This window comes from Schistosoma haematobium, chromosome 1 (genome assembly GCF_000699445.3).
Source record: "Schistosoma haematobium chromosome 1, whole genome shotgun sequence".
NCBI lineage: Eukaryota > Metazoa > Platyhelminthes > Trematoda > Strigeidida > Schistosomatidae > Schistosoma > Schistosoma haematobium.
The window spans coordinates 63,596,131-63,651,080 of NC_067196.1; the positions used below are offsets into that span (position 1 = coordinate 63,596,131).

Sequence of the window (54,950 nt, forward strand, 5' to 3'; positions counted from 1 at the left end):
GAGGACGCCAGTTGGCACATCGGCGATGACTGTGCCGAAAGTTAGTGTTAGCCAGAAACAGGTTGTGGTCTGTGCACAGTTGCAGTAGACGGTCCCCGTCCCCGTTATCTGACCTGCGACCAACGAGTCCCCATCGGCCACCTAAACGACTCTCTTTTGTGCCTAGACACCCGACCTGAGCATTCAAGTCTCCGGCTAGTACTACAATATCTGTCGAACGCACTTTCTGGAGAAGAACATTTAACTGGTGGTAGAATTCATCCTTGATTGCATCCGGGCTGCAATCTGTCGGGGCATAGGCGGAGATGACGAAAAGACATTGTTTCCCACGCCGATTTCTCACTCTGATGGAACTTTCTAATCTACAGCACATAACCGACTGTTAATGAGGATCCAATCGATTAGTGCCGTTTCAGCTCTAGCGCTTAGTGCGACACCAACGCCAGCAAGACCAGATAAAGATGCCACAGGGTCCCTGGATAAACTCAGGTGATGAAACAAGCTTTTTGAAGCGACAGATGGAGAGCGAATTTGTAGTACTTCACCAGAGTCTTGAATATGGGTCTCGGATAGACAGCAAACGTCTATATTAAGACTTTCCAAAGACCTATCTGTTGTCCGACCTGCATAAGTGTGCGAACGTTGAAGGCAGCCAGTTAGAATGGTGCACGTGGTTTCAGAAAAACTGCTTCAGTACTCGTATTCAGTGGTAGCATACAACTTTCAACCAGGCAGTGACTCGAGAACGTTCAGATAGAGCCGAATTTCCACCACAGGCGACCTACTGTATAAGTCGGAAAATAAGTATACAGAGTGGGTATAAAAGAGGGTGAATAAATGACGTAGTAAATAATAATAGTAATAATAATAATGTCAGTCATTTGATTGTTATTCGGAGCAAGAAGAATATTTTCCATAAATAGAGTTCATCATTGCATCCAAGCACTTGTCGAATAGTAAAGGACTTGCTCATCTCTTTTGGAGTCCCATAGGTGCTGTATGCCTTAGTCCAGTATCCTGGACGCAACTGGTAGCAGACTTTTGCTCCACTGTTTGCCACACACATTGCACTTTTCAGAGTTGGTTACGACCTTCTTTATTCCAGATTGTCATTCCTTCATGTATTTTTTTAAGTAACCTAGTTGGCTCCGTAGTCAAAAATTCACCCTTATCCTGAAGGGAGGTCGCAATAAAGTACTAACCCAATCAACTAAGTCACAAGCGATGGGTAAGTAAGCAGATAAAATGTAGCTCAGTATTCAAGTACGAATCTGATAAGTGATCTTTAATGCAGTCTTCAGTAATAAGGATAGTAGCTTAATGAACTTGTGTTAATCCTGACAGATTACCTTCCAGTGAAGGTCCAGCTTCTCCTTGAAAATATTCATGTATGGGGCTGATACCACTTGTTCGGGTAAGGCGTTCCAGTCATTGACTACTCGATGAGAAAAACTGGACCCCACTTTAAGTTTATTAGATCACAGTTTATGAACCTTCTTCCTATGACCTCGGAGATTGTTATTGCTGGAGGGAGCAAAAAGATAAGACATATTAACACCCAAATAATAATTAAAGATACGAAATGCCAGTATTAGGTTACTTCGCGTCCTACGACACGACAAGGAGAAAAGGTTTAGGCGTTTTAAACGCTCATCGTAAGGGAGTTTAGAAAGACCCTTCACTAATTTCGTTCCGACACGCTGACACGCTCAAGTGAGTTAGTATCCTTTACCAGACATGGGCTAGCTGCTTGGACACAGTACTTGGATGCAGTACTCTAAATATGGTCTTACGTAGGTGGGATATAAAATTCGAAACATTTCCTCGTCAAAGCATTTAAATGCTCGAAAAAGTGACCATAACGCACGAAAACCTTTGACAGCGGCTGCGCTGCAATGCGTAGTTGTTTTTAAGTCATGACTTATTATTACTCCCAAGTCTTTATGCTCTTGAACGCATGGAAGAGGTTTACCATCAATAGTATACTTGTAACTATTACCGAGACCGATGTGCATTAGCACATTCTTCCTAGAATTGATTTCTAAGCTCCACTCTCGAGCCCATCTAACTAAATCGTCTAAGTCAGCTTGAAGATCCAGATGATCAGCCTCACTTTTTATTGCTCTCCAGATTTTTACATCATCCGCAAACAATAATGTCGACGAACTAAGTAACAGCAGTAACTCATTAACGTAAAGAAGGGAGAGCAGAGGGCCTAAGATGGTGCCTTGGGGTACACCACTTTTGACCGGCTTCCAATCGGATAGCGTTCCGTTGACTCTCACTCTCTGTCTGAGGTCACATAAGAAATTTCCTATCCACTCATGCACAGTACCTATTATTCCGAAGCTCGTGAGCTTCTGCATAAGACCTAAGTGTGAAACCTTGTCAAATGCTTTGCTAAAATCTATGAATATCACATCGACAGACAGGCCTTTATCTAAGGCTGCTGTCCAATCCTCTCTCGCAATAAGTAGGTTAGTCAAACATGAACGCTTGTTACGAAATCCATGTTGCTCAGGAGCTAACAGATTGTATGAATCTATGTGGCCTAGCAACCTAACCCGAAATATCTTTTCGAGCAACTTAACGACAATGCTAGTTAGACTGACAGGCCGGTAGTTAGATACGATCTGCCTCTGACCATCCTTGAATGTAGGACTTTACAATCTCTAGGGCGTTGCGCGAGTGAAAGAGACATGCTAAAGAGCGTCGCAAGCGGTCTTGAAATAATGTCCGCAAGAGATGACAGCAGTCGTAAATGTAACCCGTCAGGACCCGGTATCTTACAAGGTTTGAGGTTAGTTATCGATGGAAGAACAGTTTCCTCAGTCACATGTACAGATCCAATGGCTGATATCTCAGTGTGATTGGGACAAGTATTTGTAACAATACACGTAGAGTAGAATTCGCTAAAATAGTTTGAAAATGTCTCGACTTTTGCCTAATCTCATTCAGCTAGTAAATCTAAATTTCCGTGTAACTGTAACGAGGGAATACTATCATTACATTTTGTTTGCCGTTTAACTTACGAAAACAATAGTTTCGGACAAGTACGGCTATCATATACCAACTGTCGTTCGTAAGTAGTACGGGATTTAGCTGTGGTCTTTACATATATTCTGGATATTTTTATGCGTGTCCTGTTGACAAGAGTAAGTCCCAGAAGTGTTTCCTACGCTTCAACGGCTTCCGGGTTTCCTTGTTAATCCATGGTGGGCAATGTGATAGTTTACGTGTTGACCATGGAATGAACGGTGATGTTACGGACTCGAATGTAGCCTTAAACTTATTCCATTCGTTTTCGATCGATCCATCCACGTCAACCGACCAGTCAGTCGACATAGCATAGTCTCTGATTGCCGGAATATTAGCTCGCCAGATATTGGGACGGGGTGGAGCAGATGCAACTTGCATGATCACTGTTCACTTATGGGGGGAGGTGCTGAACGTCGATGGCATCCTCTTAGTGGTGTATTAGGACCAAGCCGAGCAATGACGGGTCATGTTTTAAGTCAATATGTCTCGGTTTTGCGATACATTGTACAAGTGCACAACGGATATTGGTTGATAGAAGGTCGCTATCGAAACCCTCACCTGGAGCTGTAAGCTCTATCCAGTTGATATGCGGTACGTTGAAGTCTCCAATGATGAGACATTGTCTTACTCCAAGAACAGATGTGTCTAAAGATCAAGTCGTCAGAAAGACAACACGGACTACGGAATATTGTTGGTCCTTCATGACTCCTTGGCCCCTGGCTGGGATCCGAGAGATGGTGCGACACAGTGGCTAGAGACGTTATCAGATATGGCTCAGAATAGAAGCCAGTGGCGATCATGCTGTAACCTTCTTTTACTTTCTTCATCAAAAGTGGTTAATCTACCTTAACTGAAAGATTTCTTCTGATTGTACTTTTCCGTCTCCCCCATTATTATTGTTAGTATTGTTATTACACTACCTTACACTAATCTGGTCGTTATTGTTCTTTTTCTCTCTTACGCTCCTTACCTTCTGTTTTTTCTCTTCGAATTCTCATTGTTTTTTGCGGCGCATATATATTTGGTACCCTCTTGTACCAATATTTATGTGTTCAAATAAAAATATAAATAAATAATACGGTATATTGTCCCTATAGTTAATAACCCGTTTCTGGACTTAATTGCGCAGCATGCTACCTCACATGTACCACTAACATGTGCCTCGGATATGATTGATTGTATACGAAAATGATCCCTAACGTATAATATTATGCCTCCTCGCGTGCGACTTAAAACGACCACTTCTAATACAGATGTAACCTGCAATGATGGGAGAACAGTCTATATCTACGGCGAGCCAAGTTTCTGTGACGACAATTATATCGGAACTTAATTCATCCACCATCAGACTTAGCTCGGACGCTTTATTTCAAAGACTATGGGCGTTCGTGTAGCACACTTTTAAGGTGCTTTGGGAATTATTCGTTCTACCCATACAGGTCTCAGAAGCATTGGCTTCCAAGATCTGACTACTCGAAGACCCTTAATCGTAAGGTTCGTTTCGCCATCTATATTTCGAGTTCTTAACTCCGTAAAAACATTCTTCTACTTGATTCGATCCTCAAGAGGCCAATTCAGTCGGATGCGAATATTTGAGTCACGAGTTTTGTGTACGTTTTTCAATATTATGTCTCTTTCCTTAAAATTCTCGAGTGCCAACTTCAAGATCCTTCTTGGTTGGGTCTCGCCTCCAACCCATTTACCGAGTCGTATTACCTTCGTGATATGTACCCCTGAAACTTATTCAGGCAGTACATTTCCGACTACAGGTTGCACTAACTGCAAATCGCGTGCATGTCTTACTTTGGGACTTTGGCGGAGTGGTTTTGGTTACGTTTCCGCGTCATCCATTCCCTATCAGTCTCAACATCTCGGAACGGTAATGGTTTTGTCAGGATCGTCAGTCGCTGCTGTAGCAAATTGGCCGCCAATATCTAATGGTTTAACGCTGATTAATTGTTTCGGGGTAGAAAGCTCGATTTTGTGTTGCACAATTGGGTATCTGGCAAGTGCCGTGACAGCACTTACGACACTGACGCAATCTTCGCCTTCAGTACCAGTGCAATCACCATCTTTCTTCTTACAGGTTAGAGCTATTAGATTCATAACCTCCTGGATTAACAACGTCTTATTTGTACAGCAAAACATGCAAAGCACATGCGAGTTAGGCTTCGAGCATCTTTTGTATGTGGTGGGACTTAAACGGGTACACATCTTATTGAACCACTTTTTACACTCATCGCACTGCATTCCTTCGTCCACTGGGAACAAACAGTTTGGCTGTCCATATTTATAAGTACAACTAACCACCGTAATCAGATTAAGGTTTAAAACACAATATGAATACAAGTGTCAGTCAATGAGAAAGAAGGTACCACAAGACAAAGTTTGGCAAGATTTCAAACCTTAACCGAAATACTTCAAGTTAGAGTGGACCAAGAATGCTTTTGATGCAAAAAGTACACAAAAGCAAGAATAATCACAACAAGTACAAAATCACTACCCTTTTAATTGGTTTTAATTTATTTCTCAATGAATAGACTTTTGGAGTGTGTTATTTTTTATATCATTTAGGTGCTGAGTGTTCAGTATGTCGTCAGAAGATGATTGGTCGAAGTTGCCCACTCTGTCCAAAGTACAGCACAAGGTACTTAACATTCTTCCATCTTAATCCTAACCCTAGCTCTGGAACGCACGTGTGGCAGGATACGAAGAAGCGTTCAAAATATTTTCAACAGAGACAAATGGAAAAAGTCCTGTTTTTAACGAATATGTTGGATTGATGAAGAAGTTCGTGACTGATTCTCATGCTGGAGCTCAGGAAAAAGCTCTAGATGCTGTCTTAGCATACATAGAAACAGCTGCAGCAGCTACAAAGTAACTTTTGAGTTTTCTCCAACTTTTGTTAGATGCGCTGGAGATATTTGTGCTGGTATCATATCAAAATGTCTGGGTTCTACTCGAATGAAAACAAAAGACAAGTCAATTGAGTGCCTATTGATGCTGATAGAAATTGAGCGTCATGAATTAGTAATAGAAGAGCTCATTAAAGGTTTATCAACTAAAAATCCAAAGGTTGTTGTCGGAAGCTTACAGACTCTTCGTGAAGCTCTAAAGTGAGATTAATTTCACTAACTACTTATTTGTACGTAGTCTTTTTGGTCCAACTGTTGTTCCGATCAAACCTCTTTTTAAAGAGTTTGGACGACTACTTGATGATCGAGACCAAGGGATCCGAAATGAAACGAAAAATCTCATCGTTGAGGTTTACAGATGGATAGGAGTAACCACAAAAGACCTATTAAAGGATATCAAACCAGTTGTGGTATGTATACCAAGTGTAGTTTTAAAAACGACATTCAGATGACTGAGTTATGTGAATTATTTAACTCTATTCCACCCGGAAAACCTGTTCGATTAAGATATTTACGCAGTCAAAAACCTAAAGAAATTACTCCAGATACTGGGGCTGAAAGTAATCCCATTGATGGCGCTATTCCAGATGGAACTTTAACCGACCAGGTTGATTTGGATGATATGATTACTCCTGTTGAAGTTCTTAGCAAAATCCCCAGCGATTACTGGCAACAAATAGTAAGTTCTTCGTAATAAGGTTGATTCCGTCTTTCAGGGGGAAAAGAAGTGGCAAGATCGGCGTGACGCTTTAGAGGCACTTGAAAAAATTACGAACGTTCCTCGGATTGTTCCAGGTGATTTCACAGACCTCGTAAGAAGCTTGATTCAGGTACGTTGTGACCTAATTATTTCTGGAATCTGCAGGTTGTAAATAAAGATACTAACATAATTCTGGTGACCCTTGCTGCTAAAATTTTGGGACAAATAGCAAGAGGGTTAAAATCTAAGTTCAGTCCTTACTCTCAACAAACCTTACAAGCGTGTTTAGGGAAGTTTAAAGAAAAGAAACCTAATGTTGTTCAAGCTCTAAGAGAATCTGCTGATGGTGCTGTATCTTCGGTATGTTTTTCTATTTGTACATAAATAACGTGGTGTTTCAACATTTCATATTGACATACAAGTTTACTAGGTCTCACTTTACATTTGATTTTTTTTCCAAGGTAACTTGAATATTCTGTTTTCAAATATCCATAATTTACTTGAGATTTCAGCTCTTTAAGTTGAATATCTGATATACTTGAACCTCATTGTGTCTCTGTCTAAGATCCTTTTCGGTATGTTGTCGTGTAGCAATTAGTATGAGTAAATAACTTGACTGACAAATATTTAATATTTAGTATTATTTATTTGAACACATAAATATTGGTACAAAGGGGCAGCGAATACATATGCGCCACACGAGTCACTTGGTTCGTTTGTGGGTTGTGATACTGCCCGGGTGCCCAGATCGGAGCAGGTGGTCTGATCCACTAGGCAGTGGAGCAACGTTAGGAGATGCAGTCCCATGGTAGCCGGTGGCCAACAATAGGTTCATATACCATCTGTTCCTTCAGAATCCTGGAGCCCATGTGCACCATTGGTTTGGAATCAAGGTTTCCCAACTCCCCTAAGTAGATCCTCCGTGTTCACAAACCCGGTTAGGACGTCGGACATTCGCTCTTCGTCCTCTCAATTTTGTAAACAACACCCCTGCCCCGAGAAGGCAGTGAGTAGGACTTACCTGGCAGTGGCTATATACGTGTAGTCATGTAAGAGCATTTTGAGAAGAGATGACTCTCCGACATATATTTCAGTTTAAATTTGAAATTTTTGTTCATTGATTTATAGTGACATTCTGTTTTGGTTATCCCTATTGATTCAGTCAGTCAGCTACAAGGTAGGACCAGGCACATATATGCATCGGTCCAGGTTGCCATACCTCATTAGCACAGCAAGATAAACACCGGATTCATAGGAGTGGTTAGGTCAAATGTGGTAATGTATAGGAGAAAGATTGCATATAGAGATATAGTACAAGAAGAAAAAATTGGTTCGTAGAAAGAAAGGTATGAAGTGATTTTAATCTCTTAGTTTAAGGGAAGACAGGGAGTGAATACACCGACGCCATTGTGATCGATTCTGAGCCATGTCACCAAGAGTCTCCAACCATTGGTTACGATAGTCACGCGGACCCCAACCAAGTAGTCTGCATCTACCAACATGGCTCAGACTAGAAGTTAGTGACTTCAAGGACTGATGCCACGTTTTGGTTTGGCCGCCCCTAACTTTCTTCCAACCATCTCCAACACCGGTTAGCATTGCACGTCGTGGTAATCGGTGTTCGGGCATACGTAACACGTGGCCCAACCATCTCAGTCGATGAAGATTCACAACCTCATCAACTGATTTACCATTATTCCCTAATACCCTGTGTCGAACCTCACTATTACTTACCCGGTGATCCCAGCAGACGCCAGCAATATTTCTGAGGCATCTGTGGTCAAATACTAGTAGCTTACCAGTGTCTTCTACTCTTAATGGCCATGTTTCGCTGCCGTAAATTAAAACAGAACAGACTGCCGCGCAGTATAGGTGATGTAGCATAGGTGACGTAAGTTGGCAAAAGCCAAACGAGCTTTTTGAATCCGTGCTGAGATTTTGTCAGACACCAATCCGTTTGGGCTGATCGGACTTCCAAGATAAGTGAAGTTGTCGACGCGTTCGACTACTTTACTCCCTATCCTTAGTTCAGGTGTTGACGTAGGACAGTCTTGAAGCAACAACTTGCATTTAGAGGGAGAGAAGCGCATTCCAAACATTCTGGCATTGTTGCTTAGTGCTACCAGAAGACTCTGCATTTTGTCAGCGTCTTCACCAAGCAGGACTATGTCATCTGTGTTTTCTAAGTCAATAAGTGGACCTCCTAGATGGAGATCAATACCCGAGAATTCAGTCGACGAGAATGTTATTTCCATCAGTAGGTCTATGATGAAGTTAAACAGAAATGGAGAAAGTGGACAGCATAGACGGACACCACTTGAGGTTGCAAAAGTAGATGGCAGTTCGCCATAAGCTCTGACTGGACTAGTAGTGTTCGAGTAAAGAGCCTTTACAAGGTTTATGTACTTCTGGGGTACGCCTTTCAATGACAGACAGCCACAGAATCTCGCGGTCTACCGAGTCAAATGCTGCTTTAAGTCAAGAAAGACCACCATTGTCGGACGTCGATAAGTATGTCTGTGTTCTAGAACCTGACGAATGGTGAATATGTGGTCGATGCAGCCACGACCAGGTCTAAAGCCAGCTTGGTTCTCTCGTGTTTGCAGTTCACGAGTCTTAGTTAGGCGTCTGATAATTATCGAGGCTAGTATTTTAGATACTATATTAGTTAAACTAATCCCTCTGTGGTTGTCACAGGATGATTTTAACCCTCTCTTATGTATTGGGACGATAAGTGATTGTGATCAGTCAGATGGAATAACGTCTAACTCCCAGATCTTAGCTAAAATATTAGTCAACCTAATCGCTAATATTGTACCACCATTCTTATAGACCTCTGGAGCCAATCCATCTGGAACAGCTGCCCTTCCTCGTTTCAGATTAACTATAGCCTTTTGAACTTCTGCTAGAGTTGGGGGACCTACTTCAATGTTCCATTCACACTGTCTGAGAATGGTGGGTAGTTGTAGAGTCGCTAAAGGCTAGCTGAACTGTTCCCTAAATTGTTCCGCCCATCGTTCTAAACGTCTGGACTGGGAGTAGATGAGAGTATCGTCTTTTTCCGAAATAATCTCACTTACACTTGACTTATTAGTTCCAGTTTCTTTTATTAGTCTATAAAGCTGTCTTGTGTTTCCTATAGTCGCCGCCTTTTCCATCTCTTTTGCTTTCGTTGCCCACCACTGCTGACGGTCGTTCCTTAGACTTTTGCTTAACCTAGATCTGATTTGTTGTTGCTCTTCATCGTGTTCAGAGCCTGATGGGACGAGTTTGCGAGAATCCATCAGTGTGATAGACCTTGAAGAAATCCACTGGTTCTTTGTAATTCTGTGGTTTAAGTCACTGCTGTTTCCACAGCTGTTTGTATATCTTTCCAAGCAACATCTGGGTCAGCCTCGTTTTCAGAACTACCTAAGTGTGACCTCAGTTGTTCCCGGAACCTACTTTTGGTTTTCTCGTTACTCAACTCAGTTCTAATTGGTCTTTTTGATGTGGCTTTTTTGCGTCCAGTGAGGTGCAAGCAGATGCGTGCCAGTATTAGGGCATGGTCGGAGTCCAAGCAGGTACTCCAGAATGAGCGACAATCTTGTACCGACCCTCTCCAACGATGACTGATGGCAAAATGGTCTATTTGAGTCCATCGTTGGTTTGGTGTAGGGGGTCGCCATGTTAAACGATGTCTCTCCTTATGCTTGAAATTTGTGTTTGCTAAAAATAAACGATTGTCTGAGCATAGTTGCAGCAGACGATCACCATTATCTGTTCGTTGTGCCGGTATACTAAAATACCCACCTAAATGCCTTTCTGTTTGGTTTAAACCACCTATCTGGGCATTAAAGTCACCTGCTACGAGTACTATGTCTGAACGTTTAGCTTTCTGAAGAAGTTCAGATAGCTTTCTGTAAAATTCATCTTTCATTTCATCTGGGCTGCAGTCGGTGGGAGCGTAGGGAGAAACGACAAAAAGGCAACGACGTGTGTCCCTATCCTTCCGAGTTCTTACGGAGCCGTTTAGCCGAACAGCACATAGACGACTGTTGACGGGGATCCACTCTAACAGTGCTTGTTCCGCCCTCATGCTTAGTGCTATCCCTACTCCTGCCAGTCCACGAGAGCTGGCCATCGGGTCACCAGATAAACGGAGGGTGTATCTCGTTGGCTCTCCGTTTTGCCGAGGTGAGGTCAAGTGAATGACCACACTGGGATTCTGTATGTGTTTCGGAGACACAGCATACATCAATGGAAAGAGACTCTAGGGTTTTAGCCAAGGAAGCCTGTTGACCGATTTGACATAGGGTGCGTACATTGAAGGCTCCAATGTGTAGTCTGGAGCGAGGTTTCAGTAGACCTGGGACAGTGTTTTGAGCACTAGAATCGTTGGCTATGGTGACACTTGAGGGGGAAGCCGAAAAAGGAAGTTTAGAGTTTGAAGTTGATGTAGGAGGAATAATCGGAATTGAAGAGGGAGGTTGATCATGAATACAGTGGTCTTGAGTGCTGTTAGAGGTATGAGGGCGGTTATCGCTTCCCGGTTGCCCACACCGAGGAAGGGTTCTTCTGGAGGTACCTGAAAAGGAAATTGGATTAGAGGTGGTCTCAGTGACCTGAGAGCGTGACCGCAGTGCCAAAGGGACAACTGCTTGAGGTCGGTCACACACGACCTTTTTATGGGCAATTTTTGTGTTAGCTCCGTACTTGTTGAGACCTTACCGCCGGAGACGGATATCCGTGTGATAAGGCGAGGTGTGCATTTTTGGGGTCGACCTTTTCTAACCCCACCCCTTCTTGTGGGAAGGCAGCATCGCTGTCATGCTGGTTGTCTGAAGGAAACACCTTACTGCTGTCACACCTCTGTACAGTCAGCAGTACGACTTCGCCTTCGGGACTTATTTATTCAGTAGGTAAAAGTTGTCTATTTCGTAGTTATAGAATGTTTGATCGAAAAAACCACAAATATCTCTTCAGCAAATGCACGTTATTTAGGTAAAGGACTTTTCTACAAGTACCTGCCCCCAAATGCCCTGGTACGGCTGAGAGTGGGGAGAGTCCGCTCTCCCTTTCGAAATGCTGCCACATGGCCACTCGTATATAACCTCTGCCAGGTAAGTCCTACTCACTGCCTTCTCGGGGCAGGGGTGTTGTTTACAAAATTGAGAGGACGAAGAGCGAATGTCCGACGTCCTAACCGGGTTTGTGAACACGGAGGATCTACTTAGGGGAGTTAGGAAAACTTGATTCCAAACCAATGGTGCACATGGGCTCCAGGATTCTGAAGGAACAGATGGTATATGAACCTATTGTTGGTCACCGGCTACCATGGGACTGCATCTCCTAACGTTGCTCCACTGCCTTGTGGAGCAGATCTTCAGGTCGGAGGCTACGGGTGTGGCCTCCTAAGAAAACCACCTGCTTCGGTTTGGGAACCCGGGCAGCATCACAGCCCTCACACATCGAATGAGATTTGTGTGGCGCATATGTATTTGGTGCCTCCTTGTACCAATATCTATATGTTAAAACAAATAAACCTGCAAATATCACACCACATTGTTTATTCGCCGCATTTAGAAACTTGATCAATGAGTTTCAATACCGAGAACTAAATAGGGTCGTACTACTTATTATGCAGCTATCGATTAGTTATTAGTTAGTGATAGGTATTGGGTCGGATTTTCAGTCCATTAGTTTATTGCGAAAATGTTAGGCACTGTTCAATGCGGCTTTTTGATTATATATGTATAATACGGTAATTTTTATTTTTAAACTTAAGAGATTTCAGACACTTTCTAAGCTTATATCAAATAAGCTTATTTAAAACACGATTATAAAAGTCTCATCGTTGTAATCGTCTTCTCTTTACTTTTTATTTTTGAGAATGTAGATTGTATTCTCACACTAGAGATATTATACCAATTTCTAGTGATTTATTTGTTTCATATTCTGATTTTATCTATTTGAATTGAGGAATTTGTATGTGATTTTGTCTTTTAATGCTATGGTAATATGACATTTTAACGTGTGAATTTTTCAGTTACCTTAATTATACTTTTTTCGGTAAACAACTTCCTGTTTACTGTTCAAATCACTTCATTTTTCACAGATTATTTATTATTTATTTATTTTAACACATAGATATTGGTACAAGGAGGCACCAAATACATATGCGCCACACAAATCTCATTCGATGTGTGAGGGCTGTGATGCTGCCCGGGTTCGCAAACCGAAGCAGGTGGTTTTCTTAGGGACCACTCCCCGAGCCTTCGACCTGAAGGTCTGATCCACAAGGCAGTGGAGCATCGTAAGGAGATGCATTTCCATGGTAACCGGTGACCAACAGTTGGTTCATACGCTATTTGTTCCTTGAGGATACTGGAGCCCATGTGCACCATTGATTTAGAATCCGGTTAGGGCGCCGGACATTCGCTTTTCGTCCTCTTATTTTCGTAAACAACACCCACGCCATGAGAAGGCAATGAGTAGGACTTCCCTAGTAGATGCTATATACGCGTGGCCATGTGACAGCATTTCGAGAGGGAGAGCGGACTCTCCCCACTTTCAGCCGTACCAGGGTATCTTGGGGCTAATTCCTTAGACGGTATTTTTCATAGATAGCACTAGCACACTATGGTATACCATTTCAACAGTTATATGCTTCTTCGTATAGTTCTAGTTATGGTCAAACTAGTTTATAACTCTACTTACCATTCTTTTTTAATAAGTTTTACGTCACACTCATAAGTTCTGTAATACTTGATAGAGAGTAGCCTAATGCACTCAGTTGTTTTAAATTAATCGTTGGTGGTCAATGACGTAGTTTGTCTTTTAATTTTTGAAGTGCAATTTTGATTAGTCCTTTTAACTTATCACCTATTTTCTTCCATAGATTTTTTCCTGTTGATCCCTTAAGGTCGCATTTAGAGTTGTTCATTCTAGCATTACATATACAAAATTATTTTTATTTATAAAAGAGGACACTGGAGACTTCGCAGTATTAGTTAACGTTCGTCGCTCTTAAAGCACAAATAACTCTGAAAATCGTTTACTTCTTTGGAAGGCTTGCATATTGTATTCAGTCGAATAGGTAAGATATTTATAGGATCTAATCACATGCTTGGTAATGGATTATGACTGTGTCCTTATATTCATTGAGATTTCTAGGTCTTAATATACCTGGTGAATTAGGGTTTTATTGATGTGTGTATGTGTCGATTATATAACATAAAGGCTTCTTGATTATGTGATTCTAGTAGTAATGTTTTAATCCTGCTTCTTCAATCTCCTATACTCCGCTGCCGTTACTTTATCTTATGTTGTTACTACCAAAGTTTTCCTAATGTATACTATTTTTCGCTTCCAGGCTTCACTAGATCATTTTGTGGATGATATTGTAGCTGCATTAAGTCACAAAACACCTAATGTACGTGCAGAAGCAGCCTTAATTCTAAGTAGAGCGTTCAAAAAATGTTCTGCCACATCACTAAACAAAAAGGTTTTAAAATCGTTTACTGTACCGTTATGTGTAACATGCAACGATACTGTTCCTGAAGTGCGTGAATGTAGTTTTGCTGCGCTTGGTGCTGCAATGTTCGTCGTGTCGGCAAAAACTATCCAGCCCTTTCTCAGCGAACTTGATTCCATCCGGCTGGCGAAAATCAATGAATGTTGCGAACGAATAGCGTCTGAACTTAGTAATTCAAATAACTCTGGTTAGTTTAGGATTTCTGTTACATTTTTTATCAGTGGCACATCTTAATTTTCAATCTTTATTTATAACCACATGATATTTCTGTTTTAGATTACTTGACAATAGATAATTGTGTAGTGTTTTGTTATAATCCAGCCTAACGCACACGTGTAAGACGAATTTAGGCCACTGAATTGTGAGAAATTAATTTGCTAGCGTAGTGAGTAAACATGGTCGAAGGCTCCTGATCTAGTTACAATAATTTACCGTTTTATTACGAACATGATGTTTCCCTATTCTTCAAATTGTAAATTGCTGGTCATAGTAATTTCAGCTGATTACAATATTAGTGTTTTGCGGACTGAAGTTGTAGGATGATATAAGTGCTTCAAGTCCCTAAAATTAGTCAAGATTGTTTCTGAAACCTTAAATAGCTAAATCGATTAGAAGAGTATATATCTGTTACAGATAACGATAAAGTTAAGCAGCTGGTGGTACATCAGTAGTTCGTAGTTTCTGAAAGAAATAGTAGGAAAATGCCGAATGGTATCACTATTTAACTTCTGAATTATCACAACAGTCTGAAAATGTTTCAAACCACCTTACAATAAGTTGATATCTTTGATAAGTTTTAGTGAATTTTACTTCTCGACAAATTGAATCAGTCAGTCAGTCAGTAACAACGTAGAACTTCGTACGTACGTACATCAGTTCGAGTTGCCACACCACATTAGCACAGAGATGCAGTTGTCGATTCAAATCCCGTAGTTGTAGAGGCGGTAAGAGTATAAGCAGTAATCGGAAAGATTAGGGTTTGGAGATGTTATTTAAAGAGTTTAATCCAGGGAAATAAAATTGGAAAGAGAAAAAAGAAAGGGACATGAAGAATTCAGATTAGAATTTGGGAGAACACAAAGAGTGGGTGCACCTGCGCCATTGCAAACGATTTCGAGCCATGTCATTCAGGGTCTCTAACCATTGGTTGCTATCATCTCGCGGTCCCCAACCAAGTAGTCTACACCTACCAACATGACTCAGTCCACTTGTCAGTGACTTCATGGACTTGTGCCATGTTTTAGTCAGGCCGCCCCTAGCTTTCTTCCAACCTACTCCTATACCATTGGACATCGCACGTCGAGGTAGTCGGTAGTTGGGCATACGTAACACGTGTCCCAGCCATCTCAACTGATGAAGTTTCACTACTTCATCAATTGATTTGCCATCCTTACCTAGTACCCGTACGTCGGGCCTGAAGAAATATCAATCAGTGATATTTCTTCAAGTTCGACGTACCAGACAAATTGTTGCATGTTATAACTCTGAAATGTAAACCTTTTACAATCACGAAATCGTCAGTGAACAAATAAACTTCGGTTTTATACGTAAACTAAGATAGAGTTGTGTTACTTTCTTCCTTTGAGGTCCAAAGGACTCGAAGATATTTGAATGTCAACCATTAGTTTCTGTCTCCAAACATAAATAGTGACCAGACAGATTTATAATTATTTCTTTTAGGTAGTTAAAAACTCTGAAGATGTCAAAAACCATTTTAAAGTCGGAAATAAAGATTTATAGAATTCTCGTTGAATAAATCTGTTCACGGAGCTCCAGATATCTCAAGCCGTATAATAGTCTCAGTACATGGATTTTAGATTGACCGTTACATTTGATCTATGATTTCATTACATATTCATATCGACATGCTTAATAATGCTGTTTCTTTTGATAAGAATTAACACTGCAAAACGTTAGTTTTATCTTTCAATGTCATAAAAATCGTTGATTTTTCGTATACTTGTAGGCTTCTAAGTTCCGTTCTGTTTTAATTTACGGCAGCGAAACATGGCCATTAAGAGTAGAAGACACTGGTAAGCTACTAGTATTTGACCACAGATGCCTCAGAAATATTGCTGGCGTCTGCTGGGATCACCGGGTAAGTAATAGTGAGGTTCGACACAGGGTATTAGGGAATAATGGTAAATCAGTTGATGAGGTTGTGAATCTTCATCGACTGAGATGGTTGGGCCACGTGTTACGTATGCCCGAACACCGATTACCACGACGTGCAATGCTAACCGGTGTTGGAGATGGTTGGAAGAAAGTTAGGGGCGGCCAAACCAAAACGTGGCATCAGTCCTTGAAGTCACTAACTTCTAGTCTGAGCCATGTTGGTAGATGCAGACTACTTGGTTGGGGTCCGCGTGACTATCGTAACCAATGGTTGGAGACTCTTGGTGACATGGCTCAGAATCGATCACAATGGCGTCGGTGTATTCACTCCCTGTCTTCCCTTAAACTAAGAGATTAAAATCACTTCATACCTTTCTTTCTACGAACCAATTTTTTCTTCTTGTACTATATCTCTATATGCAATCTTTCTCCTATACATTACCACATTTGACCTAACCACTCCTATGAATCCGGTGTTTATCTTGCTGTGCTAATGAGGTATGGCAACCTGGACCGATGCATATATGTGCCTGGTCCTACCTTGTAGCTGACTGACTGACTGACTGAGGCTTCTAAGTTGTAAATAAACAATTATATCCTATTCAGATCAGTAATCATTACAATCGTCATGATATGGTAACTTGTGTTAATGCACACATGTGTGCTAGGTTCTACTTTGATTATGACAGGCGAAATGTGGTCAGTATCTGGCTTTTTCTATTTATCGGGGGATGTAATCTGTCGTCTTATTGATCGTATGCTCCCCGTACCTTCGTATCCAAAACCTCTCCATCCTCACACTGATTAGCAAACATGTAGAGTAGCGCAGATTTTTCTCCATTTAAATGCTTTTCATATTTCAGTTCTGATATGTTTTGCCCTTATTTTTGACAATACAGGTAACCAACTAACTGCTCCTTCGACAAATATGTCTACATCTGCTAAACCCAATACTGTACCACGTCGTGCAGCACCACCAGTCACTCGTCCGAATACAGCGTCCAGTGGCACTGGAGAGGCTAATTCCGAATGTGCTACTAAAACACCAACTTCTGGGCCATCTAGTAAAAAATCGACAGCACGTACGAAATCTGTTATTGAGAAATCGAAATTCACCATTCCAACAGAAAACTTGTTAACAGAGGATGAAATATCTCAGAAAGCTTCTGAGTGAGTTGTTACTAGTATCACCCACCTTGTTTTCTTCGATATCTTACACCAAATATCAGATGATTTTTATAAGCTAAATGTAATGATTACGAAAAGATTCCGAGTAATCTGATTAGTGATTAGAATTTATTTATTCTGTTATAGCATTTTGTTACAAAGCTGCACGGAAAACAAGGTCGATAATGGGTATAGAAAAAAACAGAGTAACTGGACCATTATTGAACATCAGGTCCCAATACATTTGTCAGGGACTCGCTTACGTATTCACTATGTTAGCTTGTTTTGATTGGATACTTAATGATAATTACAGGCTCATTCGCCAGGTAATTGGGTATGTGCGGTAATTTGATTGTGAACGCTAATTATACTATCCAATTTAATCAAACTGAATTAGATTGAGTGGCATTCCAATCGGAAACTTAGTAGCCGGACGTCGAGTGTCCTAACCGCTAGGCCCACCTGTCTACTGCCATGTCAGAAGTTGGAGATGTAGAGTCGGAAATGTGGGGTCATGTAAGTAAGAATTAGATGATAGAGAATGATGATCAATAATGAAGGAATACTTCCTAGCTGCTAACGATTTGCTTGAAAGGTAATCCCTAGATTTTAGTACTTCTCTTCGTTATTAAAGCTTCATAAACAACCGTCTCAGCCAGCATTGTTAAATAAATTTACTTCATTCTAAGCATCGATTGACAGAAAAAAAATACATAATTTAACGATTTCAGTAAATATGTGCCTACAGTTTCTATACCCAATTCACCTCTCATTCCTGCACAACTACATCGTCTATTTGAACGTGCACTTCAGGTATTGATTAACTGAATTCACGTATCAACAAGTAATTCTTGGGCACATTATATCTTTTGTGTTGATTACCGCTTTTTACGAGTTTTTTTCCTATTAAAACTGGAAGGGTTAATAAATCGTTTTAATAGATGAGGTCATCCTCTGTAAACTAAATTTATTTGTTTAAAGCACATATGGTGTTTTTGGTTATTTTAGATAATTATTTGAATGGAAAATTCAAAAGGCTTTTTCCTTGACCGTAATTTCTGATTGAATGTGTTTTAGGCTTCTTGGGGAAGCACTTATCAAGCAATTATCTGATACGAATTGGAAAGAACGCTTGCAAGCGGTTGAACAAATGAAATCTAACATACATTCCTTTACCAGTTCTGACGTACCTACTCAAATTTTGTGTCGTGCTGTTCTACTTAAGCCTGGAATCAAGGATACTAATTTTCAGGTACTTAGTTGTGTTTTGAGTGAAATCATTTTATGTCAGCTTATAAGTGACAATTTATGTCAAATAATTTCGGTATGTTTACTGTCATGGTTTTATCGGTCTGCAACACTTATCAAGTTCTAGTCTTAAACAATCAAACCCAGAATCGTTTACTCTCATTGTTTTCCAACACCCATAACATCGGCTTTCTAAACTGCGTTGATGTTTTTCCTTGATGTTACTACAAGTTTTAAAGTCCTTTTTAGTAGCCTGATAGGCACCTTCGATCTCAGAAGTAACCGTTAATATAAAAAGGAAATTGAGTGAATATATTCACCATCAATTTTATACCTGTTCTCATTGATCAATTAGAACAAACTGAAACCTGAATTATTAATGTTGTATTTCAGTTTATCATGTGCTAGATACAACTTCATGACTTAATTAACAAGAAAACCCTAAAAGACCACAAAATCGTTCGTTTATAAATAATAATTGGCTATAGAAGTGAAAGGTTGAAAAAATGGATACATCTCTGTTGCTCCATTCGGTCTCACTTTATATTCCAAAATACTGTTCATCATAACATTAGATGTGGAATTATGAACGAAATAATCTCAGTGATTACAAGTAATATAACTCTAGCGTTTCACCTGATAATTTCGTCCAAGTTTCATCAGGAAAATAGTCAGAATCAAACATAAATAACCTCTGAAATAACTGTATGCCAATTTTCTTTAAATAATTGCTGACAGTAGACTTTAGGACTCGTGACCGGTGACCAACAATAGGTTCATATACCATCTGTTCCTTCAGAATCCTGGAGCCCATGTGCACCATTGGTTTGGAATCAAGGTTTCCCAACTCCCCTAAGTAGATCCTCCGTGTTCACAAACCCGGTTAGGACGTCGGACATTCGCTCTTCGTCCTCTCAATTTTGTAAACAACACCCCTGCCCCGAGAAGGCAGTGAGTAGGACTTACCTGGCAGTGGCTGTATACGTGTGGTTATGTAAGAGCATCTCAAGAGAAAGAGCTAACTCTCCTCACTCTCAGCAGTACTAGGGCATTGAGGGCGTTCAAATATCCTATTTATTGTTGTTTATTTTCTTGTAGAAGTTTAGACCAGACTGCCGGGTGAAACGTTCCCATTATTTAAATTGAACGAAATATCTTTTCGGTGACTCTTGGTTTTCATTGGTTATCTTACTAAAATTAGTCCGTCATGAAAACTATTATAATACAGCTGTCTCCACGAACACCTGTAGCGATAATAAAAATTTGGAAACTGATAAAATTCCTCCCCAAAATCAAGTCTGACTTAACTTTATGATGATATCTTGTAAACAATTTGCCAATAAATTTTGTGAAAATCCCGTTTATTTTGCATTATTAATACAAAATAATGTGCTTATGTAATCTGTCCTCTAAAAATTAGGTGTACTAAGTTTTACATATTCAAATTTTTTGTTTTTATTATCATTATGTTATAAGTTTCTCCATACTTAAGTTTTTTGTTTTGGTGTAAATCGAAATGTGCGTTTGAACTAATCACACGAGTTGTGACCGTGTATGGATGTTTTGGAAACGGCATACTTTCATTACACTGGGATTTTACAATATTGACTGGTTTTTTTGACACTACTGTTCAATTCAAAGTCAGAATTTTGTGTTATTTTACAAAACCAAGGGTCGTATTTTATAAATTTGGGGTGTCACCTCCATTACACAGAGTATATAGAAGTAATTTCTAAAGTGTGTATGTGAGGGGTTAACTTTTCACGGTCATGGAGTTGGCGACAAATTGTTTCTTGAGAAACCCAAATGATTGCAACTTAAGCGACAACTATTCAAAGACAATCACATATGACCCTTGAGCGTTGCGTACTTTACTGTTTCTGTCTACAGATTGGTAGTCATACGTGAACTTCAGCAACAATCATGTGCATATCAAGGTAGTAAAAACATAAGTGGTGGTAGTGTCATGCAAAGTTTTCGAAGTGTATGTTCGAACTCACAAACTGGCGTTTGGTTTTTTACCTACTGTTGACAAAAATTTTCAGTCATACACGTTAAAGAATAACCATATAATCAGGTATTCGTGTACTTATGGGTACTTTAATCTGACTTTTCCTGTATTAATCAAGGTGCTGCGCGCTCGAATTGAGTACATCGAAGCAGTTTTGTCTTTAAGCGTCTCTATCAGTTCAAATTTGGCTGAGTTACTTTTATCAGATTTGATTGAGAAGGTTGGTGATACGAAAGTCGGTGACGTCACAAAAATTGCGATGACAAAATTGGCTGAGAAAACAAGTCTCGAATTAGTTGGTGGTTTTATAATGCGCACACTATTTCAGATTAAAAATCCTCGCAGTCAGACCGAAGGTTTGGCTTGGTTGAATCAAAGCATTCAGGAATTCGGATTTTGGTATGTATTTTTATATGCATGGTTGCTTATATTTACTAAATGAAAATCTCACAATTTGAAAATTATTTTGTTGCTAACCGAATAACCATTGTCCACTTCTCAATCTGCTTAATTTGTTATCATTAACTACAACTAATTCTTAACATAGCGGAGTGATCACAAATCCTGTATCCTCGAAACGACATATTAGACTGAACAACGCACTAGACGTATTACTCGATCGATGCATACAGTACGATATTATCAAACCATTAGACTAGACTGCTGTGTATACAGGTACACGAGAGAACCTGATTACAAGCCGATCAATAGCTTTATTAGCATATACAAGCAGTCCACCTGCTGCGAAACCCGGTGTAGAACTGAATCGTTTACCTTTAGCAGTAGTGTTTATAGTTAGTTCTCGTTTACCCTTCCTCGGAGTCCAATGATATGTTACTTCACCAAGTTCATATCAGTTCTGTATGCTTTTTTATCGTTTTAGTGTGTGATAAACCTCCTGGTCAACAGTTGTAACTGAAGCTTCTAACATCATATGAGTGATTAGATTTTCTGAGTTTATCGCCTTTAACAAAGTTTGAGTAGATGAAAGGTGTCAGAGATTTTCAAGTCATAGAAGCTAGATCTTTCAGGTGTTGTAGAGCACAAAAATGTTCTGCCTTTTTATATCAGTCGACTTTTAACCGTTGAGTTGAAGTTCCAAAACCCTGTCCCGCCTACTTTGGTTCAAGCGACTAGGGATTATCTATATCTCTTGTACAATATTAGTTCAAAATCTAGTACATAGATCTGTACATGTCCACTAAGTTTTTTTATCCCCAAATCCTGTAACATAATCTGTGAATGGAGTTTACTCTCTCTCTTTCTTGCAATAGTTTCATTTGGCTGTGCACTAAGAAACCTTTTAGCAAAGTCTCACTGGTTTTACGCGGTAGGAGTGTTCTACATGTACAAAAAATGAAAGTGGATATATATGGTCTAAACTGAATCAATTTGTACGGAGATTTACTTGTGATACACATACACCCTTGCCGCTGTTAGTAAATTCTCTTTCTCGTCCACCGGCTTTTACGGGGGTATCGTTCGTAACTCTTTGCTGCTATACGATTCGAACTTGTATTTAAAAATTCAGTATACGGTTTCGTTTTACATAGTTCTGCTAAGATTATCGTAAAGTATGGTACCACTTGTCCAAAGTTTCATGTTAAATGTAAGTACGAATGTTCCAATATATCTATTTGTTGCTTTGAATTCTAAATTCTTATTCATAGTGTTCGGGATACTGCATATCAGTCGCCAATAAAAGGAGAAAATGAAACGGTTCGAAAGACGAGAAACAAAAAATAGCATGCACGCCTTTAAAACAAAGAATAAAGAATCAAAGAGTGCTTTTGAGTTGGTGTCGTAGTACATTGCTCTACTTTGGTTAAGTACATGTAACCTATCTTTTCTTAAGATGTTAGAAAACAAATCTATGACTTTGTAGGTATCATTACCATGGTTTGACTTGATAATTTCGAATAAATTGAGCATTGGGTAGATTGTTATAAATAAATAAGTATATTATGTCATAATATTCTTGTTATTCCGTTGTATTATTTAAACTTGGATTAATTTTGGTTTAGTTATTTATTCTCTGAAGAAATGGCTTACACTGAGTCACGAAACGTCAGAAAATCTAATTTTTCTACTCATTGGAATATTACAAATATATTATTTATTATCTATGACTTGTCCATAAATCTAATTCCACGTTTACTTACGGGTTACGTTTCATGACAACAATCGACTAATTTGAGGGATCTTTTCCCATTCAATATCGCAATCATATAATAAATAATGACTGAAAGCTTACCCCCAAATGCCCTGGTGCTGCCGAGGGTGGGGAGAGTTAGCTCTTTCTCTTGAGATGCTCTTACATAACCACACGTATACAGCCACTGCCAGGTAAGTCCTACTCACTGCCTTCTCGGGGCAGGGGTGTTGTTTACAAAATTGAGAGGACGAAGAGCGAATGTCCGACGTCCTAACCGGGTTTGTGAACACGGAGGATCTACTTAGGGGAGTTGGGAAACCTTGATTCCAAACCAATGGTGCACATGGGCTCCAGGATTCTGAAGGAACAGATGGTATATGAACCTATTGTTGGTCACCGGCTACCATGGGACTGCATCTCCTAACGTTGCTCCACTGCCTAGTGGATCAGACCACCTGCTCCGATCTGGGCACCCGGGCAGTATCACAACCCACAAACGAACCAAGTGACTCGTGTGGCGCATATGTATTCGCTGCCCCTTTGTACCAATATTTATGTGTTCAAATAAATTGGCTATGGAATCTAGTTTCTGTTATAATTAATCCAATGTTACTTTAGTTTAGCATTTTTTCCAGAGCATTCTGTCCTTTCTCCTTGTGCTTAGTAATTAAAGGCATAATTAGTGTTTCGACCTCTCTTGTATGTAAGTTTTTTTATTCCATGACGTCCATGATTTTAATAGCTGAATATTCTTGCCAAATTAATCCTAGATGCTTGATGAATTTGTTTAATTTATTTAGTATTCCACCACAAGAAGTTGGACCACTTCTAAAAACAGGCCTCAATGCAACTAACCCTTCTGTTCGTCAAAATTCACTAAATCTTGCTGGGACAATTCATTTATATCTCCATGATCGTTTGCCAGCTCTCCTAGCGGGTGAGAAACCGGCTTTAATTACGTTACTGAACGCGGAATTTGCGAAAAACAAAGATAAAAAAGCTCCTGCTCCAACTCGTTTTTCTGCTGCCCAAACTCTTCTCAAAGAATCAGTGTCTGCTGAACCCAGCGGAACTGAAGCATTGTCTAGAGATATAGAAACTACCGGTCAAATAGAGGAGATGGACTCTGATGTATTACTTCCAAAAGTAGATATCAGGTATTCATTGAAATATCTTATATCATTTCTGCAGCTTAACTGATTTATTAGCTTTTTCGGACATTCCTGGTAGATAAAAAAGTTTTCGTCATGATCTTTTACGTTTTGGGTTTTTCACAATTTTTTATGAATGCCTGTGTTTCCACTTACTCGTTATGTTTTACCTGTTATTTTAGTATATGTACGACATCCAAACTATATTGTTTTTGGTGTGTAAATTTATATTTCCATATTTTTTTAAACCAAATCGCCACGTATATCGTACATAACCGAAAAGTGGGTTGCGTATCGGAATAAATGTAGAGGGGGACTGTGCTATCATGTGATTGCTGATTAAATAAAATTCTCCATCTAACACACTTGAATGCTTAAAGTGGACTAGTGGAGACCTTAACTTACCATAGGTTCTTCAGAATCAGATTCACCTTCAATGTCATCTGCTTCAATGACGCACATTTTTGTCGCATCTATGCTGTTGAGTGTCCGCTATTCATATTCCAGTTTCTTTTTTCAGTGACCGACTCACACCTGAACTCCTGGGACTTCTGAAAAGCAAGGTTTGGAAAGAACGTTTAGAAGCACTGACTACTATTGAAAATTTTATATCTCCTTCCCATTTGATTGATGCTTCAAACGGAAAGCTTCAAGAGCCTTTGACTATGATAGCTAAAGCAGCTAATGATGTGAATAAAAACTTGGCCAAACAAGCTTTGATAATCCTGTCTTCCTTCGCTTCATCAATACCGAAATCAGACGCTGTGAATTACATAAAGTAAATATATGTTCTGAAGTCGTTTTTTATTTTTATAATTATATTCATCTTTCCTCTTTTTTCCCACTTTAAAACACGCTGTATTTGACTTCAAAAGCTGCTACTACTACACTGTAAGTCTGAGTTACTCGTTATAGTAACTAATTGGGACTCATACAATACCCTTATCACTATTATCAAGTTATTGGTCAGGCTTAGGTTTTTTGGGTACCCGGTTCTGTCACACACTCCCAACACTAGACTAATAATCTGTATAAGAAATGAATCCTAAGGCTGTACGATAAATTTTATTGCTCAATCTGAGTGATTTTGTTTACAGCTTGTCCGTATTCTAAGTTGCCAGGCTGATTCGTGTAGTTCTTTCTTCGTTTTATATCTACAGTGTATCTTTACGAACTCTAACAGACAAAATAAGTTTGTTATAACCTGTACTAGTTTTTACGATAATGTTATCGTCGTGTTGGCTTCTAAGTGTCTTGTTCCGGTGACATCTGAGCTTATCTAATAATGGAAATTAGTGTTTTCATAATTTAACCGCTATTGTCACAGGTCAAATCCAATCTACATCTGTTAATTGAACAAAAACTTCATACCATAGTTTATTGAAAGTTGCCTATAATTTTAAATTATTTTCACTGCTATCTTCATGTTATTTTCTACTGTATTTTATTACCAAATATAGTCATTTATATTTTGTACGATAATTAAAAATAATTGGTAATTTGTTGATTTATAATATTTGTTTCCATCTTTTTCTGTTTTCTGACAAATCATTTTGTCTTATTTGGATATTTTACATGTAAAAGATATAGTTTCCTCACTTATTCAATCAGTTGGGCAGTAGTAGGTCGCCAATCACTTACCACTGACATCTTCATTCATGCCGGAATTTCATCGATCGGTTGTTTTGTCATAATAGTATCATGTATACACGTGAACGTTTTGTTAAGCAGAATAAATACAGTGATATAGATCACAGCTCATCTTTTCTATATATTTGTTTAATAATTTTATTACTTTCTATAATCATTATAACTTTATTAGAAAGAAGATATGATTTATGGCAACACACTACTTTGTATGGTATAAAGAGAAATATATTCATCTATTTGTTTTATATTTGCAGTTTTTAATCCGCACCTCGTTGTTCTATATTCAGTTTGCTCTTAAAATTACTAAAGCATATATTTGTAATCTTCTGATTGATTCTATTGTCCTATATAGAAGTGAATAAAAAATGTATGCTAGTAAACAGCTGTTTAAGAGCACTTGACCTCTAATTCAGTATTATTTGTGTACAAGTATTCAAACTTTTGTCGATTGATGTTGTACGTATCTGTCTTTGATCGTATCTAATATTGACAAACTTTTTAAATAAATGAAATGTACTCATTAAGACAAAGATAGAAAAGATATGTTCAACAAAGAGTTCTCTTTTTGGCGGATTTTTTCTCAAAACAGTACAATCATAGTTATACTCTTTCTTTGCAGTAATATGTTTGTTAAAAAAACAACGTACTGTGTATAGTAACAAAATCGCAGAAAAAATTTTGTTCTTGGTAAGGAAGTGAAAGTGTGGTTATTAAGATCTTAAGAACAGATAAAGATTAATAATAATAAAATGAGGTTGCGTAACGTGATAAAATAAAATGTTGAAGTTAAGAAATTTTTAACACATTGTTATTATGAACTATGCTAAGGTGTACTGTACGAAGCTTATTGGATTCTAACGGATGGCAAATAAAAAAATGTTATTAGGTTATTTCATACTGGTGAAGTAAAATGGTTTATCTTATTTCAAGAATAATACATAAGATCATTTGAAACATATCTATACGTTTACAATTTAGCTATACTCACTCTGATTCTGCAAAACCGGAAGCACAAATTTTATAATCTAGCAATCCTTTCAGAAATATTAACAGTACTGTTTTAACTAAGGCAAGTACGAACTGATACCAAACTTTCCGAATTTCAATAACAATCGTACGTAATAAGCACGCGAATCCTCATTTAAAATAACTCACTTTTCCTACAAATATTTTATTAACTTATTACTCAACCGATCTATTTTCTAGGTATGTTGAACCCCCTATTTTACTCTGTCTTGGTGATTCAAAAGTTCAAATACGTGAGGCAGCTGTAACTGCACTTAGCTCTTGGCAAAGTCGAGTTCCCATTTTATCAGTATTTGAAAATAACATGTTAGCTGATGCCTTAAAGGTAAGTATCTTTTCATGTACCTTTTTTGAAGATAACCTGAGCCAATTTCGACCGAAACATTAATTACTGTTTACATTTAATCGTCACTAATACATGTATACTTGGACTAGTACATAAAAATATAAATGCTGACTGATGTATGTGAACTAAACTTGATTCCTGAGTCATTACATGTGTGTGTGAAATGAAAGATTACTTATTAGATTATAGACGAAGATAATTAATAAGATTTTAATGGCTCATTAAACTGTTCGTTATTGGTTTTTAAGACAATCATTCATAACGTTTTGTTCTATGTAAAGTTGTTTTATAATCTAAACTCTTTATTCATCTTTCTATTTATTTACTATTTAGATGGAAAATCCATTTTTACGAGCCGAATTACTACGTTGGCTTCAAGATGTTCTCTCACCTATGCCATTAAACGCCCTGCGGAAAAACGCTTCAGAAATAACAGAGAATCTAATACCTCAGGTATTTGCTTCTCTTGAAGATCGTAATGTTGAAGCTCGTAAACAAGCCCAACTAGTTCTTCCTTCATTAATACAAGTTTTTGGCTGGGAACCTATCTTAAAGTCTACCAATCGTTTGAAGCCCACCTCAAAGGATTCAATTATGCCTCATTTGGAGAAAGCTCGTGAAAGTGTAGCTAATTCACATCCCTCATCCATGGAGAAAAAAACCTCTTCTCCATCTAAAGCGGTACGTGTAGGTAATGGAGCACCTCCACAACCTTCCTCAAATGCCCCAGCTACTACTCCAGGTATTTCTTTCATGTATTTTACAGGAAAATTTAAATAAGACATCCGTTTTTCACTGGATTATATGCTTCATAGAAAAGATTACCTCATCTATTTCATTTCAATCATTAAATTTTAGAAAATAGCGAGGAATCTGAAAATGCTACGCAATCTTCAGGCAATACCTCAAAGTCTGTTTCCGATACGAAGAAAAAGGCTGATAATAAAAAGTCTATCAACACGTCTAAAAAGTCAGGTCCGGAACTGGCAACGACATCCATAATTCTTCCTCCAAATAAGTCAGCTAAGAGTTCTAGGTTAAATGATGAGAAAAAACGCAAGGTAATGATTCTGTATTTTTTAAAATAACCCTGTTCCATTTGTTGTTTATTGTGTCTATTTCCAAATATACACATTAAACTATTAACGTATTGAATTTTTATGCATGAAACTTGCAATTTCGAATTATATTTTGAGAAATATACATGGATGATATTTCAAGCATAAATTTGTGATACTCACTGAAAGCAATGAGTGAGAATACCTCTTGTACAACCTATGTAGTTAATGACAAATTTGACTGGATGATTCAGATTACTGAATGACAGCAAGGCTTCATAGTTACGCAAATTAGACTACTTAAAGTCAAAAAGTATGGAAGTATTCGATTATGTTAAATGTTCGGTTTACATATCCAGTGTTATTCCTATGAACAAATTGAATAGTCTTAATTAAATAACGTTTTGGTATCCTTTAATAAATGTAAGGTGGTTGCCCAACATCATGGATTGGTTAAGATTAGATATTAACTCCGTTGGGTGCCGGCTCAGTGGTCTATACGCTAAGCGTTTGCACAAGACCGAAAGCCCTTTGTTCGAGTTCGGAATGCGGGATTGTGGATGCGCAATACTGAGGAGTCCCATAGTAGGACGAAACGATCTTCCTGTGCTTCCGGGTTTTCGATTTTAGTCTAATATTGTTCTGTTCATGATTCCAGTGGAAGGTATACAACTTTTTGTAAGTCTTTACTTTCCGTTTTGTTTTTCAAAAACTCATTTTTTCTAATTTACAGCTTTTAAAATGGGATTTCGATGCTCCAACAAAAGACCACATACAACAATTAAGTACATTATTCACTGCAGCTGGAACCGCTCCTGAATTTCATGCACTTTTATTTCATACCGACTTTAAACAACACATTAAGGCGATTGAACAGCTTTCTCAATTACTAGATACCACTGAAGGCTGTGAGGCTACTGTAATAAATGTAGATATTATCTTGAGATGGATTGTTCTACGATTCTTTGAAACTAATCCAGTTGTTTTAGGCAGATGTAAGTTAATTTGATACTACGAATATCAATTAAATTAATCTTCACCGGTACCCAAACTACAAAATAAGTTTTAATGATTTCATACTCTAAGTTATTCTTTTTTGTATATAACTGATAACTTTCCTATAAAATTGAATTTGTGCACAGTTGTTTGATCATTCTGTTAACTAATGACTAATATTTAAATCATCCAAATTATCAACCCATATTACCCAGTTAAAAGATACATTGATATAGTTGACTAAACTAGTTAACCATAGGTTGATCAAACATAATTGTAACGAGATAAAGATATGAATTCAGTCTACGAAGTCATTGACTGAATATATGAGTTATGTGTGGAAGGTATAAACTTCACTCGTAAGGTCCTTAAAATAATGATTACTCATTCAGTCAATATACTACAAATCTATTAACGAGACTACAATTTATGGACAAACTTTGAGCGACGCTAAAGTGACCTTGCTATTGTCCACCTACTAACTGGGACTAAATGACAGTTATAAAGCAATGCAAGGAATTGGAATTGTGATTTACAGTTGATGGTTAGAATTAGAAACTAGATTTAAGGTTTTCGTTACTGACTGACATCAGCTAAAATGCCAAAACGCTATTTAGCCAAATGGATGAATAAATTTCGCGCCTAAATTCAACGCCTGTTATCTTATATCTGATTGATTCTTCCATAAATTATAGTTTCGCCGATTTATCCATTACCTTCAAAATCTTACTCATCATTTACTTTCGTTTGTAAACTTTATATTCATTTTATTTTGGCATTTCTACAATTTTGTCAGTTTTTCGTTCTATGCTATTGCACTCTTATGAAATATTCTACAACCGTATCTCTGCTTGTATTTGTTTGGAGATACACGTTGTAAAGATTAGTCTAAAATAAGATGTTAATCAGGTCATAAATATTTGAGCTATCGTAATAAATATCACTGTGATATTTCTATTTGTTGTTCCTAAAACTTTGTAACAGCTATTTAGGCTGAATTGTGTTTTATTCTCATTTCCTCTTTCGAATAATACAGGTATGGATTATCTAACAAAATTATTCGTTTTTATGTCAGAGTCTGGAGCAAATCTTTCTGAACATGAAGGTGGTTCATTTCTTCCTTATTTGGTGATGAAAGTGGGTGAACCTAAAGATATAATTCGACAGAATATTCGAGGAATATTGAAACTTGTGGTTAATCTCTATCCACCCAGTCGTCTATTCACATTTCTCACTAATGGGACTAAGGCCAAAACAAGTAAAACAAGACAAGGTTAGCTTCGTTGTTTATGTGCGTTACATACGTAAGCAAGTATCATATTTAGTAATCATCTCTCACAGTTGCTTTACTGTCCTGTTGATTCTTAATTATTTTTTGTTTTAGAGTGCTTGGATGAGATGGGTTCTCTGATTGATCGTTTTGGATTAAATGTTTGCCAGCCTTCTATTCCCGTTGCAATCAAATTGATCGCTCAACAAATTGGTGATCGTGATAGCGGAGTTCGATCAGCAGCTTTGAATGCTTTACTTTCTGCGTATGCTGTTATTGGTGAACAGATATGGAAGGTTATCGGTGATGTAAGAGATTTCAGTTGTTCTATATTACTACGTTGTTAAGTTGATCTTTATTCCACTTGGGAATATTGTCAACTAGTAAACTTATTTCTACGACGATTAAGCTAGTAATATAAATTTTTCATACAGAAAGTATTAATCAAAAATACCAGCGAGTAAACTATTTTGACTCAGAATCTTAACTCATTCCTCGCTTCACTCGGTATTAATATTTTCAGTTCCTATTTCTATTATATCATTAAGACAGTTAAGTTTCACTTGCTCCTGTTGCCCCTGATGGATAAGCAAAGGCCGCCCACCAGCATTCTCAGTCGAACTCTGTCCTGAACAATCTTTCCGGTTTGATGATTTCCTCAATGTGTGTCCACCTCCAGCTTCTTTTCCTAATTCCCTCTTCGGTTCATAGTTGGTTTGTTCTCTACCACAGTAGGTCGTTGCTGATGGTTTGGGGAACAGTAAAACAGCTTAGCTGGTCCTGTTGTGTTGCTGAACTTCATTCCGTTCCCTGTTCCTAGGTCATATTTTAATCCATCTAAAATAGCATACTTGTGTACCATTGTAGTCATGTATTATCATGTTCTTCGTTTGTCTCAGATACCAGAAAAAGAACGTTCAATGCTGGAAGAACGTATCAAACGAGCTGGGCAAATACCGATCAATACTGTAGATAATTTTGAACCAAAGACACCGTCTGTAAGACCGAGCACTGCAAGACGGTATGTATTTTAAAGTTAACGTTTGTTATATAATCCTTAAATTTCAATCCTATTTACTTTTTTTCAATCGAAGGATTATCTCTGAAATATTCCTGAATGTAGAGTACGACTTTGTTTTCTGCCGACATCCTATCATAGTATCTTATTTTCGAGAATACTAGAAACTTATCTGTGTATTTCCCTGCATAGTTCTATCATGAATTCATATAAATTAATCTGTCTGAGGTAGTAGTAGTATTATAAGTAGTAATTCGGATTTGTTTTTGTTCCTTATTTTCCATTTTTATATCAGCGATCCATCAGATTCACGTAATCCTCTAGAGCCTGTTCCTAACGAATTTCGCCGTCAGCAACCGGTTTCTGCAGCTCATGCTAGAGCGCGTGCTATGTTGAATGAACTAGGTGATTTATCACCTGAGAAAGCTCCATGTATGCCTCCACTTATTCAGTTAGATGCTGATATAAATGATCTTTTCCAACCAGTTGAAATTCCAGCATTGAAGTGAGTATTCACAATGTTTTCTATTACTTTTGGTATTTTAATTCAAGTGAACAATTATCTTAATTTTATTCTTTTATATATATTTTACTGTCATGGGTTTATATCACTTTTAGAGCACACGTGCGCCAACCTGTTCTCAATGCACTGTTACGAACAAGTCCTGACACTGCTTCGGCGATCACAATGGTCGTAACGGCTATATCTTCCAATGATTTACTAATCAGTTGTCATGCTTTGGCCGAAATCGACACTGTTCTTAGAGGTACGGTTTTAATAACTTTCACATTTTTTTTCTCAGTTATATTATCAATGTAAAATTATTTTATAATTTCATCGATTCTCCTCGCGGCTATGCTGTTGTTTACGAAATTGTGAGGACGAAAATTGAATGTCCGGCGCTCTAACCAGGATATGAAGGATCTACCTAAGGGAGTTGGAAAGCCTTGATTCCAAACCAATGGTGTACGTGGGTTCCAGGATCATGAGACAACAGATGGTGTATGAACTAATTATTGGTCACCGGTTACCAAGGGACTGAATCTCCTAACGTTGCTCCACTGCCTTGTAGTTTGGACCTCTAAGTGAAAGGCTCAAAGAGTGGTCTTCTTAGAAAACTGTCTGCTTTGGTTTGAGCTGTCGGACAGTATTCCAGCCCCCACACAAATCGAGTGATTTACGTGGCGTGTGTTTAAATAATATTAATAATAAAACCTTCAGTGTTTTTAGTGACTTCAAGTTTGTCATGTTTAGATATATTGTTAGTCATATTGAGTAATTATTTATTTTTTAATTACACCATAACATATCTCTTCACTTTTAATAATCTAGATGAAAAGTGGTACCTTTTACTCAATCATGTCAATCAAGTCCTGATGCTTATTACAATGCAGTTACGCCAAGTTACTTCGCGATATTTTGGAGATCCTTCAGTTTCAGAGGAGCAATTGCATACATTAATTCGGTCTCATTTGGCCACTATCGAATCTGTAAGTTCAATCATCTTTACTTTTTTACTAAAGATATCTCACAAATTAAAGTTTCCTATGTTGTCAAAAAACCATTAAGCTAGAAGTTAAGACATTAATAAAGCTACTTAACGTTGGTCTGAGATATGTGTATTAACTTATGGGCTTCTTAAATAAACTGATTAATTTCAAAGCCATTTGTTGTAAATTCTTGACAATCTAGATAAAATCAACTTTGTCTATTTTGAATTTCGTCCAAATCTAAATGCTTGTTTATTTTACATTTCTATTATTGTGGATTCCCGCCTAATGAATGTTTTATGTTGTACAAACATACATAGGTACCTTTCTGTGTAACTTTTACTCATAATCTTTCTTGCCTTTTCCCTAAATAATCAGCGTTTTTTTCAAATTAACTTAAAAATTTAACTTACTGTCTTTTTACACAGCTTTTTAGTCGTCCAACATTAGGTCGCGAAGCTTCACGGGAAACTTTAAGAGAATTATCCCAGTCTCTCCTTCAAACGATGTTGGATGAAAGGACTGCTGAAATGTCCAGTGGAGAAAATGTTATCAGATCGATCAATGCATTATTTGTTCTTATTTTGGAGGCTTCCAATGGAACACGTATACTCAGGTATATTATTTACTTTCAGTTTTCGATAATATATAGTTACTTATAACTGGGAACTTCATCTACCAGAAATATGAGTATTTTCTCGGTTTTACTTTGCTGTGTTTTTTATCCGCTTTACTTATTTCTATATCCATTGGCGCGGTGAGACCACTGGACTGTAGTAGTAATACTGTAATCATACAGTCCAAATAATTATAAACACGATCAATTTACCTTTTACGTATATTTTCGCTTCATTACTGGTCTCTTAGTCCGTTTTCATGAGAAGCTATCTGTTCAATTCTATCTCTCCTCTATAAGCTAATACTTTCAAAGTGTTTTTCCAGCTGTTATTGGTGCGTTCAGCATGCGTTATTGCATGATAGATATTCACCTCTACTGTTTATGCTATTTGTTTGCCAAGAATACTATTGTTTGCAGTGCTGTTGCCGTCCCAACTGTTGAAATGGTGTTTAATTAATTAATGAACTTGAATCTAAGGTGGTTTAGGCTTGCAGTGTCCGTTCAAGTAAAAGTATAATGTTATTTGTAATTCTGTTTATTCGCTACACAAATTTAATTCAATATTTTATTGGGAAATTAAACTAATGAGACGTAAAGATTAGATTGTTTGCAAAATTCATCAAAGAGTGATGTTTATTTTATATGAGTGTTTAAGTTAGACTTTATCGCTAAAGACAGATTTTTATAAAAACTTTACAATATATACTACTTATTTCTTTGAATTATTGTAGTCTTAGTACAATGATTGATTACACTTTACTAACAACTATTGAACTACTTCTTTTTTATGCTACAGTGCGCTCATTCGATTACTACATGAATGTATCAGTAACGGACACTTTACAAATCGATTCACACAAGCTATCCTCAAAAGTATATGGCGTATTACTAAGGGGATGAATACTGCATGTAAGTTTATTCAACATTGGTGCGTATAGTTGAAGTATTTCTCATTAGTGGTTGCTTGTCCTGATTTGATTTCAGACATGTGTTTTCTCAATGATATCAATCAAGTAAATGAAGGTTCTACACTTCCACCACCTTATCTCGCAATATTTCTGTCTAATGTAAGCTACCTGGTATAGTTTACATTTTACTCATTGATGTTGATCTAAGATTGAAGGTTTTTTGAAAGGACTTCAGTGTAATCAATCGCTTTCATGAACAACAACTCTCATCTCAAGTTTCACTACTAAACACTTTCACTTTTAACTTACTTTTTATGTATGCTAAGATTTAAGCCATTTGCGGCAAACTTTGTTTTCATATTATGTAATAGTAATTGATTGGCATAGATAACAATTACTAGTCTATGTTATTAGGTCTTAATTTCATTACATCAAGTGGAGAATATATAATCGATCAAAACGCATAACTTACATCCACTTATAACTTGATTGATTTTTAACAATATTTATTGTCAGAAATTTAAAACAATTAGTCCCTTTCATAAATTTCGATAGAGCAATGAACAGACGGCGGCCTATGCTCCATTAGGAGTAACAGGCGTAAGTAAATAAGTAAGTAATGAGCAGACGGAGTTTTATCTGAATAATATGATGTATCTGTGCTATACATTTCGAACAATCTAGTCATTTTTCTAGAAAGAAAATTCCTTTCCCGACATTTATGTTGTATTTTACTATCGTTTTGATCTGGATTGGGGATCACTTAATAATTTGATTGGATTATACTCCTTGAATAACATCTTCAAACCCTAATCTTTCCTGTTTCTGCTTATACATTTACTACCCCTACCACTATGGGATTTGAATCGACAATTATATCTCTGTACGTTGTTGCTGACTGACTTAATAATTCTGTCTTGTGGACAGTTAGTTGTTATGAATCATATATCACATCAACTACAATGCGTACGTAGGAAATTCAGAACCATAATCTACAACATTGGTAGTATTGACCCTTTACCTTTTCATCACATTCGTGTGTGGTTTGTCATACCTAACGTTGAACAACCATTGTCTTTACTTGCTGTTCTGTATGAACATCTGAATCAGCTTTCTACTGTTTTGGTCCGGGGATTCCAATTAATACTGAGTCACACTACTTATATCTGAGATTAAAATATATATCCTTATTTACATGGTTTGGGTTAATAAATTTAAGAAGTCGATAGTCTTAACGCACTCTTTTTGCTATCCAATTCAATTTTAAGAAATACTACATGCATTCATATGCTCCGATATGTTATAAAATATGTACCTATAAAAATTTGTTACTCCCATTGTAAGGTTTTTCGTTCGTTACCTACTTTATACAACTAAGTATGGTTCTTTTTTTCACTTGTTTGTGTGGATAATTTAATGTTCATGATCTGTTGTATTCAACTTCAGTATTTCTCTGTTTCTGAAAGCAAGAATTAAACCACATACTGTTTTTTTTCTGTCGGCATCAGTTAATAATTACTCTGTGGATGTCATACTTCTGGACTGTCATCATTTTTTAAAGGCTTTCCCACCTTCCTCATGGAGTGCACGGAAATCAGATGTTCCTTTACGAACAATCAAAACCCTATTGCATGTATTATGTGGCCTCCAAGGTCCATCAATTTTACAGTTTCTAGAAAGTATACCTAATAAGGTAGGTCTTTTTGGGCATTCGTATATTTTGTTATAGAGCTTAAAATTAATCTAACCCTAAGATACTTAAAAGCTACATTTTTAAATTCAAAATTTTTCAAGAACACGGTATATTGTAACATTGCGTCTTTTGTGTGTCAACCCAGAAACAAAATTGGCATCCTCTGTTTGTGTTACTGTTTTTCCCCTAATTTCGACATTTCTTCATGAACATTTATTACTGAATTATCGTAGAAGAAAAACCCCTTGAATATTTCCTAATCTTGGTCGGATTTTTAACCATTCTCGACCTGTACTAGTAAAAACTACTTCATTTTATTACTCTCTTCATGTATTGTTCAAATTAATTCAAATAGATCACTAATTAAAACTTTTTAAGCAATATACCAAACAATTTTTTATCACCTGAGGTCCAATATTAATGTATATTGTTGAGGCTTAATTTCCTCTATATCTGACTCCAATAAATGATATCTCGTTAACTGAGTACTTAAGATAGAATTATGGATTTACTCGAGATTATTCAGAAGCCTGAACACCAGTTGTAGAGATATTTTATTGTTAAAGATAAACAAAATCCACAAGCGTACAGAGAGCAAGCACACTGAAACCACGAGAGTGTGTGTGAGAGAGAGCTGAAAATCCATATATATTTTTGAGTGTCAATCAAATGTGGATAAATTATTGATTATCTGTATGTTACAACCAATAGGACAATAGATTAAGGTTGATGTGCAGACACGCGCTCAATCACACACACAGAAATTAACATAGTCTGAATTACAATGAGTAGATAAATAATACAATAGTTGAATGGGCTTGCTACAATATGTACTAAAATGTTGGTATTCCCTAGTGGATTGTGTATATGTCCATCCTAAATTCACGTCAACAGAAGTAAACTTGAATTTGTTATGGTTGCATATTTTTTAAACATCAGATTCTCATTCCATAAATCAAGTGGCTTTTCAATATAACCCTTGAAATTCCTGGATCTATCGACTTGTTTAGCTAAATACCTCTGATTCAATATAATCCCTACACTTGGGGAACTCAATGAAGTATTAAATTGGTTGGCTATACAAGGAGCAAGTTATGCTATATACTTCTGTTACTTAGTTTGTTTTGGTTCTCTGAAAGTACCAAGTAGTTTCAAAGTATCTTTAGAATGTACCCATACTTTTTTCCTTACTAATAGGAAGATTCAGAACTGGAGTCCTACCTCATTCGCACACTAAAAACTACTTCAGGAGTTACAACTACCTCTGATTCCAAAAAAATACTGGCCTCTGAAAGTCATTCAAAAGTAAGCGGAATTTATTGTCTTCATATACACATAGATTGAATATTTTGTTATTTGAAAATATTGACTAAAGACTGTTTAGCGCAAATGGATTTGCTGGTTTTCCATATGTTGTCAAAGTAGAAAACATGAAGGTTTACAGTCAGCATAAATATAGATATTTCCTACTCAAAAAATATTTATCCACGATCCTCTCTGCTTTTGAGATTTTTTTTATCTCCATTTACAATAAATGTCGAGAAGAGGTGTCTTAGTTTTCATTCGCAAATGGATCTTTACTGCGAAACTTGTTATCTTTAGCACGTTAAATATCTCTCATTTGGAGAATAACAACGAAAAATCTTATACTGTTTAGTACAAGCATTTTTAGATGGTTTCGTTACTTTCTGTCACCATTTACATGTTTTTTAAAGTGTTTTAACGTTTGGAGAATTGGTTTGTTTTAGTGAAGATAAAATATGATCAGTCACTGAGCTTGGACAAACATGCATAACCTACTGACTACTAAATATGCAATTCCTTTTTCTCTCATTGATTTCTACCTCGGACTCACTGAGTGTGACTATATTGAATAAAGTATTATCTAGTGTTATTCCGGTTCATGAATCCTGGATTCTGATATAACATGACTGATCTCATTATCGTATTTACCTATTGTAGTATTATACCTGGGAGAAAAAAAAATATTTCAAGCCATCCGTCATATCAGGAATAAATTTTTCCGAGCAGCTATTTGCTAGTGTTTCGTATTACTAATGGTCGTATTGTGAGTGAGTGGAAGTCTGCGTAGATTGTTGAAGAACCATTTTTTAGTAATTGCCTAAATGTACGGTGCTCGTATTGTGGTTTTTTAACTGATTGATCTTTTGTAATTTAGAAAACACTTATATTTTCATAGGGATTTGTACTTTCTACTGCAACTCGTGAGAAATTAACCGAAATATTCAAGAAGGTCGGATCTAAGAAACCTGATGAGGTAAGTACTCATTATTTATTTAACCGACTATCTTATGTAAGTATTTGAACAGTTGCTGGCTATATTAGTTGAGTTGATTTTTGAATTTAATGTTGTTGAATATGCAACCAAAATAATCAAACGGATATTTACCCACTAAACCGAACTTCCTAATGCCCAGGAAATTTGAATATCGGAATACAGAACAGCCGATTAACTCACATCTTACTATTGGCTTGAGTTCTGTGGTAACCTATTTTCATCTATATGTAAGCTGTTGAGTCTCCTGAAATTCTATTACTATAGCACATTCCCATCATGTTTTTCTTAATCTAAACAATATCACAACGATAATCCTGTTCCAGTTGAGTAAATATTTTATTCACGTTAATTTTGAATCTAAAAAATATGTTGGTATATTGTTTCATTGGTTCTCTGTCTTAAATAGTTACATTTAATACAAGTCAATAAATGTTCATATTAAAATCATTATTATCATTAGTTCATTAACATGTGCTATCTTCACGTTCTATTTTTCCGCCAGGGTTTAAATGAACTATACGATTTCACTCAGCTCTATCCAGATGTAGATTTATCGTCATACTTAACAAACACAAGCCAATTTTTCCAAGCCTACATAAAACAAGCTTTACGAAATATAGCTGTTGAACGCGCCCGTCAGGCTAGACTAAGTGTAAATGATAAAGAACCAAACACATTAGCAGCTCATCAAGTAAGTACTTTTTTTAGTTAGTCTCTTAAATACTAAAAGATGTACTACGATCTTGTTGATAGTCTTCAATCTGGGACGTTTGCCCAGTGGTAAAGTCAACTCACGAGTTACCTATTGGAACCTTGCCCCGCCTACATCGATTTGAATGGACGGGGATATCCTTAGTCATCATGGTTACATACGAACATAAGGTGAACGAAAAGAAGCAAACAATCACAACAGTGCACAAGAAAATGCGACTGAAGATTGAACGTACATACACAAATCTGTTTTTGATTACCAAATTGGAAACCTTTGTCTCCAAAATCTCTTGTCCGATAGTAGAAGTTATCTTACTATCAGTTGTTGCTGAATGAAATCGATATTTGCTTTACTCACTTTAAACAATAAGCTCATAAGCTCTTATGCTTGAATAGATAAGTCTGAACACTGCGGCCATACAGTGAATTCCATAATTATGCTCTTTACCTATATACTGATATTGTGTGGATTCCAAATTTCGTGTCTAGTATACTGTCCTTATTTTTTGACAGACTAATGGCATTTTAGCGCGTTCTAATTGGAATCCAGATTTTGATGCAGATATTTCTAATGGCCAACTAACTGATCCCAAAGTATTTATGAATCGATTGGCGATGCTACGAAGAGAACTGGGTCTTGGTGGTGTATCCACAACGAACATTGATGATAATATTGGGCCACCTGATGAAGCTGGTTCACAAAATACAGTCTTTGAAACAACTCTTCGAGTAAGTCTATTTCAAAAATAAGTAGCTTTGCGAGACCTGATTAGATTCGTGTGCATTTCACAAGTAAAAATGTATTGGTTATGCTTCTTGCACTCCCAAACAATCAACAAAAGCCAGTAAGGAAATACTCCCAACTGAACACAAAATAACAGGTTTCGACTAGGCACAATTGTCATAAAAATCACTTGATTCAATCGTCATTTATCGACATTGTTTGCTATCCTATTTGTTTAACTTTCAATATTGATTTCAATTTCTTCAATGGACGTTCATTTCTAAATTATCATTAAATTTGAACATGAATGTCACTGACTTCAAGTGTACAACAAATTTAAAAGGATTTGTATGAAGTCCACACAAATTTTACTCCAGTGAACTAGTTGCGGTTTTTAAAATTTGTTATTAAATAATGTGTGTTGGTCAGACTTTGAACCCATGTTTACTAACAGTCGTGCAAATTAAGTTTAAAAAAAGTATTTGTACTGGCCTCTATTTGCAATTACAAAGATTACGACATAACTACCAAAACTGAGCTGAGTAAAGCTAATCTGAACCAGTTGCCGTTATTTCTGAAACTTTGATGTAGAATTATTCTTCTCGTTCATATTCATTTGGATTCTACTGCTTATGTAGAAACATGTGAAGTAGTGCAACAACTAACATATAATTGTCGAGTGTCTGTTTGTTATAGCTTACTGTAGCAGTTTTGAGGTTTATTATCTGAGTATGCATGTAGTGTGATAGATCTTCGCTACGGTCTCCAACTGATCATCTGTATTATCAAAACAGTGATTTGAAATCGAAGTTTCCAGCAATAGCACAAGATTTATTGATTTCTGATGAAGGATTACTTTCGCTGTTCACATATAGAGATTAACTTTAAATTATGCATAACAAATAAAATTTTATTTTTCAGAATATGGTTCAACCAAAAGGTGATTCTCCTGATGAAAATGTTCGACCTGAAACAGAACAAAGGCCTACTATGTCCACCACTGAACTAATGGATTTGAAACGAAGACTAGATCGAATCAAAAGTGCCCAAAAGCATTAACATTTGCTTTGCGTGATAAAGTAGTCTTCCAATGCATCTAAACTTCCAATTATTTACGTTCACTAACTTCTGCTTTCCATATGTAAATATTTCTTAGAGGTTTGTTATGAGATTTTTATGTCCAAACTTTTACGTACTACACAAAAAAAGTACGTAACTAAATATACATGTGATTTTTAACTAAATTGTCTTTATACCAGTAAACATTTTTTACAGAAAAAGTTAATTGTACAAATTTACTATCAATTAAATATATGTTTAAAATTCATGAAATTAATTAAAGGTTTGGAGACTCTAATTGCGTACTTGTTTTGCATTGTTCATGGTACATATGCATAAATTCATCTAACCGATCAACGATTACTCCAGTCAAGTTAAGTTGTGATGCTTTTCTATAAAAACGGATTTCAGACACACCATCACCATACACAAAACAGGATAGCTGTTTACTCTCCAAATCCGCTTCAAGATATTTGAGCTGCCTTTCATCCACATCATTTGTCGAACCGAAATGATATCCCACTGTAACAATCCCATTTAAGTTCATTATATGTGCCCAACTTATTGCAGAGAATATGTTGTGGTGTCGTGGATCTGACTTGTGACTACTATCATTTGGATAACCACCACGGGAAATAAACAAGACTGGAAAAAAAGATTGCTTTAACCTTAAAGTTAAGCATACGTCAGGGTTAAATGAAGATAGTATAACGTATCTGGGTCCAGCATGTAACCATATTGTCTGTTAAGGGGAAAAAACAATTGTTGTTATTGTTTGATGAATAGTACGGGTCGTAGGGAAACTGAAAAGCACCAAAGGTTAATTTCATTTTTACAATAAATTGTGCGTATCAACAAATCAAAACAAAATTTTGTCTTGAAATCACAAAGACTAGCAATGAAATCATTTGATATGAATTAAGCTTAACCAGCATTTATTTCCTGACACGCGATTCAGTGTGCTAAGTGGTCTATCAACCAATTGTATCTAGTGTAACTTCGAATTAGAGACTGTTTGAAGTGGGACCAACCTTTCGACCTCTCAGGAAGCACTTACTAATCTTGTGGCTGCTGAGTTGGCATCCAAAGGATGATGTCTATAAGTTTAGTTAATTCGCGATATTCGGCAAGTATCAGTCTGGACCATTGTTTCTGTAATTAAATTAACTCATTTAACAGGTACTTGGATGTGAGCCACACTCCAAGCGTGAGGGGTAATGATGGTACCCAATCGCCCAAACTGATTTAGGTGGGATGGGGTTCAAACCCTTGTCATTAGTAGTATTTCTTTTACGTTGAGCTAGATTGGATATGTGGTCACAGCTCCTCACTTGAACTACATTCAGAACTACCTCTCGTAATCACTAGTAAACATAATAACCTTTATTTAAGGTTTTTTATGAAGACTGTTGCATTTGAAGTGTCACAATGATTTGACAAATACGTGAATAAAATTTTTATTACATCTCGCTACTTAATTTCACAATAAGTTACGAGACATTAATTTAGTAAGGTAGATTCTCGAACTGATGAAATAAAAAAAAATCGAGTTTATCAGTCGCTTGGTACTGATTTATTATGGGGTGTAAAGGATTATCAAAAGTCAGTTCTATTATGCTCACTAGTGACGAAGTGTTCCCGAAAGAAATCGTCAGTCGTGATGTGAATTTTCGGCTCAAGGTGGTTTCCTCTGAGCTTCAAAATTTACTTGTTATATCTTTTCAGACCAAATAAAGATATTTTAACGTACTGAATAAAGTGATAAGAATCTTAATCACTGAAATATTCTGTAAGGTCTGCTGTACCGAGACAACAGACTAAATAAATAACATTTTAGAGAGAAATCCGAGATATACTAAATTACTTACATCTAATATTGTATCACAGAATTTGTTGATCTTATAGAAATATGAGGACGGTGTTGGTAAAGAAGATTCGACAGGTTTATGTTTAATTAATGCTTCAGCAATTAAGTTATATGGCGTTTCTATGGGATATTTTAGCTCTACGTTAAAGCTTAGGTTTGTGGAAGTTTGGTAGAATGCGTCTTTTAATAACGGTATTGGTTCAGCCTCTTTACCATGAATATTTGGAATAGGATCACTCATTGTTAAGGGACTAGGATACTGACTTTGAATAATGTTTGCATTACCGATCGTTCCATTGACCTTTCTCAACAAGTTGCGAATTCCAGATAATTGGTAGTTCACAATCAGATCTGTGCTATTTTCATTTACTACACCATCAGCTTTAAACGTAAAAGGTAGGACAACTCAGATAAAAATTACAAACAAGCGCTGGTGAAAAACGACTTTAAAAGGTACACGAAACAAAATCCCTTTCGTATTTAAAGGTTTCTACTATAATCACCATTGCTACAGTTTTTTCTCATCTCTTTTGCTGCTTTCATTTTCAAGGTGAATCGGGCGAAAAAGATTGCTTTCATTAATCCTGTACCAGAGGGACAAAAATTGCTATAGATTCATCTAATTAACTCATTTAAACCAGGTTAAATAGCGTCCTGTTAATATCACGTAAAAAATGCAAACATAGACCGTAGAGACCATAGAGAAGTTTCCCTAAAGATAACACTGTTTAAGCAATAGAAGTGTGGACCGTGTTACTTTACGTTGGTCTTTGTACTTCTTGTTGAATATATATATATCTTATAGTATCAAAAACAACCTAAATAGATAATAAAAAAGGTTCTTCCTCAGGCTCGTCAGACGCAGTATTTATTTGATAAGTAAAGTACTTTCAGTTTACTAATCCACATTTTTCGATGATCTGATGCTGTTGCAATAAGTTATTGCTACTTCTTTGTCTAAGATAATTTGGACTCGACACTAATAATCCTCAAAAGAAATTACAGTTTAACCAGTAAACTACAGAGAAACTAACTTACTTTTATGTTCTAAAATGAAAGTTGGTGGATCGTTTTCAGATTTTCTCGGTTGCTCACATACTCCTAGTGTGAAGTTGTGGTGTAAAACGACTTCAGAATCTTTTGTGATATTTGCATCACATTCCACCATTGTTACTCCAAGTTGCTCAGCACGTCGAAAGGCGCATATTGTGTTCTCAGGCCATTCAAGCCCTTTACCATGATGTGCACGTTTTACACCAGCACCAGCATGACCGACTATGATTGGTTGGGAGGTTGCATTTTGATGCAGGGATGAATTGACTGGAGGGAGGCACAAGTAGAGAGGTGTTCTGTGGTCTGTATGAAGTGGTTTGTAGCCAAATATAAACAGATAGTACACTAAATGTGAAAAAAAGTTAAGAAATATTTTAACAAGGATGAATCCATGATAATTAGTAGATACATTGACAGAATATTTCTCAAAATTTCGTGAGTAGTTCATCTTAAAATGTCGCTTTTGATATGCCTTTCGTATTATTTGAAAACCTAGAACAAGACTGATGCACTACACAAAAAAACCTAGATTTATATAGCATTCAAATTACAACTGTACAATCACATCATGCAAAAGTGAAATCTACTATACGGTGGGGAAGGTCTCACGGAAACTGTTAATTAGTGTATAGTTAGTTTCCATCCTTGCATAAATGTAGCGGTTTTACCTAAAACATGCAAGTTTGATACCACTCAACAAAACGTGATGTTTTGATGCTAGAAAGTGTGTGATCGAATGAAATGTAATGCTGTTGCATGATAACTTGAAGTCTCAAGTCCTGCATCTGTTCCAAATATGCAGACGTCGCCTAATCACGTTAAAGTAGTTTATTTTGATAGTAATATCTTTCAGTTAGTGAAAGTAACATCAAAAGCAGTTTAACATAAATACCAAATGAAAAGTTCTCAGTAAACACATCTTTGTGATCGAACAATTGATTTAGTAATCTAGTTTTGGCATATTCAACACCTAATTGTCAAGAAATTATTGTAGTAATTACTCACGGTAAATTTCATCCAAAATTCCGCTAACTGAAGAAACTGGAAGACAAAGTAGACCCTGGTCATCGTGGTAATCTGGACGTAAAGTGAATGAAACACAAGATTTTTCGGAACCAGAAACAGTTTCTAATTCTAAATCAACAGACTTTAGGGTAATTTAATAGGGTTTAAGATGTTACCAATGTAGAACTCATTGATGAATTACGGTCCGAAACAAGGAAACCACTGGCTGCGTGTGGAGTTACAGGAACCCATCTTTCCTTATAAGAAGAACCTTCAACAGACCATGATAAAGATGGATCTACACTACAAGACTAAAATTAAAATACATATTGTAAAAAATTTAGAAAATGTATTTATGGTACCAGTATAGTCTTCACTCGGTTAATGAATATTATTAATTTAATTAACTAGTAATTCTGATAGCCAATTTTTCTCCTGTTTCATATCAGAATGAATCACAATAGTAGTAATCATAGAAGAAACACAACACCTAACGTAACTAAATTATTTGGAAGCTAATCACTAACATTAGCCACCTTAGTATCTTGAGGTATCCTGGTTTATTGTCGGTCCTAAGCCCAAAGAGAGGAGGGTTAAGCACGTGGTCAGAAACCCCATCCGGTAGAAAACAACCCTAACAACAAACGTTTGCCAGAAAGTCTTATAAAGCATTTAAACTCTGTCCTGCGACTTGAAGAATATCTATGTAGGAGGATTATCACGCCTCATTCTTCGTCAGTCACGAGGCCGATGCCCCTTCTAAAAACCACAGCAACAATGAATATAGGTATATGGGACGTACGCACAACGTGAGAAACCGGGAGGAAATGACGAGGTACAACTTGGCGACGATCGGAATCAGTGAAATCCATTCGACCCAAGCTGGATAGAAAAGGATAGATTCGGGAGGGATGCTGCTGTAGTTCGGTCACGAAGAGGAAAATGCTTCAAGCACTCAGAGAGTTATTCTGGTCCTGTCCAAAGAAGCACGAAAAGCAACTATAGGATGGGAATCTCATGGATGAGCAATCATCAGAGAATAATTCAAAACAATGAAGGGAATCACAATGAATGTTGTCCAATGTTATGCACCCACCAATGATAACAACGACGACGATAAAGGTGTTTTATGAAGTTGCAGTCGATCGTAGAGTACTGCCTATGATCTGACCATCGTGATGGGAGAACTAAACGCCTAAGTCGGGATGGTCAACACCAGTTATGAAGATATCATGGGACGACATGGACTGGGAGAAAGAAACAAAAATGGTGACAGATTTGCAAATTTATGTGCGTTCAATAAAATGGTTATAGGCGAAACAATATTCCCCATACCTGCATACACAAAGCTACATGAGTCTTACAAGATCACGCTACAGAGAACCAGACTGATCGTATTTGCAACACTAAAAAATTCAGATCAATGGAAGAAGTGAGAAGAAATAGAGCTGGAATAGCTTCAAATCATCAATTGCGTGTGGTCCAGATGAGGCTGAAGTTAAAAAAGCACTGGACAACTGAAGAAACAGTATTACAAAGGTTCAATACAGCCTTTCTTCAAGATACTGACAAACTCAACTAATTCCAGATAGGTCGCAGCAACAGGTTCCAAACTTTACAAAATCTACTCACAGAACAACTAAATAGAGATTGAAGCACAAACTTCAACGTGCTAGGCCGCAAGAAGCACCATCACAAAGAATGGTTCTATATAGATACCCTAAGCAAGATTCAAAAAAGTTGCAAGAGAAGGAGATATGATACAATGAAGAAATAAGCAGGGAAATATTATAAACCCGAGCGACCAGACAAGGATGAAGATGCAGACAATCAGTGTAGCAGCAGCCTCTGTAGCAATAGGCCTCAACATACACAAGGCAAAAAGCAACATCCTCAAATACAACACACAGGACACCAACACAATCTCACTTGATGGAGGAGCTCTGGAAGAGGTGGAAATTATCACGTATCTGGGTAGCACCATCGATGAACAAGGAGGATTCGATGCAGGTGTGCAGGTGAGGATTGGCAAAGCAACAGCCGCACTCCTACAGTTGAAGGACATATGGAACTCAAAACCACTGTCAACCAATATCAAAGTGAGAATCTTCAATACGAACGTAAAGACAGTTCTACCGTACGGAGCTGAAACTTCGGGAACTACCACAACCGTCATTAAGAAGGTACAGGTATTTATAAAGCATTGTCTTCGTAAGATACCGAATGTCTGTTAGTCGGATACCATCAGCAACGAACTACTGTGGTAGAGAACAAAGCAACTCCCAACTGAAGAGGGAATTAGGAAAAGACACTGGAGGTGGACAGGACATACATTGAGGAAATCATCCAGTTGAATCACGAGGGAAGCCCTGACTTAGAGTCATGAAGGTAAACGGAAAGGAGGAAGATTGACGAAGAGATTGCGTCGACAATTGGAAGCAGACATGAAAAGAATGAATAGGATCTGGAAGAACTGGAAAGGATTGTTCAAAAACAGATTTCGATTAAGAATGCTAGTCGGCGGCCTATCCTCACCCAAGGATTAACAGGCGTAAGTCCTGTACACATAACAACAGCTCAAGAAAACTGTATAATACCTTGTTGTTACTCCTTTTGTTTATAACTCCTGGATTATATTTTTTGAGCATAAATAGCTTTACTTCGTTCAGTAGTTTTGAGATCTAGAAAACATACTTGTGCCTCTGTTTGAGCAACCAATTAAGGGGAAATAAAGACGATTTATTTACCGCTACAGGGGAAATGTAGCTTTTTCGCCTTCACGTCGGTTATTTAGGGGAGCATGATTTCTGAGCAATACTACCTACGGACATACTCTTTATTGTATACTTATTCGAAACAGTAAAGCGAAGTTATTTCTGTGACTAAACTGACAAATTGAATCAGTCAGTCAGTCAGTAACAACGTAGAACTTCGTACGTACGTACATCAGTTCGAGTTGCCACACCACATTAGCACAGAGATGCAGTTGTCGATTCAAATCCCGTAGTTGTAGAGGCGGTAAGAGTATAAGCAGTAATCGGAAAGATTAGGGTTTGGAGATGTTATTTAAAGAGTTTAATCCAGGGAAATAAAATTGGAAAGAGAAAAAAGAAAGGGACATGAAGAATTCAGATTAGAATTTGGGAGAACACAAAGAGTGGATGCACCTGCGCCATTGCAAACGATTTCGAGCCATGTCATTCAGGGTCTCTAACCATCGGTTGCTATCATCTCGCGGTCCCCAACCAGGTAGTCTACACCTACCAACATGACTCAGTCCACTTGCCAGTGACTTCATGGACTTGTGCCATGTTTTGATCTGGCCGTCCCTAGATTTCTTCTAACCTACTCCTATACCACTGAACATAGCACGTCGAGGTAGTCGGTGGTTGGGCATACGTAACACGTGTCCCAGCCATCTCAACTGATGAAGTTTCACTACCTCATCAATTGATTTGCCATCCTTACCTAGTACCCGTTTCCTAACAACTGTGTTACTTACTCGATGGTCCCAGGATATACGAGCAATGTTTCGAAGACACCTATGATCGAATACTAGTAACCTACGGATATCCTCTACTCTTACCGGCTATGTTTCACTGCCATAAAGTAGGACGGAACGAACTGCTGTACAGTAAACACGTCCTTTGGTTGATAGACGGATATCTCGCCTACGCCATAAATGACGCAAGTTGGTAAAAGCTAGTCGAGCCTTCTGTATCCGTGCTGAGATTTCGTCACACACCAGACCACAAGGGCTGATGAGACTTCCAAGATAAGTGAAGCGGTCGACACACTCAACTACTTCACTCCCTATCACTAGTTCGGGTGTCGATGTAACCCAATCCTGAAGCAACATTTTGCATTTCGAGGGAAAGAATCGCATCCCGAACAAGCTTGCATTGTTGCTTAGAGTGGTCAGAAGACTCTGCATTTTGTCAGCTTCTTCGCCAAATAAAACTATGTCATCTGCATATTCCAAGTCAACAAGTGAACCTCCCGGTAGGAGTTCAACCCCTGGAAATTTAGATGAGGAGAGTGTTATCTCTAAAAGTACGTCGACCACAAAGTTGAACAAGAATGGGGAGAGTGGACAGCCCTGACGAACACCACTTGAGGTAATCAATTCTGACGACAGTTCGCCATAAGCTCTCACTCTACCAGTTGTGTTCGAGTATTGAATAGGGTTAATATACGCAACATCCTCTTGAAAAACTAAATGCACAAAGACGAGGTTATTAGACAAAAACCTAATAAACCTACGCATTTATCTTCGTACATTATCTAGAGCAGAAAACTGGTGGCATACAAAACCTTTCAAAATCAGGAATTCGAACTGGTTCGGAGCGAATCCTTCAAGTTTCGAAAAGTTGATGAACAACACGGACTTACAAATAACATTAGTTTATCGAAGGCATCAACCTTTTCTATACCCATTTTCAAAGATCTAACCCGCATCTTCTGGAACACAGAATTTTTTGAATTGACCGAGTAAATGACCACGGCTACATAGGATTTCATAATTATATAATATATGATATCATATAGCAGTAGGAGTGAAGTTATCGGGATGTTTCGTTTTTACTAAAGGCTTCCGCGTTTATTACACCTTTTCTGAAAATAATTTAAGATACAAAACATAGATAAACTTGTGAGATCCACTAATAATTCGTTTTATATATTTCACATTGAATGGTGAGAACACGATGTCTCGCTAGTTTCTTCCAATTAATCCGGCCTTCAGTCCACCTGATTTAATTAAAATCACTTGGCAACGCTCCTAGGGTATCGTCCACTGATAAAGGTTGCGAGCACTTGAAGGTCAAACTGTTGCAAGCTGATTGATGCACCACATCGACAATTCGTGAAGTTTGTCAGAAGCGGTCAAATCAAGACATTTTTAGATTTGGATTGAGTTCAGCCACACCATGTCTGATAACGTTCATCCTACAAGTAACGAAGACGACACCATCGTGATGATGCATGATATAGAACGAATCTTCAGTGATATTAAGTTATTTTGACGGTTTACAAGTTGGGCCAATTTTGAGACGTGTTTGAAATAAGTACATAAGGTAATATATCCCAAGCTGCCAGCCTTGTGGAAATTTTGGGGAAATCCCCAAAGTGAAATAGCCTTCCCCAATGTTTGGGGAAATTTCGGGGTTTTCATCTCATTTCCCCAAAATTTACTATAGCGGCTTCTCCAAAATTGACCAAATTTTCCCCAAAGTTGGCAGCTTGGGGTATTATCTTATCATATGACTTCTGTGGTTAATAATTATTTTTGTAGTAGACGCATACTGAGTACGTTATGTCGGTACGTAAAAAAAGCAGTGATGACCCAACGCTAAAGTATTTTTTCGTGAAATATGTCTGTAGATATAGACGTGAACGCAGTTCGTCAGAGTCAGATGCTTGTGTTCAGGATGTAGATGATGACAGTGATCATCATTCTTCCGAAGAGCATACAACTTCTAACTCGCCACAGCAACCTAGACAAAGAAGACGGCGTCGGTCATCTACGTATGCTTTACTTCAAATGAATTTATCCTTCAGGTCGAAATATTGCCATTGTCAATCTGGATTTTGGGTCCGTGCAGTAGATGGTGAGCTGAAAGTCACCTCTATTAAAACCAGGCACAACCATCCTTGCACAGAAGGATATATTTCTGTCTACCCATCGAGACGACAGTTGACGTCAAGTGAACGCTTATATTTAATAACGTTTCTATTGAGTAATACGTCGACTCGCAGCTTACGGCATCTGGTTTCTTGGAAGTTCCGTAACCAACTTACCAAGGACGATATCGCCAAAATGCGTTCACAGTTGTACCCAAGTTGTTGAACTTACATTGTAAGTAATTGAGTTTAGATACTAAAAGTATAAATGACATTTTACAGCGCGTTCAAGCAAACACTGAAGTTAAAGTATTCAGTGAACGTTAGCAAATGTCTATGATTTGCTATCTGAGAGGTAGTATGTAGTGACTCGACTTATCAGATCAACAAAGTTGGGTAAATAACGATTAGTAGTAAATTTATCATAAAGTTTTCCACTGTTCCAGCTAGTGATGACTTATAATCTTGGGCAAAGACACACTGTTATGTATGCTATTTGCAGGCAAGAATGACGCGAAAATGTCGTAAGACTATTGGAATGCTTTAAAGACATAACGTGCGGTACTTATGATACACGCATTTTCGTTATGTATTCAGCAGCGACCGAAATTTCAGCAGTGAAGTCTACGCACAGTCATTCTAACGTAGTACTTTGTTCATTCCATGTCTTAAGAACATTTTTCAGGAAAGTATGTGTTAGTTGTACAAATTATTTTCTGTAGTTCCGAAATTCTGATGTACGCAAATGCTTGGAACATCTCGTGAAGACTAGACGGTCTGACATCTGAGCTTCGCTTTTCATAACGCATTATATTCAGATTCACTCAGAAGTACGAACATCCAAGAACCCATTTCCTTCGGGCGTATGATTATATAAAAGATTACTGAATTGCCCGGAAGTCAATGTTGGTTTGCTGTTACAGCGAAATGTTATAAGCCTAGGCAACTACACAAACAACCGTGTCGAAAGTGCTCATAAACACATAAAAGAATGTCTCAGAAGACGTGATTCTTTGTTATTTACGTTCAGAGAAATTTGGAGTAAAACAGACACTGACCTACGTTTGCGTTCATTTGACGCTGTGAAGGATCTTCAACGTTGACCAATTCTTCAGGTAAGAAATATAGTCTAATGTATCATTAATTACAGGTTCCAATGTCATTTCAAATTCTTTTAAATGAGTTGACATCTCTTGCAGCTAAAATTGTAACTGAAAATTCTGTATGCACATTCTGGGGATCTAATTCGCGGAGGTAAGTGTTTTTTTCACTTTAAGATTTCTAGACTTATTTCGGCATAGCAGCCGGTGGACAAGTAAATACATAAAGCTGCTTGCTGGTTAGCAGTAAAACTAGAACCGGCTCGTCGTAGATTAGCAACATATACGCTAAGAGATTCATTCCAATTTGCTGATAGACTAAATCATACGAATGTTGCCGACAAGTTCATGGTCTCTTTTGATGTAACATCCCTGTTCACCAATACACCACTTTTTGAAACTATCGATTTAATTTGTCAGAATGGTGATCTCCTACCTTTAACAGCCCCAGAATTCAAAAACCTACTACTGATGTGCACAACAGATGTTCAATTCCAGTTCAATAACACCATATATCGCCAAATCGATGGCATAGCAATGGGAAGCCCACTAGGTCCAATTATGGCAGATATTTTTATGGGTTATCTTGAAAACACGGTACTTAAGCAGACAATTAGTGAAACAACGGAATACTCCAGATATGTGGACAACACAATTATTATCTGTAACAATAATCAGTATGCAATCCACCTGCTAAAACTTTTCAATAACGCTCACAACAACATACATTTCACTATGGAGCACGAACAGAACGACATGCTCCACTTTCTTGATGTTGCCGTAAAACGCAGGGGAGACGGGACAGTCCAACGTTCAGTCTATAGAAAAAGTAATTGGAATGGCATTTACCTGAATTTTAATAGTTTTTGTCCAATTAGTTACAAGAAGGCATTGGTTAAAACACTATTTTACATTGTAGAAAAGATATGTACCACCGACAAACTGGAAGAAGAATTAATGAACGTAGAAAAATGTCCAAAAGACAACTTTTATCCACAAAATTTATTAACAAATATGAAAATCCCAAAGAAAACAAGACGGAAATAACTACGGTCAATAAAAAGCCAGTATATATAAATTTTAACTTTAAAAGTGATAACGTCGCACAAATAATCAACAGGAGAATGAACACTGCTCTAGCCAGAACTTATCCGGCTGCTAAACTTTTAACTCTCTATAAAACAACATGTTCAAGAACCCAATCAAAGATCGACAAGCAAACCTTTCATGTTACCGCCAACTGTATTTATAAATTTACGTGTACCTGCCAAAGCAGCTACATCGACCGAACGGAAAAGAGAGCATATCTTAGATTTTTTGAACATGTTCCAAAAAGTCTTAGAACAAGGGAGAGAAAGGCTCTGAACAGTGCAATCTCCAAACATCTCCCTGATACAGGACTTCAGGTAGAAACCTTAAAATCATTTAAGGTGATTAGTAAACAACCAAACCCCAGTCTTCTGAAGTTTGCTGAAGCCATTGCCATCGGTCGTCAAAAACCTGAACTATGTATTCAAAAGGAGACGATGGTTAACCTGTAGTGGCATTGGACAATAGCCACACAATCCACAAAGCTGTGAACACGAGACTACTCAGAAAATAGATATTCAATATTTAACTCGGGGAAATACCTAACAATGGAGAAGGCGCGAACAAGGAATTGAATGGACTGGGTTTGATCGGATGGCATGGCTCGTCCATGCAGGCGTGGTCCATCTCAGTGTTACTTTATATCTTCTATTCATATTAAATATATTGTTCTTTCTCTAGCCTAACCTTGTTCTACATCATGTATTGGTAATTGATACGATACAGTGAGTTGGTGTAGTCGATGGTGTGACTTCCACGTAAGATCTTATAGATTAGGCAGTTATATCATGACAAATCTACAAATTTAGGATTAGGTCTATTATAAGAGCAGTACTAATATCATAGTAGACCATAATTCTACAAATCTTTCCTTGCCCTGGTGACAAATATTCCTTCACTGCACCTTAAAATTTTTTTTCTTTTGCATTTATTACATCATTGATTTTATTCAACAATCTTTGAAATTAATAATCTTTCAACTGAACTCTACTCACTATATTCCTATGATTGTTATTCATTATGTAATCAATTGTTTCTAACCCACTTTTGAACTGTTGTCACAGTTAATGTTGTAGAATATTCTTTCACATTAGGTATATATTTACAATATTCAGTAAGCAATTTAAACCCATTATGCAATTATGATTTTTAAATATCACAGGTTGTAAGCAGCTGACGAGAACCTAAGAAATAAAATGAATTCATGCTATTCTGCTAGAATCTTTATTTGGAACGACAAATTTATTTTTGTTCTTTTGATAAAGTCATGACGATACAGATTTTCAATTAAGTAAATGATTTGTCTTACACGTCGTACATTCTAAATTAGGTAGTCTTAACGTGACGTATCTATAATTTGAGGATTAGATCTATTATTATAGCAATTCTAATAACGAGCATAGACTATGATTTTACGGGCTTTTGCGTCTTCGTTGAATATAATTCCAAATTATAGAACTACATTTTCAATATCTGATACCCTGTCTTTACTCATTGTTGCTGTTTATAACTCCGTTATCTCACTGTTATCGTGTTCGATAAGTTGTTCATGCCTAGTGGTCTCTCATTTATTTTTCGTGTCTACCACTTTCCCGATTTGTCTGAGAAAATCTCGCAATAATGTTTCATGCATCCTTTTGGTTGCGACGAGAGGATATTGTACTGTACATACATTAACTTCCACTAAGCAGTTCTTAAACCCTTAAGTTTTTGGTGACTGTCCACGCACGGTCTGTATTGACAACGTACACGGCCTAATGTTTTTACAGTGTCTTTCGTATTTTGGCGATATAGCCACGCCTGCGCCAGGTAAACGAATCTCTGTTCAACCGCAATTTTTTACATTCTTCTCCTATCGACTAACCCGACAATCTTAATAGTCTTTCTAAGGATAAAGTACATTTTGTAACGTCTAAATAACTAATGTTACCGAGTTCATGCGCAACTGCTTCAGCAGTGTCCAACATTCTCGCACTCAGAGCATCCATCATTCACACACGTGCCTCTTCTTATCTCCACCACTCGTCGTAGGTCCCCAAAATACTCTCCTACGGAGACTGATGGCTCATTGTTGTCTGGTAACAATGATACGGTTAAGCTCGTCAGCTCTCAAGCTGCTCTAGTCATTTCTATGATATTCATAATTTATACTGCATTCGCCAGTTGAGGCTGTTTTCCTACAATTTTAGTGACACTCCTGAGGAGTTGGAAAGTCAATATCTACTTTCATTTCCTGTACAATGCCAGTAACGAACGGCATAGCAAGTCAGTCGACGAAGAGGCTAATATAAGCAGATTCCCGTTTGGTGCGAGACTAATGTCTCTGAAC

The 54,950-nt window shown here is 37.3% G+C and overlaps 2 protein-coding genes across 2 annotated transcripts; one reads left to right on the top strand and one right to left on the bottom strand.

Moving 5' to 3' along the window:
- Nucleotides 1-230: 230 nt before the first annotated feature.
- CKAP5 (Cytoskeleton associated protein 5) lies at nucleotides 231-41,155 on the top strand. The gene is made up of 31 exons (XM_051209338.1): nucleotides 231-5,686; nucleotides 5,723-5,916; nucleotides 5,949-6,155; nucleotides 6,193-6,364; nucleotides 6,403-6,633; nucleotides 6,671-6,784; nucleotides 6,820-7,014; nucleotides 14,009-14,357; nucleotides 17,185-17,455; nucleotides 18,530-18,704; nucleotides 20,830-21,110; nucleotides 23,667-24,023; nucleotides 24,538-24,795; nucleotides 26,874-27,018; nucleotides 27,373-27,781; nucleotides 27,898-28,100; nucleotides 28,831-29,092; nucleotides 30,130-30,366; nucleotides 30,478-30,671; nucleotides 31,263-31,384; nucleotides 31,677-31,886; nucleotides 32,000-32,148; nucleotides 32,715-32,872; nucleotides 33,301-33,488; nucleotides 34,288-34,400; nucleotides 35,908-36,092; nucleotides 37,290-37,397; nucleotides 38,293-38,370; nucleotides 38,894-39,082; nucleotides 39,616-39,831; nucleotides 40,748-41,155. Exons 1-31 carry the CDS (start codon nucleotides 5,630-5,632, stop codon nucleotides 40,883-40,885), a joined length of 6,165 nt encoding a protein of 2,054 aa, XP_051074790.1. The 5' UTR covers nucleotides 231-5,629; the 3' UTR covers nucleotides 40,886-41,155.
- Nucleotides 41,156-41,360: 205 nt separating this feature from the next.
- On the bottom strand, nucleotides 41,361-49,776 carry MS3_00001836 (uncharacterized protein). The gene is made up of 7 exons (XM_051209339.1): nucleotides 49,460-49,776; nucleotides 49,203-49,424; nucleotides 49,074-49,163; nucleotides 44,987-49,025; nucleotides 44,811-44,939; nucleotides 43,791-44,150; nucleotides 41,361-41,627 (listed from the first exon to the last, which is right to left on the bottom strand). Exons 3-4 carry the CDS (start codon nucleotides 49,075-49,077, stop codon nucleotides 48,400-48,402), a joined length of 630 nt encoding a protein of 209 aa, XP_051074791.1. The 5' UTR covers nucleotides 49,078-49,163; nucleotides 49,203-49,424; nucleotides 49,460-49,776; the 3' UTR covers nucleotides 41,361-41,627; nucleotides 43,791-44,150; nucleotides 44,811-44,939; nucleotides 44,987-48,399.
- Nucleotides 49,777-54,950: the final 5,174 nt, after the last annotated feature.

Bases quoted from the DNA above. Each gene is read 5' to 3' on its own strand.
- CKAP5 (XM_051209338.1), top strand. From the start codon at position 5,630: ATGTCGTCAGAAGATGATTGGTCGAAGTTGCCCACTCTGTCCAAAGTA. The intron at 30,367-30,477 runs GTTAGCTTCGTT...TTTTTGTTTTAG, and splicing joins AACAAGTAAAACAAGACAAG to AGTGCTTGGATGAGATGGGT. The intron at 39,832-40,747 runs GTAAGTCTATTT...TTTATTTTTCAG, and splicing joins TCTTTGAAACAACTCTTCGA to AATATGGTTCAACCAAAAGG.